The sequence below is a fragment of the Humulus lupulus genome, chromosome 3, assembly GCF_963169125.1.
Source record: "Humulus lupulus chromosome 3, drHumLupu1.1, whole genome shotgun sequence".
In the NCBI taxonomy this organism is placed as follows: domain Eukaryota; kingdom Viridiplantae; phylum Streptophyta; class Magnoliopsida; order Rosales; family Cannabaceae; genus Humulus; species Humulus lupulus.
The window spans coordinates 27,661,321-27,733,409 of NC_084795.1; the positions used below are offsets into that span (position 1 = coordinate 27,661,321).

The 72,089-nt window shown below is 36.4% G+C and overlaps 2 protein-coding genes and 1 pseudogene across 2 annotated transcripts; 2 read left to right on the top strand and 1 right to left on the bottom strand.

Annotated features, from left to right (window-relative positions):
- LOC133822407 (phosphomevalonate kinase, peroxisomal-like) overlaps nucleotides 1–5,407 on the top strand; it is a 12,183-nt pseudogene extending 6,776 nt beyond the window's left edge.
- A 10,768-nt stretch (nucleotides 5,408–16,175) lies between these two features.
- LOC133823826 (B3 domain-containing transcription factor FUS3-like) lies at nucleotides 16,176–17,320 on the bottom strand. Its single transcript, XM_062256673.1, has 5 exons — nucleotides 17,228–17,320; nucleotides 16,870–16,970; nucleotides 16,742–16,764; nucleotides 16,508–16,584; nucleotides 16,176–16,430 (listed from the first exon to the last, which is right to left on the bottom strand). Exons 1-5 carry the CDS (start codon nucleotides 17,318–17,320, stop codon nucleotides 16,176–16,178), a joined length of 549 nt encoding a protein of 182 aa, XP_062112657.1.
- Nucleotides 17,321–30,615: 13,295 nt separating this feature from the next.
- On the top strand, nucleotides 30,616–32,950 carry LOC133823827 (vacuolar protein sorting 38-like). The gene is made up of 4 exons (XM_062256674.1): nucleotides 30,616–30,676; nucleotides 31,361–31,416; nucleotides 31,712–31,940; nucleotides 32,733–32,950. The coding sequence occupies exons 1-4, from the start codon at nucleotides 30,616–30,618 to the stop codon at nucleotides 32,933–32,935; spliced, it is 549 nt and encodes a 182-aa protein (XP_062112658.1). The 3' UTR covers nucleotides 32,936–32,950.
- Nucleotides 32,951–72,089: the final 39,139 nt, after the last annotated feature.

Consider the following 72,089-nt stretch of genomic DNA (forward strand, 5'->3'; position numbering starts at 1 on the left):
AGCCTTCATGTCATATATATCCTTAGGGTTAAAAGACCATAATGCCCTTAATCCAAATAAATCCCTCTAAAAGCTTATGAGGGTAAAACCGTCCTTTCCCGCCTATCTCGTTAATTATAATTAACGCTCTCCAATTCCCGCTATTGTCAATATTCCCAAGTACCAATAAATCATATCCCATTACCCTTTAATTCCCGGTAATGCTCTAATCATTAAATTCACCCCGAGACTCACCCCGAGCCCCGAACTTAAACCCGTTATGACTAGACTGAACACTAACATCTCATGATCGTCTCAGGTCAAATAGCTCGAACCAATCCACCTTATAATGTGGCTATATTAATTAATCACAACCATGCACCCAAAATATACAATTACGCCCACAGTGGCCAAATTACTAAATTACCCTCATAACTAACATATGAACCCATATGCATGCATTCACCATCACATAATAATATAATTCACGTAAACATGCATATATTCATTAAATACTATAATAAATCAATTATGGCCCTCCCGGCCTCCTAATCAAGGTCCTAAACCTTATTAGGAAATTTGGGGCATTACAAAATTGGTCTCAAGAGTCAAGACAGTCCATGGTGGTAAAGCAACTGTATATGAACCTATCATTTTTAATATCTATTTCCATTGAACCATTGATAATGAACCAATATCACTCTTCTTCATTGGCTGTAATAGCTTTTGGGGAATGTGGGTCCTTGTGTGTTTTCTTGACCCTGTTTTTATTTTTGTTATCTTTTGGGGAACTGAGGCATTTATAAAGGGATCTCATATTTTCATCTCAGCTAGGTTTGGTTCATTTGGCTATTTTTTCACTTTCAAGGTATTCATTATTGTAGAGAAAGTGCTCAAGATAGAACAAACTTTCATGGATTTATCATTTCCCTTATTTGTATTGATAATAAATCTGATTTTTTTTCATCCTTTTAAATTGGAATACAAACTGTTTTTAGTTTTTTGTTCTTTCTATGTGTGTTGTGTCTGCTTTTCTTTTTATCGTTGGTTTTATTTCAAACTGTTGCATTATTGTTGGCCTTTGCTATTAGTTTTTCTGCTGCTTTTGCTGCCTTTTGTCGTTGTATTTAAGATTTTTGTTGTTCTTTTTATTTTGTGAGCTCTAGTTTCCAAGGACTCTATAGTGGGTTTGGATAGTTTCTTGGTTGTAAGAGTTGTAATTTTTTTTAATGATGACTCATAATTAAAGGTCGAATGATGTTGATAGTTTATTAATTGGTATGTAATTTTGCTTTCATTTTAGTGGCTTCATTGGATTTCAAATTGGAGGGAACTTTATTTGCAGCAGTTTGCAAGAGGTATGTTTTCTTTTATTTTTGTTAAAATACTTTGCAAATGTTAGAGGAGTTTGAATATCTTAGATATTCATCCATAGTGAAGTAGGTTATGAGATTATTATTATTGTGTGCTGCGGTGATAACGGAAGGTTGAGAACTTGTGTGTATTAGTGAAGTAGGTTCTGAGAAATTTGTGTGCTGCGGCGAGATAAGGAAGAAAACTTGTGTGTTGTTTGAATATTTTGAATTGATAATGATTGATGGTTGATTAATAAATATGGCTGGAATGTTTTCTGATTTGCTGTTAGTTATTTGATGTATATCTAATAAACTTCAAAAGATTAGTATCCCTTTTGTATACACCTATAAAAGATTAGAGGATCAATATCATTACCCTATATTAATTATCCATTTTCTTAAACCTCTGTAAACATGAAAGATTTAATGTAATATGCTTCATAAGATGTAATGTAATAACCGATATTCACGAGTTCATGAGTAGGTGACAAGCCAAAAACATCAAACAGTGCAAAGAAATCTTCTAAAGTACCTGTATACGTAGTTTATCAACTTCAATCATTAACAAAGATCCTAAATTCCCAGTGAGAATTTCCAAAACATCCACATACTTTTCTTGTTGCTCCAACATAGAAATGTATACCATCATAGCTGCACTAATTCAAGGTTTTAGCATATAATCAATTGACAATAGAACAAGAAAAATATATTTGGTGATATATTAATAAAGAGAATATTAAAGCATGTATGTATGGGAGAAGATATATAAAATTGTTTTAGTACAATATCGCTGTATGAATATACACAGATCAAGCTAGCTAGCTAGCTCTAGTCTTCCCGTTCACACATAAAATTGGGAATTTGTTTTTTGTCTGTTCTAGTAGCTAGTGCCTTTTGTGTTTAATTAAAGAACAATTGTTAATTTATTAAAAAAAAAGAGAACAAGAATTCATGCCTATAATGTCTGAAGTGATTAGGGCACCCCCTAGAGGTTTTTATGACATGGAAAATTATGATGAGCAAGAATTCATGCCTATAATGTCTGAAGTTATTGAATCTAGGTTATATAATGTAGTGGAAGATGAACAATATGTTAGAGATGATTGTGAGGGTATATTAGTTTGATTATTGTGGTGTTTTTTGTAAATTGTAGAAGATGTTGCACTTGACATTTAAAGTTGTAATCAATGGAAATTTCAGTTTATACTTCAGCTCATTAATTGGTTGTTTCTTATTTGTGTATTTTTAGCGAAGAACTCTTGAAAACATATGTCTTTTATTTATTTACTTAGTTTTTGCTGGCAGTGGCTAGACTGTAATACGGATGATTTCCCATCATCTCTTTGTAATACAATCTGGTTTCTTATAATAAAAAATAAATCTTAATAAATACCTAACAACATACACTCAACATCATAGCAGCCAAATAACAGAAAAAAGAATAGTACCATAAATCAACAAAAACGATTGAATTTAATTCAGTGATAAATTCTAGATCAGTTCTCAACACAAACACCTAAACTTGCAAGAATTAGCTGACCAATTAGCAGTAGACATCAAAACTGCCAAAGCCCTCAAGCTTAAACTGCTGGTACATATTCTTCTCTATTTTTCGTAAAAGCAATGTATGATCTCCCTCATTCTACAAGTATTTCGTTGATCAATAAATGCTGTGTTTGTGTCCTAGGTAGGCATGTTCATTCCTCAAATACATATTGCTGGATACATGCATATATGGACTTTGTGTTGAAAACATATACCCACAAATACAAATACTTTACATTTATAGCACATTCCTAAAGGTGTTTGATATAACATTTATTAATGTTTCTCTCTATCTTTCGGGAAGTTGAAAACAATATCTTCTATCCATAGCAATGGAGTTTTGTTTTTCTTATTTTTGGAAGGCTCCCAAACATAGTTTTTGCCTTTCTTATAAGCTGCAATTTATAGTATCCAGGCATGATTCTATTTTTTTAAACCAAAATCATGTTTGTTCCAGACTTTCAGGGTGCAAAAAAATAATTATGTTACCAAGCAAGAAGGCCTAAAAAGTGCAGTCATTTGAAAACAGTTTAAGCTGGAATGTGTATGAAAACAAACATTCAAAAACAAAACAAAATTATACATGCATGATAGCAACCAAATAAAGAAATGATACGCTTCTATAAACTATTGAACATTTAACAAAAAAGTTGCCAAAATAAAAGTCTTAACCAAGCCTACCCAAAAGAGTGTTCTGAACCTTTGAATCATTATCAACCACCTCTTGTTCCTCTTCAATTTCTTCATCATAATTTTCATCGTCAAATACAGATGTAGTAGGCTTCAAAGTATCCAATGAATTAGAAATGTATGCCTTTTTGGGCAAAAGATAGTCCTCCTCAGTGGCCGCTTGAACCTCTGGTCCTTCATATTGCTCATCAAAGTCTTCATAATCAACATCATCTTCAGCCTTCTCATCATAATCTATGTGTGAGAGAAACACAATGAACATAATCAGAAAGTTTGACAAAATGAAATGAGCTAAACCATAGACTTTAGAAAACATATTATTTATACATTATTTTATTTTGTTTAATAAGAACTAGACCCTACTATTGTCAGACAAAATATAAAGGAGATGAAAAGTCCACTGAAATCCAAATAACAAAAAATGCTCAATCTCTTGAAAAACCAAAAATACAATTCCTGAATTCTTTTTAAACAAATCACTGAGATGCCTACTTTAGCCCAAATAATATCAATCTCTTTTTCAATATTAAAAAATTTATCTTGTCCCTTTCTAAGCACAATGACCAACAAATAGCCATCACAGCAGAATCCCACAGCTACTTTCTATTTTCGTTACCCACTCCTAAAAATTGAAACTTAACAAATTTACAGAGTACTGTAAAGTAATCCAAAAAGCCTCCAACTATAAATAGTTATACATTTATCCACAATCTTTCAGAAAAAGGCAATGCATAAATAAATGATTGACTGTCTCATTGCTGGTTTTGTGCAAAACACCAGCTCTGAGATAGAGCAGAATGATCCTTTCCATTCATAGTGAGTTCCAATAGACAGCTAAAATCTTAGAATTTAAAGTTGTCCTTTAAAAGTACTTCCTCAATTTCACAATCGTCCCAAAATCCAAGTCTTTCTTCTATTTCTACCTTAACCCTCACCTGAATATGCAAATATTGTACAGTGAAGAATCATGTTGCTTCTAGGTTCTCCAAGCAAGAGTTTTCTATGACAGCTATTGTGATGTAATACTAGTGATCTACTTATGGGTTCAAATCAAACCATTACACTAAAGAAACTGAGAAATGCCAAGGTCCGCCAAAAGTATAAAGAAACTCTTCAAGAGGAGTATAGCAATTTGGCATTCTATACTTGTCAGATATACACTTATAGGAACCAAAAATTCTACAAAGAAGTACATAGGATATGTAAAGCTACCTCACATATATATATATTCTCTTAGTCACTAAGTAGACTAAGTGCTGGCACTAAGAATATTCTCTTAGTCAACATATGTCTTTTATTTATTTATTTTTTGCTGGCAGTGACTACTAAAACAATCGTATGTAATGTAAAAATTCTACATTTTTATGGAGTGGAAAAAGTAAATATAAAATAATATGAGGATAAAAGTGGCAAAAATGGACCAAGAGATGCTTATCCGCTCTTTTACTATTAGTATGACACTTTGAATTTTTATTTCTTTGATGCCAAGAATGACTGTTTATTTCTTTCTTTCTGACTTTTATTATAAGTTTTTTTTGTGATAATTGATAATATGTTGTTATATATGATTTTTGTAACTCATCAAAATTCGTACTAATTATAGAAACGGTTGATCAGAAACTAGTCAAAGAGTTTGCCAAGTACAAGATATGTCATCTCCATCTACAAAAGGAAAGAGGCCAAAACACATACCTACAGGAAAATTAGTTAAACTCCTCAATGAAAAGAGGAAGAGCTTTAGACTAAATTTGGAAATGGATAAGGTTGTTGAAGAGAGATGGAGCAAGTGCACAAAGGATGATGAATTGAAGGATGGAGCAAGTTTCACGCATGGTTTACTTTTGTGTATCTTGTAATGTTTCTATTTTTCATTTTTGAAGTAAAAATTGTTCAAGATTATAAAACTTTATTATGTTATGCTTTCAAACTTAAGTTAGTTAGAACTAAGTTCTCATGAAGTAGACACATTCATGGTTTGAATTAGTTATTGTTTAATGTAATACTTATGGTTTATCAATCTATTGAGAATTACATTTTATGATTAATTTTGAATTTTTTTTTTATCAAAATACAATAATGAAAATCTTTTAATTAAAAAAAAAACCATATAAGTATACTTATCAAAATAAAATTTAAAATTTTATTACTATATGTTATGATTTAAAAACATATTATAAGCGTAAAAAATCGTTATGGTTTATATAATATAACAAACTAAAAATGTTATCAAAATAATCAAATGTAACAGTTGAAAAGTGTTATGAAAAAAGTACAAGATTAAACTTCAAATTTATAACCAAAAACTCTATCTAAATGTTATTATTTGAATATTATAGCACCTAAAAATGTGTTATTGAATAGTTTAAGATAACACCGAACATAACATTCAAAAACTATTATAGAAAAGACTGGACTTTTAATAACAGGGGCTATGTTAGCATTTTCAGAAGTGTTATCAATAGTCCCCGTTAGCAGTTTTTAAGTGTTATGAATAATGTTTTTTCTTGTAGTATATAAATACCACCAGCTTGAAAAATAAAGTAACATATACGAAATACATACAAGTGTTTGGAGATAACCAAATGCGCGAGCTAAGATAGTTTGGATATAACCGAATTATCAAAAACATACAAGTGTTTGGATGTAACCAGATGCGCGAGCTTAGATAGTTTGGACGTAACCAAATTATCAAAAGATAAAAATGTTTGGATGTAACCAAATATGCGAACTAGATTAAAAATATAAGTGTATGGGTTACGAACCAAACACGACCTTAATAGGTTTGGAGCAAACCAGCTAAAACTAATCGACAGTAAGTTGGAACATAAACCCACTTCGAGTTAAGTCGAGATCGAGGCTGGAGTATCTTATAAAACAATAGTTTCGAACTCATAACCTCGGAGAGATAACCAAGGACGAGAAAAAGTAACTAAAAAATAAGATATAACTAAACCGTTTGCATTACACACCATACAAGTACTTTCAGGTTCATGGTTAAAGTAATATTCGACCTTGAAAAATAACGAGATCGGAAGCGGATAATTCGAGCATACTATGCGTAAATGCATTGAACCTCGAGCCTAAATCCAAACTATGTTTGTGCGAATAAACAAGCATACATGATTCTTTAATATAAAATGTGCAAACTATTTCAAATCAAGAAAGGTAAAGCATATATATTAAAAGAAAGCCAAAAAGAAAAAGAAATTGTATCAGCCCTACAGGCATAAATTAAAACAATTACAAAAATAAAGGGACGCAGCCCCGGAGTGAAATTTATGAAGGAGCAGTCTCCTTGGCCTTCTCAGCACCAGCAACACTAGTCTCTCCAGGATGAATAGCATGACTATCCTTCTGAGCAGTCTCCCGAGCAGCCTCCTCCACGTCAAGTCGAGCTTCCCATTTGGCCACAAATCCTTCCTCGAAAGAGCCCAGGAAGCTGGTATCAAGGTCAGCGTTGCTAGCCCAGATCCTGTACATGGTTTGATCAACTGCCTTGTCCTTCTTCTCTTTGTACTCGGTAAGGAGGCGAGCCTTTTCACTCTCGATTATCTCGAAAGTGGCAGCCTTCTCCTCCTCGAGCTTGGCATTAGCTTTCTCCAGCTCCGCAAGCCGAGCATTCACCTTTTCAAGCTCTGTCTTCGAGTCCTTGAGCTCATCAGCCATTTTAAGCTGGAGATTCCTCGACTCCTCGCCAAAGACATGCTCGAGTGCACCTCATTGGTCAGCTTATAATTAAGCTGAGCCGAGACGACAAGAGCCTGAAACACAAAGAGATTGAATTAGAACATATGCCAAGGCACATAAGCAATTAAAAGTAAGTTACGAAAATTACCGCGGCAGTAAGTTCAATACTCTTGTCATAAAGAGTATTGCAGTCTCGAGCCTTATTCACAAACTCCCAGTGCTCAGCGTCGAATCCCGTAAGACTCTGACCCACCCGAGAGAGGATATCCGAGCCAATTACAGCTCCGTGGGCCCCGGCGGCACTATCAAGCACGAACTCATCAACGTGAGGTCGGACCGACAACAAGAGTGACTTGGAGGTTGAGGGTTTTTTCGGGGGTGGGCCGAGTGTTGGAGGAATTGTAGCCAGAGGAAGCGCGGTAGATGCGGCCGAGACGGATGCATCGACCTGGGCAGTCGGGTCCTCGGCTGTACTCGCAGTAGTTGAAGCTGGTGGAGTTTTCTCAGTGCGCTTAAGGATTTTGGAGGGTCGGTCTGACCTCCACGAGCCTCTTGGGCGCTTACTCTTTTGAGCCCCCTCGCCACTGTAGAGCACGGCGTCAAGGTCAGAGTCCATAGCACCTGCACAGCTGCAATCAAGATTTAGCATGGTACTAACAAACGTAGAAGAAATAAGAAAAAACAAGTGGAGAAAAACCTAACTGGAACTCTCCTCCAAGCTTGAGCTCGGAGACCATGAAAGTCCCCCATCTTTAGAAGAGGCGGGGGGAGTACCTTCCCTATAGGTGGACGTCAACCTCGAAATGTCCCTATAGTCGTTGGTCCCATATTGGACGGCTATTCCGTTCCATACCTCATTCAGGCTATACATAGTGTCGTATTTCCCGAGCCAGCTATCGAACCTATGAACCCTTTCATCTACCCAAGTCCATACATAAAAATGGTCTCTATCGTCCTCGCACAATACTAACCTATCGGGTTTGTGTTTTAATAGGGTGGGGGACCACATTTTCGAGCTTAGGATGACTGTACCTTGATCATCCGAGCCCGAGCTCGAGGCTTCATCGTTGGCCTCGTTCCCTGATTGCGGGCTCCTTTGGCGAACTGGAGGCGGGGGCCTCACCTCTCTCCTTGGGGGGAGGATGCCTGTCGGCAAAGGCACGAGCTCCCAGCAGTCATATTTTTTATTGGACCAATCTGAGGTGGATTGGCCATTTCCCAAGAGCCCGCAAGCTTGGATCTTACCTTCATGCAAAAGATATGAGAGGGATCTCCTACCATAAGGGAGTTGGAGCAGAGTCTCTCTATGCTCCTTCATCTCGTCAGTAGGAGTAGGACGATGATAGTTGGCTGGAAAATAAAATACATTTCAACTAAGTACGGACCTATAGACAAAAGTCCGAGCACAGAAAAGAAGGAGGTTGGGATACTTACTGTTATCCCAAAAATTTGAAAAGATGATTTGGCAATAAAGTTGACAAATGGCATGAATTAGTTGGGTGATCTGGCTTAACGGTAGCCCAATGCATCAGTTAAAAATTGGACTGCTTGAGAGGTGCCATAATAAGTTAAATACACCCGACCGAAGAGAATATTTGGTCTAAGGGTTGCTTGGCTCAGACCCCAGTTTGAAGACCCTAGTGATTGATTTGAAACCAAGTCCAAGAAGATTGGAGGGGTTTGGATTTTGGTTCAAGGGATAAAAAGCAAGAGGTCCGATCGGACCTAAGCTTGAGGAGCCTCTTGATATTTTGGCTCGAGTGCGTCCGAGGTGAACCTCTCAAGGTTTCCTGGGTATTGTCTCGAACGTGTCCAAAGAGAGTGACTAAGGGAAAGAGGTCCCGTGCAAGCCAAAGTTTGGGACTTAAGTTTCAGTCAAGGGAAAGGCCACGTAATGGCCGATCGGATATGCCATGGAAGAGGTATGCTTGGGCTTGTCCGAGGTGAGATTGAAGGAGGAAGGTTGGCTCGGACCACTTTGGTCCGAGGAGAAGATTACAAGGTCCGATCGGACCTTGCTTGAAAGAGATAGGCTCGGACCACTTTAGTCCGAGGAGAAGGGCATCATGTCTGATCGGACATGCCCATGGGAGAGGTGCCTTGGACCATTTTTGGTCCGAGGAGATGGTATGAAAAAGATGGCTCGGACCACCTTGGTCCGAGGAGAAAACTACAAGGTCCGATCGGACCTTGATTGAAGGAAATGGGCTCGGGCTTGGCCGAGGTGAGATGCCAAAGAGGGTGGTTCGGACCTCCTTAAGCCGAGGAGAAGACCATTGTGTCCGATAGGACAAGTCATGGAGGAGCTTACCTCGGACTTGCCCGAGGTAAGAAGAAAGGAGGTGGGCTCGGACCACCTTGGTCCGAGGAGAGCCAAAGTTACATGACCTTTGGTCCAAGGAGAGCCATGCATATACCACCTTTGACCCACGGAAAGCTTGAAGGAGTAATCAACATGCATGTGAGACTACGTCAAACTTCTCGAAACGACTTCAGTGAGAATTGGTCTAGGCATCCGGGAATCTCTCACTCCTCACTCGAATTTAGGATCAGTTGTATTTTAAACATTTATTGTAATATAAATATAAGGTGAATAATAAAATATCCCTATCTAAAGGGGATATCAGTTGAGAATCCCAGGTCTATAAATAGAGGGTTGGGAGGATCGTAAAGGGACTTTTGGCAAAATTGAGAGTTAACCTGTGTTCTAGAGAGAGAAAGTGTTTTTCCCTGAGAGAACCCCTTTTTTGTATTCTGGAATATTTGCACTGAAGAAACTCAGTTGACGCTGGTTCATCTGATCTTGAGTGTGAATATATAATAAAATCTCTAAGTGGATTAGGCTATTACCGACTATCGGGGCTGAACCACTATAAAAATCTCGTGTTATTTATTTGCATTGATAAAACTGTCTGTTGTCGTTTATATTCTCTTGAAGGCTTGTCGTATCTGACGTTCTCACGTCATTGGCTAAAACCACAGTCAACACTTACGAATCCGTCTGAACGAGTAGTATCGAAACGGAGCTAGGCCATCTGTCCAGAAGAAGGCCTTCTTAAAGTCAGGAGGATGGTTGGGAAGATCCTCAAACATATTTTTCTCCTTGGGGTAGCTCGAGAGATAATAGAAGCTGTCTCCTCCCCGTGCTCAGGAGGGATTGCTTTTCAAGCAGAAAAGATACAGGATCTCCTCTGGCGATGGTCCTTTCCACTTCAGCTCGTGGTATAGTGACCTCAGGGCAGACATAACTCTGTAAGAATTAGTGTTGAGCTGGAATGGAGCCAACCCAACGAAGTCTGTGAAGTCCTTGAAGAAAGACTTCAAAGCCAGTATCGCTCCTGCCTTCATGTGCTCCTGGCTCCAAGTCGCGTATCTCAGCTTGTTGTCAGGATTTCCATCTCCTGGAGCGCGGAAGCTTCACTCGTGGGAGGTAGGGGCTCGACACCTTAGTGAGCCTGATAGTCTTATACCATGAAAGGCCATGATATCGTTTATCTGACCTAGTGAGGTAACCGAGCTCCAATAATGCTCGGCCTCAAAAATTTCCCTCCTCGATTGTGAGGTAGAGGGCTCCACCATCAGTGAGAATCGAAGATCTCCTGGGTTATACGCGACTGTCACTTTCAGCCTGGGATCAAGGGGGATCGGTCTGGGCCCTGAGTCAGATTCCGGATAAAGAGCCTCTCGAAGGATTTTTCTCTTCTTCTCTATAACTTCGACGATTTGATGATGATAGTAAGCTCAGGTTTCTTCTTGTTCGCAAGCTAGCTCGTGTTCACGAATCAGACGCTGGTTCCGGGTAAACAACGACTCCGGGCTCGGAGTTTTTGGTGAATATGGGATGGCAAGCAACGACCCCCACCGTCTTTCCAGATTCTGTGACATCTAGCAAGAAAGAAAAAATGGTGAGGGCCATGCATGCAAGGAATCAAGAATAACAATCTTGGTGGGTCAAGCTCGAAAATGCTTGGATACAAGATGAGTTCGATCCTGGAGACCCGATTAAGTGTCATGACGTGTACTTCACGAAAAAGGGAGGGAAGTGGGTCTAATTTTTTAGAATCCCGAAATATCAGGAAAAAAGGTGGCGATTATTCAAAAATGGTATTTTTGAGTATCGTGCATTCTTTAAAATCAAGATTTTGTACCCGATATCTTGGTGTGCAAGATATGTCCAAAATTTGAAAACCCAGAAAAAGACCATATTTGGGTCTTCCTACATTTGAACTGGATTCAAAACCAAAAAATGGGGAACCTAAACTAATATTTATCGATCAAAGTATCCTAGTATATCAAACTAGAGAATAAACCAGCACATTCCCAGAAATGTAAAAGCAACAAAGGCAGAAACTGGCGTAAAGAAAAAAAAGAAGATATACATAAAAGTTAAGATCAGATACTTACACACTGAAGATGGTGGTTGCAGAGAAACAGATGATTGAAGAAGAGGCTGCACGTATGATCTCACGGTCTCGAACAAGCTGGTGGTCCTTTGTTTCTTTGGCCGAGAGAACATGTAACACTAAACACTTTCTAGGCTTGCCTCTGGGTTTCTCTTCTCTTTTTTCTTCTGGTAAACGTGAAAATGAGAGGAAGAGGATGACTGAAGTCCTATATATAGGCTATCAGAAATCTTAAAAGAAGGAGTAATCTGGGCCATTGGCCAGATTCCGTATCAAATCCAACAGTCAGGGATAAGAGACAAGATGGTGCCGTAAGGGTGGCAGGCGAACGATCATGGGCAGCTTACCGAGGCACTCGAGTACCTTGAATAAGCAATACTCAACTGACGCGTGTCCACACTTGAGTATGTGTGACGGTGCGGTTCCCAAAGAAAGTAGTTCAAAAGTTTCATTCTCATAGGATTCGAACAAATACTTTTGAGGGGGCAAAATGTTACACCCAGATTTCGAGACTTGAGGTTGTGACCTTGAAAGCTGGATCCGTCAGGGGTGAGTTCGAGATGGTCGAAATACATGCTCGTAATCTAGATACCGAACCTTCAAAGCAGGGGCAACCTCGAAGATGGGCAGCCTCGAAGTTCTTGCAAGCTCGGAAGACAGAACATCGGAGTATGTCCATTGTCAGATGACCTCGGATCAAGTGGCCCGAGCTTGGCATGAGTGTGAGCTCGGGGTAAGGCAGCCTCGGTGGTACTTACCCTTTCCGAACTGATTTCGGGAAAACAAGACAACTTGTACTTCACTCAGAGACTTAGACGGGCATGATGCTGATTGCTGATCTCGAACGACTTAATATGTCACTTGAAGGGACACAGTCCATGCATTCAAGAGATATTATTGTTGTAACTTCCCTATAATAAAGGGATATTTATTAGTCGGTTACACGCCCCCTGGTCTTCAGGGGACGTTTCCTTGTATATAGGAGTTACAGGCTTTAAAGCCATTACATTTATTAATATACAGGATAACTTCCCAAAAACGTGTGGGATAGTATTCTGAGACTTCCTCTATAAATAGAGAAGTCATGTACCTTTGTAAATGACCAAAATTTTGTGATCTTGAGAGAAACTCTAGAGAATTCATCCCTGAAAGATTTCCAGAAATTTCTTAAGTTCTAATAACAAAGACTCGTGGACTAGGCAGAGTTAACTGCTGAACCATGTAAAAGATTCTCCTTGTTTTATTATTTTATTCTGGTCATAATTCTTTACTGTTTACGTGCTCTACATTTTAAGTTGACGAAAAGCATCGTCAACAATAGAATTTATTAATTATTTTTATTAAATTTATATTAATGTCATATAAATCATAAATAAATATCATATTTTAATCAAATAATTTGTTTGTGTTTGTTCTAGTATTTTTAATTTGAGAGTGACAACAAGAGATTATATATTATATGTTTAATATAATATTAAATATTATATGTATATTTTAAATTTAAGTTTCTTGCTAGTTTTTTTTAAAAACAATTTGTTGCTAATTATATTATATGTTTATTATGATATTATTCTAATAAGTGAGTTTAAATTTAAATAAATTTTATTTAAGTTATAAAGTGTATAATTTCATTATTTTTAAATAATTATCATTCTAAAATATCTCAAAAATATCTTATTTTAATTTTTTTAATTATTTATTATTTTAAAATAATTATCATGGTAAAATATCTGAAAAATATCATATTTTAATATGCTTAATTATTTATTATTTTTAAATAATTATCATTATTAAATATCTTTAAAATATTATATTTTAATTTTTTTAATTATTTATTTTATTTTATTTAAGTTTAAGTGTTTACAAACTACCTTTAAATATAAGAATATTCTGTTAAATATAAGAATATTTCGTTAAAGTTAACGTTAAAGAAATAAAAAACTGTTAAAATTAAGAATTTTTATTATATACACACTTATTATATAATAAAAGATATATATATATATATATATATTTATAAAGGCAAGTTCTTAAGTCCCTCACCGGACTTAGTCCAACAAGTGGGACCCAAAAAAATTGCCAAGTGTCAACTATTGAATTATTTGGTGTTTTTATTATTACATGATTTTACTTGATGAGCTGGTGATGTAAACCGGTTGTAAAAAAAAATTGAATCATGGTCTGAAAAGTATGGGCAAAATAGTAATTTGCAGGTAAAAAAAGTCTACAGTGGAGGGCAATAAGGTAAAATTAGTATTGTGTTCAAACATATTTACGAAATTGGGAAAGTAATGTTTAAGAGTCACTTAGTAATTTTTAAAGGAGTAGTCAGGAATAATGTTGCATGTAAAAGTAATGAATTTCCAGTAACTCATCTGCATATAAGTAACATTTTGATGTCAGTAAATAATATTAAATAGAGTGGTTAGTAATAACATAATAGCTGAAAGTAAAAAAACCGAAAGTAATTATTGTTTGTTTTTTTGTGAGTAACAAATGAATTGTTTTAGTGAATATCTCAGTTTTGTTTGACTTGTTTAATGGTTAGAAGAATGAATTACCATTGATTATGTAGCTTTAGGTTGTATAGTTAATTTAGAATGAATTTTGGCCATTATATGGTATTTGGTATGTAAGACTTTCCCTTTGCATAAGTTATTTTATAATCTCCTGATGTGTAACACAATTAGAGTATAATAATAATAATAATACCACTAAACGTACCATATTTAAGTTATAATATTTGTATGGTTGCTCGATTAGGAGTCACTACTTCGTTAAAAAAAGTGTGATTAAAATATTTCTATCATAAATGGAGACTAAAAATTTAATCTCATACAATATAAAAAGATGATCAATTGATGAATCATTCATACTATACTTTTGTAACTTCATTTGACTTGTACGGTGAAGTACATAGGTTTAAATTGCAAACCACATTGGCGGCTTAGTTGACGAGAAAATTAATAATTTGTTATTGATTGCATGGAAGATGGGGTCAAGTAATTGGAATGTGTCGATTGTACGAATATGTGTTATAGTAGAACATTCCCAATCACGGTTGTATAATCTAAGCTTTGAACTTACAAAATTATAGTAGGACCCAATTAATTTTCCAATTGTCAAGTTTTGAACAATTGTCATCTCACGTCAATTTTGTAGTAATGTAATGTGTCTATTTTATTTGGTATCATGAAAAAATAGCAAATTGATATTCGATTAGTGACTAAAGTCACAAATTTCACCTGTTCGCCCTTAAAAGTTAGCATTTTCGAGATTTTATTGGTACAATTATTTTTGTCTCTAATATTGTCATTTTATGCAAGATCGTGATGAACTATAAGATTGGTGTTCGAGTAGTGATAAAGTTACTGTTGGACCATAAAAATAAATTATTTAATATTTTAGTACTACGATTAATAATCTTGATCAACAAAAGGTAAAATAAATCTATTTATTTATTTTAGTGTTATTTAAATTAGTGGTATGATTATTAAATACATACATTATTTATTTTTATTCAAGATTATTTTTGGATGTAAACCTTACATTTAGAAATCATTAGCAAAATATATTTATTAAATATTTAAACGTAAGAAATTGTTTTTCTTTCCTAATTATCTAATTCAGTGCACACACTCCTAACTTATATTAAATAAATTTATGTATTTCAAATAATTACAAAATCATGAATTTAAGTACTATAGAAATATAGTAAAATTATATTATATCTTAACATATTCAATTAAAAATATAAACAAAGTTATTAAATACAAATTTGTCATACCAAAAATAAACAAAATAAAACAAGATATACATTTATGAAAAATAAAAAATATTTTTTTTCTTGAACTCCAAATACGTAGCATAAGCAAATCAAGAAGAAACATATCAAATTTATTTTTTACAGATTTATACAAAAATATGTTATATATTTACATGTAACTACTACACTACTTTTAAGTGTTTCTATAATTCTTTAGTACCCAACTTTAGATAGAAAAAAATAAGTTGGTTAAATATTTGGGTAAGTCTAATATATATATATATAGAGAGAGAGAGAGGTATAACAACTTTTGAAGAAAATATTACATTTTGGAAATAAAACTAACAGGTAACAAGTTACTAAGGGTAAAAAAGTATATTGATGCTTTTTCATACAAAAATATTCATCTCACCATTAAAAGAGAATCTCTAATTATCCCAGGGTTAATAATTTGTGATGAACTTAGTACCTCAAAATGAAGTGAGGGACTAAAGAAATGCCCATTTATAAATATTAGTAACTTTCTTTTTCTAGCAATGCATTATTATTTTTGGCTACTTGGATGGATTCTTGTTCAAGTTTAAAAGGAAGTATATAGCTACAGATATATAGGTTTTGTATTGTGCCTACTATAACCAGATCCATATGTATATAGCTAGCCATGGCAACACGTACAATACAAATTATATGGGGTTTTGCATGGGAATAATACAAGAGCTAGATCGAAGCCAAAACATGATGAGATGAGATTCAGTGGTGGTTGGCGAAGGGTGAAATGTTGACTACGTTTACGTACTCATCATCATGAAATTCGTCAGAACTTGGAAATTGGTGACTTAATAAGCCTAAGTTCATGCTGCTGCTTGTCATGCCCATGTCGCCGGCCGGCAGCTGATCCTGGCCGTAATAAGGCGCCGTTGCCTCCATCTCCATGCTGTAATAATTACCATAATATTCATTCACGCTAACCCGCGGCGCCCTTGACAACTTTTTGGCACGGACAGCCTGAAAAAAAAATCATTATATGAAAATGGTAATAAGAAATGTAAGAGATGATAATATATATATATACACACACTCACGTAAGATCCGTTGTCATCGTCTTTGTAAACCATGATGTAATCGTCCACTGCTAATCCGTAGGTGGAAACGAAATCCTCTGTAATATATACAGTCAATGTATTCAATTATATATATATATATATATAATATGTATAAAATAAATAAGGGATGAGTAAATTAATATCGGTAGAGAGATTTATGACTCACTAGTATTTTCCAAAACATACATTCGGCTCTTGTTATTGGGCCAGTACCTGCATGCGATCGAATAGTAGTACTGATGATACATAATATTATTATATAATTTATATTAGCCAGCCGTAAAGCTTTATATATATATATATGTATATATATGCAGATAATATATATATATATATATCACCTGAACTTTAGACTCCAGACTTGGAAAAGGTCCATGTCGTCCACATGCAACCAGGTGCCTTCCTTTGATTCCAGACTCGGAAGATGCATTTCAGCCACTTTCTGATTATTAATTCATTACTATTATTAGAGAATATATTTATAAAAAATATTAAGAGATAGATAGCTAGTGAGAAATATCACATATTATGCCTACCATTAACTTATTATTATTATTATTATTATTATTATTATTATATATATATATATATAACCATAACTATCTATTCCCAAAATAAATATGCTCATTCATAATTATTGGAGCCAGTTCCCCTCTCACTAACATCTTTCATTTCTCTCTTTAAAACTATCTCTCAAACTCTCCACCCCTCTCTTATTCTCTTCCATGATGTCACCACCACAACCACTTTCTTAAGGCGGCAGAACCCACCATTCCATGCTGCCACCGCCATTAGGATCGTCCTTTCCATTGAAACCGCCCATCCAACATTGACGACACCACATCCACCACCATTTTCGCACCTCAGCCAAGCTCTCTTTTAATTTTTTTTTTAAGTTTTAATGATGAAAAATTTAATCAAAAACATAAACCGAGGAAAAGAATGACTTAATTATACACTAATTTATAGATTTCAAACATTTATGCACAAGATTTTTGAGTTTTATTTGTATATTTTTTAGATCTAGAACTCAGAAAAATTGCAGAAAAATGATGTCTAATGATGCATAATGATTACGGATACGATGCCGTTGCGATATTGCCTTGAAAATATGATTTTTGGAAAAAAAAAATGTCTAACGATGCTACTGCGATGCTATTGCGATAGTGCCTTGCAAACATGGTTTTACTCAAAAAAATGATACCTAACGATGTTGTTGCGATTCTAATGCGATGTCAGTGCGATGATGCATTTAAAACATGGTTTTTGGCCAAAAATGATACCTAACGATGTTTCTGCGATACTATTACGATGTCTTTGCAATGATGCCTTGAAAACATGGTTATGCCTAACGATACTGATGCGATGCCAGTGCGATGATAAATTAAAAACATAATTTTTGACCAAAAAATAATGTCTAACGATGTTGTTGCAGTGCTATTGCGATGGTGTCTTGAAAACATAGTTTTTGGTAAAATAAACGATGCATAACGGTATTGATACGATGGTGCATCGTTAGGCACTATCACAACGACTTCATAATAGCATCGTAGGAACATCGTTAGACATCATTTTTTGGGCCAAAAACCATGTTTTCAATGCACCATTGCATTGACATCGCAGCAGCATTGTTAGGCATAACCATATTTTCAAGGCACCATCACAACAACATTGCAATAGCATCGCATCAGCATCGTTAGGCATAATTTTTTTTGGCCAAAACCATGATTCTAGTGCACCATCGCACTAGCATCGCAACAACATCGTTAGGCTTCATTGTTTTGGCCTAAAAACCATGTTTGCAAGACACCATTGCAATATATAACATCGCAGCAGCATCACAATAGCATCGTTAGGCATTTTTTTTTTGGCCAAAAATCATATTTTCAAGACACTATCGCAATGGCATCACATCTGTATCGTTAGACGTCATTTTTCTGCAATTTTTCACAGTTCTAGATCTGAAAAAAATACAAATAAAACCCAAAAATCTTATACATAAGTGTTTCAAATCTATAAATTAGTTTCTTAAGTGTAATGCCCCGGATTCCCTATTATGGTTAATGGCTGGATTAGTAGGCCGGGAGGGCCATAACTGTTTAATTATGCCATTAAATGTATTTATGCATGTTTATGAGAATTATATTATAATATGATGTTAAATGCATGCATGTGAGTCCACATTTGTTTACAGGGCTGTTTTGGTAATTTGGCCCGTTGAAGGTATAATTGAATATCTGTTAGCATGATAATAATTTATATTGTGAGACCACATTATAATGTTGATTGGTTCGAGTATTCCAACATGAGACGGTCGTTGAACATGATTTATCGGTTTGGTCATAATAGGTTTGAGCTCGGGGCGAGTCTTGGGGTGTTACTAATGACTATAGCGTTACCGGGGATTTTAGGATAACGGGATATGAATTATTGGTGTTTGAGGATTTTGAGATTAGCGGGAATTGGGAAGCGTTAATTATAATTAACGGGATAGGCGGAAAGTACCAATTTTGCCCTGGTGATGGTTTTAGAGGCTTTGGATGACACAAGGGTATTTTGGTCTTTTTGGGAGGATATATGAGACTTATGTGGCTGTAGAAGGTGGTAGAATAAACAGAACAAAAACAGGGGTTTGCTTCTTCCTTTCCCGTATATCATCTTCTTCACTTCTCTTTTGAGGGTTTTGAGTTCTTGGTGCAGTTTCAACCAAGGGAAATTGAAAGGCTGAGTTGGAGCACTTGTTTTAGCTTGTGTGGGAGGTTTAAAGCTAGTCTCAAGGTGAGTTTTGGCCATTTATCACAGCTGGTGCTCTGTTTTACATTTGGTTTTCAGCTTATGTTTTGATGTGGGAAGTGAGAATCAAAGGGGGTTTTAGTGTTAGTTTGATTGAGATTTGATGAGGGTGAGTTAAGGGTGTTATTTGGGGATTTAATTATATGTTTGGAAGAGGTTTTATGAAGGTTTGAAGGGCTGGTTTGAGAGGGAATCGCACAGGGGAAAAATATGGTTCGTGCGTGACCATGTTGCTGATCTGGGCTGGCGCCGTGGTGCAGCAGGGGTGCGCCGCGGCCCTTGGCGTTTGGCAGGCAGGGAGCCCTCTCTGTTTGAGGGCGCGCCGCGGCGCAGCAGAGGGGGGCCGCGGCCCTTAAGGCCAATTTTGCTAAAATATGGTTTTTAGCTCGGGGATTCAAACCATAGGCCTCGGGGTTGGACCTAGTACCCGGTTGGGTAGTATTCGATGTCTCGGGGGCTGGGATTTGGTTTGGGAACCCTCAGTTATCATTTTTATTGATGGATTCTATAATTTGGTTATGACCAGGTGACCGTCGAGGAATTTAAAGGTTGATCGTTCTCAGGGGTCGTTCATATAATAATTCTCACTCGAACTAGAGGTAAGAAAACGGTGTATGAATACAGTTGCACCCTGTATAGGTATATGACATGCATGGTTTAATATTGGAGGCATGTTGGTTGATATATGTGGACATGGATTACATATTAAATGCTATTGAACGCTGATTACCTGTTTGAGACACTGACTAGTCAGGGACCGACTCTAAAGTCGAGAATCATGCATTGAATGACTCTATAGCATTAATGCCAGACCGACCCTAGGGTCGAGGAAATTATAAGCGCTTGCCTGGTCTACGAACAGATGTTTATAGCCAAGGTATATGACTCCGGTGACCGTTTGTCACATGGCTAAGGGACGTTGTCCATAGTTTCGACTCTAGAGTCGTGAGGAAGGTTATGTTGGTGACTAATCACCATACACCTGTCCTAAACAAGTTTATGAATGAATCATTTATTAGTTAAGCCCTGGTGACCCTATCGTCACAAGGCTAGAGGGAGCGATGCTCATTATTGTGACTTTTGGTTATTGTCACCTATATGTTGGACTGATAGTCCTGAATGGTTATTATGAACGTCGTTGATATTATATCATGCTTTATTGTGTTTTCTTGCTGGGCCTTGGCTCATGGGTGCTATGTGGTGCAGGTAAAGGGAAGGAAAAGCTTAGCCAACCCTGAGTGGAGAGCTTGGGCGATGTGATGTACATACAGGGCCGCTTGACCGCCACGGTCAAGGAGTTCTCAGAGGGACTAGGGGTTTACCCTAATTTTGCCGCTTAGGCCGGCGGGGACTGTAAATTTGAAACTGTAGCGACTCTTTTGTATTACAATCTACTTGTAAACATTTTGAAAGGCTCATGAGCAGTTTATTTACTTAATGAAATGTACCCTTTCCTTTTTATTGGTTTTCACCTTAACCTGATAACCGTACTTAGATCACGTTTTTAACCAAAGGACTCGGGTAGCGAGTCAAATTTCCGGTTCACTGTTCACCGTAACTGTTCTGGGGTAACCAGGGCGTTACATTAAGTCATTCTTTTATTGAGTTTATGTTTTGGATTATATTTTTCATCATTAAAATTTAAAAAAAAAATGAAGAGAGAGCTTGGATGGAGTGCTTCAATGGTGGTGGAGGTGGTGGCATCAATGGTGGATTGGCAGCGTCAATGGATCAAGGACGATGCTAATGGTGGTGGCAGCGTTGTGACAGTCAGAGTCCCGTGATTTGCAGGGGAAAGACCGGGTAAAAGCTGTGCAATCCCACTTCGCTTAGGGAATGTCAAGTGTGATGATTCTAAGATTGTGTAGGTATGAGATTACACAATTGAAGATGACTTAAATGGATTGATGGGTACTACCTATTCCAACAAGTTGCATCTTCTTTTCAGCAGCTCATCACTTGAGAACTCCAAAGTTAAGCATGCTTGACCTGGAGTAGTCTCGTGATGGGTGACCTCCTGTTAAGTTTTCTTAGGAAGCGTGCGAGTGAGGACAAAGTACGCTAGAAAGACTCGTGTTGGTTTGCAGGGCCAGTCGTCATTCCAAGAAGCAACCATAGTGACGTGAGGCGTTACAAGTGTGGAGTGGTGGTGTTCTGCCGCCTTGAGGAAGGGGTTGTGGTGGTGCCATCTTGGAAGAGAATGAGAGAGGGGTGGAGAGATTTTGAGAGAGAGAGAGAGAGATGAGAGATGTTATGGGAGGGGCAATTAGATCTAATAATTACAAAATGACATATTTTGAAGATAGATAGTTGAGGTATATATAATAACTAAAGGGTATTAGTATGCATAATATAATATGTGATATTTCCCAAGCTAGATTAGTGACATAATGAATAATTTTATTAAGTTATTTATATATAGATATATACCTTAGGTATTACAATGCGCCCAGCAGCACTGACATCGCTGTTTTGGAGTTGCTTCTCAAATAAAAACCTCATCGTCAATTGATTGATAACCTGTGAAATATATATATTATCCATCTCTATAGTATAATATATACTCATCACACAAGAAAATCAAACAAGTTTTTTTTTTTCATATAGGTGAGAAGCACCACTATAACTTAGTTATATATATAAATATACGACAATTTGTAACGGGGCATATAATAATAAAACATATGATGATGACTTTGTGATTGCTATTATTATTTAATTAACATAGTTGAAGAACATTTGTCAAAAAAACATAACTTATATAAGAACAGTTTAAAACAAAACTTAATTAAGAACTAAATTGGGCACGAAATCAACAGGCCATATACGTGGATATATTACTTTCATTATCAACAAATTAACATATTAATGCCAGATTCGTAGTAGGTATTATTTTGAAAGAGTTTTAAAACAATAGAGCTTGTTAGATATGATACTAAAATCGTATTTTTTTTGTTTGTTGAAAATATACAATTATTTTATGAGAACAAGAGATTTTTGACATCTAAATCAATTTAACTTTCTGTCTAAGATTAAAAAAAAGTCGAATTCTTTTCCTTTCATCATTTTATCAGTTTATCTTACTATCCCTGCATTCCTTTTTCTTTTATTATATATAATATCACTTTTTCTTTTATCATTATTAATTTCAGTCACATAATTTTAATTTATTTCATATCACTATTAATGCAATGCATGTTTGCTTAATTTTATTTATAGAATTTATTAAATATGTATGAGTATCATGTAAATTTCAAATAAATAAACAATATTATACATAAAAGAATGACATAAACATATTAAAATAAAAATTAAACCAAAATATTGTTTATGATTTTTTAAAATATATATAGTACGATAATCTTTTAGATCATAAACTATCATATTTAAGGTACAAAATATTCATGATATTATTTAAATTACACCTTAATAATTGGAGAATAAATTTGTTTATTCATAAATGTTATCTTAATTTTTTATGTAGTTACACAGTTATAATATTTATATATACATGACATCTATATATAATATTTATTTTTATTCAATATATATTTATATAAGTTAGATCAAATAAAAAAATAACATGTTTTCTTTTTAAATATAAATGATAATTCTTTTAATAAAAATTAAGATTATGTATTATATTTTATTATTATAATATTTAAATTTAAATTAATATAAATATTAAATACCTAATCTTGTATTAAATATTATTATAATATTTGAATTCATATTAATATTATTAGTAAAAATTTTGGATTAAATATTATTATTATAATAATATTTTATAACATTTGAATTTATATTAATATAATTATTATAATATTATAAATATGAATTTGAATTTATAATTATTATTATAATATTAATATAATTATCTAGTCTTGTATTATATATTATTATAATAATGATATTTTATAACATTTAAATTGATATTAATATAATTATTAAATATGTAGTCTTATATTAAATATTATTATAATATAATGATATTTTATAATATTTAAATTTATATTAATATAATTAATAAATATCTATTTTAAATTTTTTTAAAGACAAATTATGTTAAATATTTAAAATATTCTGTTAAAATTAAAAAAACCGTTAAAACACACTTTTTATATAAATGTATATATATGTATATATATTTAATTACAAAGGAGTGGGAGAGGGATTGAAACCGTGACTTCTTCAATGTGAGACTATGAAAGAAGAGGTATGGAAGAGAATTGTTAAGGGGCACCGGTATTAGTGGTGTCCAATAACACTACAAGGAGGTGTTGTATCACTATTGATGTAATTTAATATTGGATCCTACATATTTAAATTTCATAAGTATTATGGAATATCGTTAACTAGTTATGAAGTATCACCACATGTGATGTTAAACACCTTAAACACTTTAATTAAGGTGTGAAATAGTGTCCATGTAATCACTTATGTTAAGCTAAGACCACAACACATCGTTTTTTTATTACTTTATCTATCACCACCACCATCTCTTTTTTATTCAATTTGACTTTTATTATTGCTTTACATATATTTTTTTAATAAATTTATTTTCCTAAGAAAAAAAATTTAATTTTAAAATTCATGAGCTGTATTTTGAAAAAAATACAAAATTATTTTCTAGTCATTAACTTTTGAAAAAAAAATCCTACACAAATAAATTATTTTTAATAAATTTTAATATAATTTAGTTTAAAATATTTTTAAAATAAAAATATTGTTGTATTTAAAATATAAAATTCATTAATCTCTAGATCAAGACTTATCTCGAGAGTGCTATAATTATTTCTTAAGAAAAGTTAATTTCCAAGTACGTAAAAATATTTTTGAAAATTTATCTAAATAATTTTTTTATTCTAAAAAAAATTCAAAATTACGACAAAACAGGGGCAAAGTAAACACTGTTTAACCCACAAATAAGAAGATTTTTCATAAATATAGATTTTATGTCATTACTTTGCAAAAAGTATGATGATTATAGTTTTCTTAATTTGTATGAAAAAATTTATTAAGGAAAAAATCAAAATATAAGAAACATAATTGTTAACTAACTAAATATTAAAAATTTGATTAAGAGTAAAATTATGATATAAACTAACTTTTATAAAAAAAAATATGGGAAACTAAATCCATAAAAGTTATGTTTTTTTTTTAGAAAAAACCATAAAATAACTTTTTTTAAAAAAATAACCATACTTTTGCAAATTTTATTAAAAAATCTATATAAAATGTAATTTCTTCTATGAATTAGCAAAATTGGTTCTTACAAGAAAACAAAACGGACACTTTTCCATTCTTATTATCATCCAAAAAAAAAACTGTAAAAAACATAATAAGAGGAATTCTCTTGGTCTGGACAAAATGGCCCATCTGATCTCTTCATAAAATATTCATAAATATATATAAAAAATTTCACAGAAATAATAAAAAAAAAATTGAATGATGGAATCCTTACCCTGGGAGGAGGCGATGGTGGGGCGACGATTGGCACACGCGGGGTACGAGCAGCTGCATTATTATTTCTGGAGGAGTTGCGCGTACATAGTCGTCTCTCATTTTCCATCATCATAACCCCATGATCATCATCACATGGCAGATAATCCACTACTATCTCATCACGATGATCTTGATCATCATAATTAACCCTAATAACATTACTCTCAGAAACGCCTGACATTAATTGTTGAAGAGAAAAAGCTTTTGATCAAGTAGTCCTGATGGGGCTCAGAAATGATGATCAACTCTTCTTTATATATATATATATATATATATATATGTAGAGAGAAGAAAAGGGTCTTAGAGCGTTTTTGTCTAGTTGTGAGAGTGATAAGCTTAGTGTAAGGTGAAAAAACCCTCAAACACTGACGCTCGGCAAGATTATGTAGATACAACAACGGACGTCACATATGGCCTGGGCTAGATATAGCTCTATGGGGAATCTTATATACCTAAACCATAACGACTCATACTTTAGTTTACTTTGATCATCATGATATTGTTGATATACATATATATATATAACATTATATCATCATCACTTTAACGATATGTATCGGTGTTTCTTAGGCTCTAATTTGACTAAGATAATGAGACAAATGGAAGTATATATACATATATTTATGTATGGTTTGAGGATACAAGTGTTGGTGGAGTGGATATGACTCTCTGACACGAGCCCGCACACCAATCTTGTTATAGCCATTTCTGGTTTCGGATATACAGGCTACAAATTAAAATGCCATGGTGGTTTTCAACGAGAGAAAGTTGATTAGTTTATTAGGTAATTAATAATGCTCTTTTTTATTTTCTTTTTCTTTTCAATGTATATGCAAATCTTCTATTTTACTTTTGTTTAAATTTTTGACATATAATGAGATTTTCTCATTATTACTTACTTTATTTATGAAATCCCCATTATTAAATTGCTATATATATGTGCAATATAATTGGCTAAAGACAATTAATCATAGATTTATACACTTTTTCTGAAAAATTATTTAACTTTGAGATACTACTTTGTTTTTCTTAAAAAAAAAAACAAGTTTTTACCATTAATTATTTATTCACATCATGAAATATGTAAGTGCATCAGAGGTTTTTTAGAGAAAAAAAAAATCACAGATATATAAACGCGCAATTAATTCACTAGAATGTACGTAAATGTCTTATTTTAGTTATCTCACAACCATGAATTATAATATGATCATTGAGCACCTCATCACCTCAAGGATCGATTAAGCAAATTTCCACATTTACAAAAGATTAATTATTTTAGGTAAAGTTTTTAAAAAGCTAGTTGAGTGAGATTTCCACGGCGAGTTAGAAAGTTAATTAAAAGATTTCCACACATTTACAAAAGATTAATTATTTTCTTCAGCTTAACTTTTATTGATTTTTTTTCTTTGCCCATGTATATTATTGAATTTTCATTGGTCTTTGAAAATTATATTTCTAATTTTTTATATTTTATAATATTTGTGATCCTTTAGTCTTTTTTTTCTTCTCATTTTTATTATTGGTGCGAATACGATTACTTGTTATATAATTTCATTTCTAACTTTCCAAATTTGGAAATTTTTGTATTTTTATAATTTTAGAGTTGCATTACTCAATCTAAAATTTTGTCTCAACATATACCGTTTTAAAAAATACGTCACTCAATCTAAGATTTTGTCGTAACTTATACTGTTTATACCGTTTTAAAAAATACGTCACTCAATCTAAGATTCTGTCGTAACATATACCATTTTAAAAAATAAAGTCTGCCAGTGGCCATATGTGATTTTTTTTCTTATAACCAATAAATTTACGTTATTAAATCAGGAGATCCTACTAATACAAAAAAGTCACTATTGTTAAATACAAATTTTTTGTTACTAAATATCATTTTTAGTCCTAACTAAAGATATTTTTATACGTTTTTTTTAATTATTTTTAATCATAAATTGTATCGTGTCTAACAATTAAGATCTTTTATATATTGGTTCAGTCATTAATAACTTAATTATGTTTAGATAATAGTAGATGGAAACAATGATGGTAAAGAGTCCTATTATAACCTAGTGGCATAATCAGTCATTATTTTTCCAAAGGTTGTTATTAATAGAAATAATTAATAAAACTTAAAATATACCCTGATTAGAAATATGATCAATTATATTTATTTATAAAACTAATTTAATTAAGATTTTACCCTTTTTTTGTTATACATATATAAAGTTACTAATTTATACTTACTTATTACAGTGATCATTTAGAAGAAGGTGAATGAAACAAATGGTTCTTACGTGGTTTAATTGTTAAAGAAGCATAATTCACGAGTCATTGTATTATTCAGGATTTGCAAGGTTTAAACACACTTTGAGATTAAAATCCAAGAGTCATTGTATTGCTAAGAGTTGGCAATGTTTTAGCTTGCTCAATGGTTGTGTGTTTACAAATAATTCACACTGCCTTATTTATAATAGGCAGTAAGGTTAAATAGATTTCCTTTTGCAAAAATCTCAGATTACAGGTAAAATGGAATGATTACATTATGATGGTTGCACGGCCATCCCCTAAAAACCTTATAAATGGACTAAGTAAACTGTTCTTTAGAATGCTCGCTGTACTGTAGCATCCTTTGAGCAAGAAAATGGGGGTACGACTATGCATGGGAAAGTGACAAGAGATGTGAGGCATCGTCCCTCCATTTTCAAGCACAATCTGGATTTGATTACTGTTGGTATGGAACTGACACCCTGTAAAGCCCTACTACCCAGGGACCATTACGTTATGCATTTTAAATAGTGATAAACTCGCTAACCGAGCCATTTGGCCATAATCGTGAAACTAAGTATGATTAACGATTTAGGGTTAAATTTTTTTATCAAAGATACAACGTTTCACTAAAACGTTTATTGTATACATTGGGATCCCAAAATATAATTTAAAGGTTAATTACAACAAAAGATTTACAACCAACCGACCTAAGAGGCAAAATAGGGTTTAACCCTAGTTTCTCTTTAAACTCTCAGCTGTGGGGGTCGAGCAGCCGCATATGTACACATCGTCACCTAAGCTCTCCAACTCAAGGATGGTCCATCTATCTTTTTCCTTTACCTGCACCACATAGCACCCGTGAGCTAAAGCTCAGCTAGAAAACTCAATATGCTCATGAATAGGTAATAACATGTCATTGAATCATAATAAGCATGTCTAGCAATAATAGCTCTATTCATGCATGCAAGCAAGTCAAAATAAGTGATTGTGGGCCCTGCCCTCCTGTATGGATGACTATCAAGGCAATCCTAAGTGAATATCAATAATAATTCTGGTAATCATGCTGGGGCTTGCAGCTCATTCAGATAAGTGACTATGGAGTCACGGACTTGGGTTCCACACCCTAACCAGATAAGTGACTGTGGTGTCACAAACTTAGGTTCCACACCCTAACTAGATAAGTGACTATGGAGTCACGAACTTGGGCTCCGCACCCTCAGCCATGTGACATTACGGTCACCTGAGCCTTTTGGCTCTGGCTCTAAGTAACTAGCCTTTAGACTAGACAAGCGCTTTTAGTTTTCATCGAACTTAGGGTCGGTCAATCATTTCATGCTTATGCTGATAATGCTTATGTCAATTAGATCTAATTTTTTCAGCCTTGCGTATATTACGCTTATGCCACTCTTGACTCATAGGTCAATTCCATACGACTAGTGCTTAGTACTACTGCCGAACTTGACCAATGAGTCACAACTTCACAGTCAATACTAACACCATTGCTAATTCTGACTATGAAGTCACTTCCACTCACAAGTAAGCAATGCAACCAGGTATATATCATATGTCAAATATCCAAATACAAGGCATTCAATATGCTTACTCAACATTCACTAGCATAATTATGATCATGCACATTTGCAGAGACTCAAGCTCTGATCAATCTTATATTCAACATTCATGCCATGCCCTAATCACATGTATCTTATGCATCACATACTGGGTGAAATTTTCTTACCTTTTGTCCAAGCATAGGTTACCAATGAACAACCCTCGAGCACGATCCTATTTCCAAGCCCCAAGCGATAACCTAGTCACAACCATAAAAGGTGTTTCAATGAGTTCAAGTTCCAAAACCTAATCCCGGGACCAATCCCGCGCTCTCAGTACCTCCAATCCCACCAAACAGTGTGGTGGAATCATCCCCCGAGCCCTCGGGTCAAAACCCTAAAAAGTACCAAAAAACCAAGATCTGAAGATTGTGTAGTGCTACAACGCTAACTATTGGGAGCTACAGCGCTACAGGCAGAACATCATCCCCCAAACTGAGCACCCAGCGTTGTAGCGCTACCAACCTAGCGTTACAACTCCCAAACCAAAATTATGGGTTCTCAACTTGTGTTCTTCGAGCTTCAAAGCTCCAAATCTGACCCCAACGTGTCCCTAGCCCTTCAAATCAATATTTTAATCGCCCAAACAGTTCACCCAATAGTTTAACTATTGGGGTTTTATGCCCTAATTAAAACTCAAATTCTTTGTAATCTCATTTTATTATCAATAAAAGAATAGAAATCATTTTTTGACTTGGTTAATCACTTTGCTCACATGTTCTATTTTCATGATTATTTGTTTAATATAAACTTCTATTAAATCCCGAGCATATAGCTAATCTTATTTATAGCGACGCAATCACAGTGGACTATAAATATGATTATATGTTCAAAATAAGTTAGTCCTAAGATTACCCTACAAGAAATCTGATATTTACCTACCAATATATATTGGTAGGGAAAGTAATGTTTTGCCTACTAATATTTATTGGTAGATAATATTAGTAGGTAAATGCTAGTCCATTATATTATATTTCGGAACATAGCTTTACCTACCAATAATATCAGTAGGTAATGATCTTTACCTACGTATATTATGGAGGGAAATTTTTTAACCATTCTCGCTCAATTTTTCCCCCATTTTTTATTTTCATTATATTATTTTATTATTATAAATGCTTATTTGGAAGCTTATGTGGAGTAAATAATATGATGTGTACGACATTTGCCTACCAATTCCTTACCTACTTATATTTATTTGTAGGTAAAGGTGACTTTTACCTACCAATATTTAATGGTACGAACCATGCGTAGGTAAATATTATACAATATATAAACTATTTCAAATATGTTTTTCGCTACCAATAAAATTGGTAGGTAAAGATTTTTACCTACCTATATATTGGAGGGAAAAAATTAAGCTTTTGAAGCTCATTTTTCCCTCTAATTTTATTTTAATTTTTAAAATTTTATTAAAATTAATGCTGATGTGTCTACAACATTATCCTAGTGTCTAACCATACTTATTTTATAATTTACACTTCATTTTATCAATACATAAAATATAATAAAAACATAAATAAATTTATTATTAAATATAAATATATACTTATAAACCTAAACCCTAACACTTGTCTCTCAATAAATAAGAAAATTTTTGGATAAAAAAAATCTGAAACATCTCTTTCCCTCTTTTCCCTCTATCTTCCTCGAAACCCTCTTTCTCTCTCTCTCACTACTGTGTTGCTTCTGCCAGGCCCGAACGCCCATCGTCCCATCGTCGGAGCCGTACACGCGCCAGCCCAATCGAACCGTCGGCCCTCGAAACGTCGACCCCCGCGAGCTCACCACCGTACGCGCTACCCAAGGCTGTCAACCAACGGTCCGAAGTCGTCCGCCCCTTGCACTTTCCGGCGAGATTCCGACTACCCCGAGCCTCTTGTTTGACGAAGGGCACGGGGAAGAGGTGCAAAAATGTATCATTGTGAAAACCATAAATCATGTGCCACTCGTTCCTTGTTTGTAGTCAATATAGGTATGTATGCTCTCCTTATCTCTAAGTACAACTAACGTATGACGTTACGGCATATTTGGTTTTGCATATAACTGTTATTATTTCTAATATTTGAATGTCTGGAACTAGAACTAGTTCTGTAATTGACATACAGAGAAAAGACACTAGTGAATGTTGACAAAGAAAATATATTTTAGTTGATTCATTAATATACTGAAAGAAAGTATTGGGCAGTTGTATTCATCATTATTTGTGTGTTAATTTATGACACTGATCTATAAAATAGTAAAATCTCATGTAGTTGGGATAACGGTCTTTGAGTTTGAAATGGATTTTAATGTTTACATCTTGGTTAGCTCGAATATGATCGTTTATCAGTGTTTCAACACTCATGCTAGATCATGTTTTCTTGGGCATTTTACCTTGTAAGCTGTGTAATGGACTTGAAGATTGTTACTTGAAGGCTGATCTACCAATAAGTTACTCTGTGGTGAACTAGTTGCATTCTTTGCATTCTCACTGCTTGGGTGACTCAGCCCCTTCTTTATGCAGCAATTTATTTGTGTTTGCTTTTCTTGAGCTCTAAAATAAAGCATTGGAGGAGGTGTACATGTTTCTTCTGTAACTTTATTTGTGTTATATTTCCCTGATTGACTCTTGTTATAATTAACCATTACATTAATAAGGATTCTGTCTTTGTACCAGGTAAACGCTATGAAAGAGGTCAAGAACATGTTGATTTTTCCACTTTTGCAACGAAGGTCTGGGCTCGTGGTCTTCCTCGTCTCAGATGCGGGCTCAATGTGGTTTCCCTGTTTCTACATTCTACATGATTCTTCATTGATTTTCTTTCACTTGTCCTTCTAGGCTCATAAGACCCTTGAGTGAGTTTTTGTAACGGTATTTTTATCTTGTTTCCGTCATTTTGATTTTCAACAGGCTTGGTATTTTAACTTTCTATTTTAGTGATAAAAGTCTTCTATGCAATTTTTTTAGAAAAGATTTGAATTTTCTTCTTTATGTGCCTTTTGTCTGGTTTGAGTAATTAATTAGTAGGCCACTATATATGCCGGTGGACTAGAAGCTCTAACTGTGCGATTACAGGAATCAAATGAGTTTCTTGCTGGAGGAAAGGGGTATATTCGTCTTAAAAAAGTGGAAAAGAAGCTAAGAATAAGACAGCAGTATATGGTGTCACAAGTTGCATTGCTCTATCCTGTAAAAATCTCTGCAGGAGCTACACAGGACCAGGAGCTTGAATCATTTCCTAACAGTAGCAAATTAGGTATATACTTTGCCACTCTCAACCAATTCCATAATTTATTTCCTTGTGATTGGATGTCCTCTCTATTATGTAGCACTTTTGTGAATAGTTGGATGCTACGTTAGTAGATGTTTGTGTGTCAAATTTGCTGACCTCTGTCATGAGAAGTTGTGTTATGCGACTATGTATGTATTTGTGTACATGTTAATGTTATGTGAACCTTTCTATGAACATTATGTATGTGTTATGTCTTCTTGTTTTAGGTGTTTTAGCTGTTCTTATTCACTTGTCTTCTCTCTCTCTCTCTCTCTCTCTCTCTCTCTCTTTTCATTTCTTTTTCTTGTATCCTCTATCAGTTGTTTTTGAATTATGTCGAGTCAAATGCATTATAGTGGTCTGCATGACTTTAGATGTTTTATGTCCTTCAGTTCAGTTTTAATTGATACGAGTTTGACTTCTGTTTGAAAGTTTTTACTGTTATACCTGTGGAATACAATTGTTCACTTAACATCTTTAGATTTCATCAGTAGTTGGTAGTACGAAGCTATGAGAAATTTTTTGAGACGAAGTTTGGCATAAATTTTAAGGGCAGGGATAGAGTGAATAACCCACTTTTGGATTTTTAATCTACTAAATGACCCTATATTGAAATTGTTTTGTAAATAACCCAATTACTGCACTAATCACCAAAGTACTCAATGTATAATCTGTGAACTGTGTTTTAGCTATTGCCACTAGCATAATTAAATGTGCCTTCTTTGATTTTGTTACTTAAAATTGTGTTCTGTTGATATTTTAAAATCTTTTTACCAGGGCTTTCTGCTGGATCTAAGCCTGTGAATCCTGGATCTTTGACAATTTTGGGTCTGCAGTTGACAATGATTCCTTTTAAAACGATGTCTCTTTTCTCAGACAAGAAAGAGGCTCAGAAGACTTCAAGTGATCTGGGATATGTTGGTCATGTGCGTTCTTCTTCACTTTCGATAAAGATATTAACTATTTTCCCCCCACTTTAGGATTAGTTGGATCATCTATTTTTTCTTTAACTAGTTTATCTGTCTAGCCATTTGATTGGGAAATCGCATATTTGAACCAAACTAATAAGTTATCAATTCCTTGCATATAACCAAAGTTTGATCATAGTCTCCTTGTTAATAAATGCCATTGCATTAGGGTCCCTTGGTTTGTTGGTTTATTAGTTCTAGCACCTGTTGTTCCAACTTGCCATGACGTGTTGTATTATCCCTGAACTATTGCAGACTGTTATACTTATAGCTTCGTACTTGAAAGTTCCACTACCGCGCTTTGGTGGCTCTCGTTCATATATTATTGAGACATTGTGTAGACGTGCACTTTTTTCTTGTCAATGAAGAGCCATAATAAGTATGACTAGCTAATGTGTTAGTGATTATGACATTTGATATGCCGTATTTTTAGTTATATTGGCATTCTCTGTATGTCATAAATGCCCATATTTGGTCATAATTAGTTTTGAAATACTGATGATGATTTGGGAACATCACATATAGTGTTTGGTCTTTGTTATTCCCTGTTTTGGAGTAACTTTTGGTTCTGTAGCAGAGACAGACAGAACAACAAGGTATATGCTATCATCAATAAATTGATACTATGTTGCTATATTCAGATTTTGAGATTTTTTTGTACTTTGTTATTGATATTGATATTCAGATTTAGGATGTAGATTAATTTAATAAACTTACTGCATTAGTGAATCTGATTCTTTGTTCTTGTACTAAGATTTACTAATTTTTTTTATGTTCTGATATTTGTTTTTCATATTTAGATATTTGCTTTTTCATATTTCTTTCTTTTTCTATTTCTAAAGTTTTGGATTAATCTCAAGTGTTTCTCTATTTTTAGCATGCTCTGCTTTCTGGTTTGTAGGGTGAACTTTGATATTGATATTGATATTGTAGGGTGAACTTTGTTTTTGGAGAGATAACTAGTTTTTGAGTTTACGAGTTTTGTGTGTTTGAATCAGATTTTTATTCTGTATACAAATATGTTTTGAATCTGATTTTTTTAAAGTGAAAATTTTGTGTTTGGTATTTGATTTATGTATTATGTTCATTGATTATATATATGAATCTGTTATTCTTTTTAAAAAGGAGAAGAGACATCTACTTTTTATTTTAAGTTTTTTTATGTTAAACTTTGAATCTAGTTTGTATTATCTTCATCATTGTTTACATGTTCATATATACTGCATATGAACTTCTTTGTTTTATCACATGAATTATAGTTTTCGATGGATATTGCCTATTAAATGTAGTTTTGAATGTTGACTTATATTTTCTTTTTTTGATTTGGATTATTATGCTACTTTGATTTTTTTTTTTTACCTGTGATGTTGATAAATGATTTTATTTTATGTTGGTGATTATGGGACTTGATGTGCTCATATATTTGTTTTTTAATATATGTTGGTATATCAAGTGTCATAAATGCCCATAATAATAAGTCATATTTTCTGAAATCCTGATGATGATTAAATTGGGGATAATTATTATGTTGAGATTAATTATATTTTCCCATTGTTGCCAACCCGAACCCTACCTCCAACCATCGTCGGTGTCCACCTCACAAAGCCATCATTGATATTCACAAGTTCGAGAAAAATAATGCTCTTTAGTAATAATCTCAAAGTCAAGAATAGACTTGTTGATATTTTTTATGAAATGTAATTAGTTTAACACTCATCTTTAATAAGCAATGAATATTTTATAATATATGTTTGTTTATTTTATTATTAATGTTAAATAATTTATTTGAGTTCGGTTCGTGAGTCACAAGATGATTCTTAGTTTATTTACAGTAATTTACTAAGGAATGAACTTTATGAAGTTTTTTTATTTTTGTAGGGATAACCTTAAAAGAATAACTTTATGACTTATTTTAGTATTGAACATTATAAAGAATTTTAGCATTAAACATTTTATTATTGTATGATTTTTTTTAGTTTATTTCTAATATAAAACATTTATAATAACTGTTATTATCTTTTACCTACACATAACCATTACATTTGACCAAAATATAAATTCTGTAATAAACCAATAAAATCATGCTATGTGGACTAATAAAATGACCCCACATGGCCCAATAATATCGTGCCACGTAGACTAATAAAATGATGTCACGTGGTCAATATCAAATGATGACATATGTACTAATTATCAAACGACACGTGGACAAATTATTGTTTGACATGTGGAGCAACCACAAGATGCCAAGTGGCGATATTGATGTATGCCACGTAGGATGCCACATCATCAGACACATAAAACTATGGAAACCATGTCAGCAGACACGTAGGATGCCACATCATCAGACACATAAAACTATGGAAACCATGTCAGCAGACACGTAGGATACCACGTCATCAGACACATAAAACTATGGAAGCCATGTCAGCAGACACGTAGGATGCCACGTCGTCAAACACGTCATCTGCTGACTCATCAATTGATTTATAACTTAGTGGGGTCCACTGATTCTTTTACCTACCAGTATTAGTAAGTGTAGGTAAATACTCTTTCCCCACTAACATTTACCTACCAATCTCTACCAATTCAATATTGGAAGGTAAACCACATTACCCACCATTAGGCTAGTTTTACCTACACTTACAATTGGTAGGTAAAGACCCCATTTTCTTGTAGTGTTAGTCAGTGCACAGGATTTACACTGACTTGCCAATCTATGATATGATCTACTTACAAATTACAGTGTTATGTTCTTTCCAGAACAATTAGCAAAGTAGATAAGATCGGATGTATTTGTTACATCGGATAGGACCGATATTGACAGTTGATAAGATAAGTAAACATACCGTTATTATCTATTCTAGTCATATCATATAGTTGACCATAGGTCAATTCAATCTCAATTCTGAGTGGTTAGTATTCTAACTGATTGTATTATTTGAGTTCTTTGACTTGTTCGTTACCAGCTTACCCTACGGACTAGCCCATACTTACATCTTGGGAACTCGGTAGTATAATTGAGTGGGAGTGTTAATCATAAATATGAACATCTATAGCTTTTGATGAATAAGTGAAACGATGGTTTCCTTTTAGTTTGGTTCAAGGTGTTAAATGATAGAGATCTCATTTCAGTAATTAAATTAGTTTACTGAAATATCATTTACAAGGAACTAAGTGTTTTAAGGATAAAATACAATGAGGGGTAAAGCGGTATTTTAGTCCTATCTCATTGTAGACCGTCTATAGAGGATTGAGTGACAATTATGGTTGTAACAATGGATAATTAATAGCGTATCTATATTTGTTATAGAGCGTTCTATGAATTCAAGAGTGCAATTCCGAGTCTATAGTGGAGTCACAACGAATTAATAAGTTAGTAAATTTATTTGTTAGATTTATGATAACTTATTGGAGCTTGATTTCATAGGCCCATGGTCCCCATTGTACCTTGGATAAAATCATCTAGATAGTCTCAATTAATTGATTTAATTATCAATTAGAATTATCAAAGTCGACCATGTTAATTTTGGATAGTTTCACAGAGTTATGTAATTTTGAGAAGAAAAGAGAAATTATGGCAGATTTATTAATTAAGATAAATTGGTATCTAAATTAATAAATAAGTTTAAATCAAAGTTCAAATTATAAATAATTAATTTGATAAATGATTTAAATAATTATTTAATTAATTAAATCAATAGAAAATAATACAGGCCTTGTTTTTAAGTCCAATGGGCTTATAATCAAATGGGAAATTTCACAGGCCTATAGCCCATGATAATTTCGACCTAGGGCTTGAAATTGGCTATTATTTTATTGATTTTTTAATTAAATTAAACTGCCTAATTGAGTCTATAAAAGGAGTGCTTAGAGAGAAGTCATCAATTTAGATTTATGAGACGACAGATAAGTTTAATCACTGATTTTCTGATAGTTTTAGATTCTCTCTAAACACAAGTCCTTTTCTAAGCCTCTTTGATTATTTTCTCTTCTTCTTCTCTGTATCTATCTCATGTGTTGAGAATTGCCCACACTAGTCTAGGTGATTCTAAGGATACATTGGAAGGCTGTGAAGAAAATAGAAGATTGGTTCAGTTTCTTGATAATACTCTGCGACAGAGAGGATACAAGAGTTAGAGAAACTGAAGGAATAACTCTTTAATTCTACTGCGTATACTGTAAGTATTCTAATCTTTGTTTCTCTTAAAATTCAATTTTAGAAACATGTTTTAGGCTATCTCGTATTAATTTGTTTAATATTAGATATACATGAAAATAAATAAAGATCCTGTATAAAGCTAATCTAACATTAACAACATTAAAACAACAACAAATACCCAAAATCCCCATAGGAACTCATAATCCAAGTCTTGAGTTCGTAAAACTCAAGAACACCAAGAACATAGAATAAACTCAGGAATTCAAAGCTTAAATTATCTCCGATTATGTCGTTTCTCGCTAAATCCTCCAGCTAATAAGCTTCTAATCTTCCCTAGAATTGCTATGCCTCGATATTCGCTTGAATCCGAGTCCTAAAGCTCTTATTTCCTTTGAAAATGCTAACGGTGTCAAAAATGGAACGGAAGAGAGAGAAAACATACTGAATGTTCTTTTTATGTTTCTAACATGTTACTTCAAGCTTAAGTAGCCTTAAGCAAATCCTAATACTCGGGGTCCCAAAAATGCCCCCAGGGGTAAAATAGTCAAAATTCCCAGAATTTTTTCCTAATCTCACTAACTCTCAATTTATCATCAAATATTTATTCCCATTACCCAATATCCCTGTAATATGCTAAATACCCAAAATACCCCTTGACTCACTCCGAGTCAAGTATGGATCCCGTTGTGACTTTCCCATTAGCTTGCTCCCTAGGATCGTCTCGTGTCAAGTAACCCAAGCATAATCAAATAATAATGAAGCACCACACATATATCACATATATGCCAAATATACCCAAAATGGCCAAAATATAAAAATTGCCTAATCACTCATGCATATTTAATACACCTAAACATGCATATCTAGTAATATTATAATATAACTCACATATTCACATAATGATACACATAAATATCACATAATCATATAATTCCGAGATTTTCCATCCTGGCCCCCTAATCAAGGCCTTAAGCCTTATTAGGGAATTTGGCCCGTTACAACTATCCCCTCCTTACATAAATTTCGTCCTCGAAATTTATCTGAACAACCCGGAATATCAGTTCCACATATCTGATTACAGTTCCTAGGTTTCTCCCTCGACCTCACTGTTTATGTATCATACCTTAACCCAAGGTATTGCTTTGTTCTTTCTGTCTAATATCTGAACTGGCTTTTCCTCACAAGTTAACTCTACCTCCAGATTCTCATAACTCAACCCATGAGTCTCTTTTAACCCATGTCCTCAACATGGAAATATAAAATACATTGTATACAGCCGACAGTGCCAAAACTAAGGTCAACCCAAAGGCAACCTGACCAACCCTATCCAGGATTCAAACAGTTCTTACTAATCTAGAGCTCAACTTGCCCTTATTTCCTCACCTTTTCCATGGTGATATTCTAAGGAAGATACAGTCTTCCACTTGGAACTCCATGTTCCTACATTTAAAATCAATAGAACTTTCCCATTTACTCTGAGAAGCGAGCATCCAAGCTCTAACGTTTCCAATAGCCTCAATGATCCCCTGAACTACCGCAGGATCCAAATATAACATCTCACCCATCTCATTCCAATGAATGGGTGATATGCATTCTCTACCGTACAACATCTCATAAAGTGTCCTTTCAATAACTAGATAACTCTCTCTCTGATTTACCATCAGTCTGAGGATAATGAACTGTACTAAACTCCAACTGTATACTCATTACCTTCTGCAATCTTTCCCAAAACTTGGAAGTAATAGCAGAGTCCTCATCTGATAAGATAGACCTCGAATTTCATGAAGGCGTACTACCTCTCCCACATGGAGATCTGTATACTTATTAACTGTATTACTCGTCCTTACTGATTCAAAGTGAGCTGACTTAAATATTGGTCCATAATGACCCAATCCAAATCACGCCGCCCCACTATCCTGGGCAGCCCCACCGCAAAACCCATCGCGATGTCCTTCCTCTAAAGAATACACAAAGGCTGTAATGACCCTATTGGTTCTTAATACTCTATCCTGACCTGCTAACAGGTTAAGAACTTTGCCACATATATTGTCATGTCCCTCTCCATCCCAGGCCACCCAGATAAAGCTTTCAGATTCTGTTACATCCTCATGATGCCTAGATGAAGAGAATAAGAGGTAGTATAAGATTCATTCAGAATCTCCCTATTAATCTCAGTGTCCATCAGATCCCAAGTCTGATCCCTATACCGCAATAAATTCATATCTGACATTGCATAATCCTTAGCTAATCCAGCTAAGACATTCCCCTCAATTCTTCCCATCTATGGGTCACTTAACTGTTTTCCCTTGATTCTCTCTAAAAGAGTAAATCAAACATAATGTTGGCCACCTGGCCCATCGGTAACTCTACTCTAGTTCTGGTCATATCCTTTAACTAACATGATGCATAGGCAATCCCTTTTTACCTATCACTAAGGTGTCATAACAACCTACTAACTGGTTCTGATATGTAAGAAGGCCCAGAACTCTTTCCCAAAGCACATATAATATCCTGCCCGTCCAAGGAAACTCTTGCCCTCTGAGGCGTTCCTTGACCTTGGCAAACCTCTCACTGAGAGTATACCACAATACTGTCGATCAAGATGATCACAAATCTAATTCAGATAATCTTTGAATACTTAATCCATCTAATTCATCAAAACAACTTGGCAATCCTAGTGCCATTATCTGATATATATAAAAAAAACAATCATTTGCATATCATTCTCCCTGATCTTCAGCTGGTACTAACGAGATCAAAGATCCACCTTCGAGAATACCATCTTACTCAATAACTGGGCCTTTAGTTCTTACAATTATGCTGAAGTCATACAATATAGTGCCCTAAACTTGATTCCTTCTCTAGCACCAATGTATTCACCATTTTATCTTTTTATATGAAAGTAATCCTGACAAATCTCCTGGAAGCACGTCCAGAAACTCACAAACTAATCCAGTCAGTCTTGGTCTCACTGGCACAACCTAAGTGGTATCCACCACACTAGCTAAGAGTTTTATGCATCCTCCTACAATAGATCTCTAGCTCTAAATACAGATGTCATATGCACAGTGCCAACTACCACAAGGGTTTTCCACTCTCAAACCCAAGACTTACTATCATTTCCTTGCAATCTATCATTGCCCCATACTTAGCTAACCAATTTATATCTAGGATCATACTGAAGTCATTCATAACCAACCCTATCAAACCAACTGATGAGTCCTTTCCACAATAACCTAATCCATCTCTTAAAAATTACCAATAAAATATCACATTCACAACATAACCATGCAATCTGCATAACAAGTCTATGTATTTCTAGATGCAACAAGCAAAGAACAATATGGCATCAAAACCAGCCAGCACAGTACAAAAAATCAAAACTAGAAAGCTGACCTGCCACCCTTGTGGAACCAGCCTCAGTCTCAATCTCAGTCTCAGTCTCTGACTCTAATTGCATCAGAGTGAACACTCAAGCTGGAGTCGAGCTGTCTGCCCCCTTTTTCTCATCCTTCCTTCGCCTTGGGCAATTTTTCTTACGGTGCCCAACCATTCCACAAAAGAAACATACCCTTGCTCGACATTCTCCCAGATGACGCCTCTTACACCAAGTGCATTCTTGGTAGACTTTCCAGTCCTTGTTCTTGCTTGATCCAATAAATGGAGGTGTCACTATCTGAGCTCCGCGCTCCCCTGCACTCTCACTTTCAATCTCATTTCCTGTGCTCTCAATAGCAAGAACCTTTCCTGCCACCTGAGTGTAGGTGGAAATTTCATGCATTGGGGCAACTCTAATGCCCTGAGCTATCTTGGGATTCAATCCCTAGATAAACCTTTCCTTCTAAGCTATGGGTACCATATCAAAAGCAAACTTGGCCAACCCATCAAATTTGTTAACACACTCTATTACTGTTGTATTTCCATGAACCAGATTCAGAAACTCATTCATCTTAGCAGTCTTGACTGCATCACAGTAATATCTTTCATTAAACAGCTGCCCAAATTCTTTCCAGTCCATCACAGCTGTATCTCGTGTCTGGGATACTACTTCCCACCATGTTCGTGCATCATCCTGCAATACATATGTAGCACAGATCACCCTATCGTGACCTACCACCCCCATACTGTCGAGAATGGAATTGATCATGCACATCCATTGCTCAGCTCTGAATGGATCTAGGCCTCCCTCAAAGACTGGAGGGTAGCACACCTGGAATCTTCCACAAAGAAATTCCCACCGGTTCTCAACCCTACGTTGAGCCAATACTGGTGCCACTCTTGGCATAGCAAAAGAAGAGATGTTCCCTGACAGAGCCTGTTGCTGTTTCAAGCACCTAATCTCTTCCTCTTGCCTATGCAATCTTAATTGCATATTTGTAAACACTTGCTGGAAATTCTGAGGGGCAGGTCAAGAACTCAAACCCTGCCTGTAATTCCCAGCCTCAGTATAACCACCACCAGGTCTCATTGATTGTCTTGGATACATACCCTCTGATTAAATCTGCAGTCAATAACTTGACCAATTAAACATGATGAACATATTAAAAAGCCTTCCCCACAGGAACAATCATACCACACTACATTTACAGCCACTGCAGTGCTAAAAACATGCCCATGGCATTCATTCATCAATCATAACCCCTGCTCTTCCAACTATCATACTATGCCTCCAACTTCAGCATGCCAATATCACATTAATATATTCAATGAGAAAGTAAACATATAATCAAGAGCCAGTCTCTATCATAATCTCATGCTCCCTAATACAATATACAGGTAAAACATTTACATTCTATTTAAGCAGTTAAGCACATAATCACATACATAGTTACCATACCCTGAGTGAAGCTTGTCTTTAGTGACGAGTGTACGTGCCCAGCTTGTCTACAGGAACCCTTAACCTTGGCTCGCTCTGATACCAAGTTTGTAACGCCCTACTACCCAAGGACCGTTACGTTGTGTATTTTAAACAGTGATAAACTCACTAACCAAGCCATTTGGCCATAATCGTGAAACAAAATATGATTAACGATTTAAAGTTAAAAAATTTGGTCAAAGATACAACGTTTCACTAAAACATTTACTGTATACATTGGGATCCCAAAATATAATTTAAAGGCTAATTACAACAAAAGATTTACAACCAGCCGACCTAAGCGGCAGAATAGGGTTTAGCCCTAGTTCCTCTTTAAACCATCGGCCGTGGTGGTCGAGCAGCTGCATATGTACACATCGTCACCTAAGCTCTCCAACTCAAGGATGGTCCAGCTTTCTTTTGCCTTTACATGCACCACATAGCACCCGTGAGCCGAAGTGTAACGACCCACTAATCTAGACTCTTGGACCATTATCGAACTATACATACATATTCTTACTAAAACATATATTTGCGAAAATACCACAATTTATTATAAAATTGTAGAAACAAAGGTTACTTTCATAAATAATAAGTAGGATATGGGTACCCATTGTCTTTAAAACAAAAATAACTTAAAAACTAAAAAGAGTTACATAGAAAATGCGGAAAATACATTTAAAACCATAAAAGCATAAACAAGACTACATCCTCGAATCGAATAACGCTCGGCCCCTTGACTCCATTCACCATCGATACACATCCTCCAAGCGTCACGAATCTTACCGCCTCTAAAGCTTATTTCCTGCACATAAACAGAAAGGAGTGAGCCTAATGCCCAGCAAGGAAAATCTAACACATAGTCATAAACATAAACATAATTTCATAATAACGTAAAGACATATCATAACACATAATTCACTTATTATAATGGCCATTATTACTTGGGGTCCCATAGACTAAACAAGTCATATGCCCATGGGATTAATGGGGTCCTACTAGCTAAGTAGGTCATATGCCCATAACCCATTTGGGGTCTTGTTAGTCATATGGGTCATATGCCCAAGCCTACAAACATACACATATACATATCATAATACATTTGATAACATAAAACATAAGATAACATAAACATATAACATATTGATTCTAGCCTATTTTCCTTACCAAAGTTACCGAGATTATGGACTGAGTTGGGATTGTTGGAACACTCCTAAAACCATAAGAAAGAGTAAGTCTAAAGAAAGGAGATGAAATGAAAGAGATGGAAAGACTAAACCATAGAAAACATACTTACCGACTTATATGCTTAAAAGCTTGGATTCCCTAACCAAAATAAGAATAAGGTTAGGGGACTGAGTAGAAGGTTTTGAGAAAGGAAATAACATAAAATACAGAAAGGAACTAGAGTTTTGGGTTTACCTCAAAGATTGCAAGATCAATCTAACCTTCACCGAAATACTATAGAACTCACTTCCCAAAGTGTTTGATAAGCTTATGATGTTTAAGCTTATAGTTTTTCCCCAAACCAAGTGTTTACACTCTCACACTCACTTAACACTAGCAGCCTCTGAACTTAGAGCAAATGGTGAATAATGGCTGGGTACTAGGTCCTATTTATAGAGTTTGGGAATGAAAATATCTTGATTTTACTTGAATAAAAATAATGGCTTTTTAGGTGAAAATCATTTGAATAATCGTTCAGCAGAGGCTGAAGACTCGTTCACAAGATGCTGGACTGTTGAAGGAGTTTGAATGGCTGAAGGGAAAAGAATTCAAAAGTATTTGAATTCATGCTGGTGGAGGCGATATATCGCCCCCTATAGGCGATATATCGCCTGGACCTTTGTTCCCGAGGCGACCGTGCATCGATTCGTGTTTTCCGTATCTACGTGCTGCGATATATCGCCCCCTATAGCTGCGATATATCGGCATACGCTGAATATTTAAACACGAATTTACACATTTTTAGCTAAGTTTGAATGGAGTAAACAGCCTTGACTAAGCCCTCAACGTACTCAAAGCTGCTGACTGACCCTATAACATTCAAACTTTACCCTTATTTAATTTAATCCTCAAAAATACTTAATCCTTAATTACCATTCAAAACATGTGCTTAAAATCCTATTGGTTGATGTCTAAACCTTATAATATAATAATATAATCCTTAATATCAGTCACATTAATCAAACCTTAGGTTATACTTAATATTCTTAAACTATAGGTTAAACTTAGAAAATCTATAAGTACTACTATGAGTGTCCAAATAACTCTCGGTCTGAACCAAAAATCCAAAGTAACAAAGATAATGCTATAAATACTATCATACTACTATCTATCTTAGCTAAGTAAAGTTCTTGGACTCTACACGAAGCTCAGCAAGGAAACTCAATATGCTCATGAATAGGTAATAACATGTCACTGAATCATAATAAGCATGCTTAGCAATAATAGCCTTTTCATGCATGCAAGCAAGTCCAAATAAGTGATTGTGGGCTCTGCCCTCCTGTATGGATGACTATCAAGTCAATCCTAAGTGAATATCAATAATGATTCTAGTAATCATGTTAGGGCTTGCAGCCTATTCAGATAAGTGACTATGGAGTCAGGAACTTGGGTTCCACACCCTAACCAGATAAGTGACTGTTGAGTCACGAACTTGGGCTTCGCACCCTCAGCCATGTGACATTACGGTCACCTGAGCCTTTTGGCTCTGGCTCTAAGTAACTATCCTTTAGACTAGACAAGCACTTTTAGTTTTCATCAGACTTAGGGTCGATCAAGCATTTCATGCTTATGCTGATAATGCTTATGTCGATTAGATCTAATCTTTTTGGCCCTGTGTATATTACGTTTATGCCGTTCTTGACTCATAGGTCAATTCCATATGACTAGTGCTCAGTATTACTGCCGAACTTGACTAATGAGTCACAACTTCATAGTCAATACTAACACCTTTGCCGATTCTGACTATGAAGTCAGTTCCACTCACAAGTAAGCAATGCAACCAGGCATAGATCATATGTCAAATATCCAAATACAGGGCATTCAACATGCTTACTCAACATTCACTAGAATAATTATGATCATGCACATTTACATAGACTCAAGCTCTAATCAATTTCATATTCAACATTCATGCTATGCCCTAATCACATGTATCTTATGAATCACATGCATCATATACTGGGTGCAGTTTTCTTACCTTTGGTCCAAGCACAAGTTACCAACGAACAACCCTCGAGCACGATTTTGTTTCCAAGCCACTAGCCATAACCTAGTCACAACCATAAACGGTGTTTCAATAGTTTAAGTTCCAAAACCCAATCCCGGTACCAATCCCTTGCTCTCAGGACCTCCAATCCCACCAAACGGGGTGGTGAAATCATCCCCCGAGCCCTCGGGTAAAAACCCTAAAAAGTACCAAAAAACCAAGATCTGAAGACTGTGTAGCGTATAATGCTACCTATTGGGCGCTATAGCACTACAAGCAGAACATCATCCCCCAAACTGAGCACCCAGCATTGTAGCGCTACAGCACCCAAACCAGAATTCTGGGCTCTCAACTCGTGTTCTTCGAGCTTCAAAACTCCAAATTTGACCCCAACGGGTCTCTAGCCCCTCAAATAAATATTTTAATCCCCCAAACAATTCACCCAATAGCTTAACAACATTAAAACAACAACAAATACCCAAAATCACCATAGGAATTCATAATCCAAGTCTTGAGTTTGTAAAACTCAAGAACACCAAGAACATAGAATAAACTCATAAATTCAAAGCTTAAATTACCTCTGATTATGTCGTTTCTCGCTAAATCCTCCGGCTAATAAGCTTCTAATCTATCCTAGAATCGCTATGTCTCGATCCTCGCTTGAATCTGAGTCCTAAAACTCTTGTTTCCTTCGAAAATGCTAACGATGTCAAAAATGGAATGGGAGAGAGAGAAAACGTACTGACAGGTTACTTCAAGCTTAAGTAACCTCAAGCAAATCCTAATCTTCGAGGTCCCGAAAACGACCCTGGGGGTAAAATAGTCAAAATTCCCAGAATTCCTTCCTAATCTCACTAACTCCAATTAGTCAAATATTTATTCCCATTACCTAATATCCCAGTAATGTGCTAAATACCCAAAATACCCCTTGAATCACTCCGAGTCAAGTATGGATCTCGTTGTGACTGTAACGCCCTGGTTACCCCAAGACAGTTACTGTGAACTTTGAACCGTGCTTAACTCTTTGATCGAGTCCTTTGGTTAAAAACGTGCTTCTAGGTGTTATTAATAGGATAAGGTGTAAAACCAATCAAAAGGAAATGATATATTTTATTTAAAACATAAAACTGTTCATGGGCCCATAAAAGTGTTTACAAGTTATTTACAATCCAAAATGGTCATTACAGTTTAAAATTTACAACCCGCCGACCTAAGCGGCAAAAATAAGGTAAACCCCCTAGTTACTCCGAGAAAGTCCTTGGCCGTGGTGGTCAAGCGGCCGCATATGTATACATCACTACCTAAGCTTTCCACTTAAGGCTGGGTGAGCTTTTCTTTCCCTTTACCTGCACCACATAGCACCCATGAGCCAAAGCCCAGCAAGAAAACTCAATACTGCAAGAATATAACATCAACCGATGATCATAATAATCATCCAGGGCTTTTATCCCTAAATAGAAGAGTGAAAATTGTAAAAGTCACTAAGGTAGGTTCCGTTCCCTTTACAAATAAGTGATCACGTCTCTAGCTTAAACAGAATAAAGTGATAAGCAAGTCACCATTGCAAACCAGAGTGACCATAGAGTCACTCTTGTGGGTTCTGTTCCCTCTAGCCATGTGACAATACGGTCACCTGGGCCATCTAGCCCCGGCTTTGAGTAACTAGTCATAGAACTAGGCAAGCGCTTTTAGTTTTCGTCAAACTTAGGGTCGGTCCGGCATTAATGCTCATAATAAGTCATTCGGTGCAGATGTCGATTAGATCTAATCTTTCATCGTCTCTGCGTTCATGATGCTTATGCTGCTTCTGACTCTTAGGTCAGTAACACACGACTATTGCTCAGTACCGTTGATGAACTTGACTAGTAGGTCATAGCTTCACAGACGGATCTGACACCATTGCCGATTTTGACTAGTAAGTCAGTTCCATTCACAAGTAAGCAAGATCTGCTAAGCATTTAATATGTAATCGATGTCTACATTTAAACATTCAACATGCCTCAATAATACCCATGCATGTCATATATAGGGTGCAGTTTTCTTACCTCTGGTTCGAGCGAGAATTAATAAAAGAACGACCCTTGAGAACGATTAGTCTTTTAGTCCCTTAGAGGTTGCCTAGTCATAACCAAATATGGGATTCCATCAATAAAATGAATAATAAAAAGTTCCCGAACCAAGATCTAACCTTCAGGACGTCGAATCCTACTAAACCGGGTAGTAGGAACGATCCCAAGGCCTAAGGTTTGAGTTCCCATGACAAAAACACATTTTTGGCCAAAAAAAATCTTAAGGGTCGTGGCCCTACTTCCACCATGTTGCGGCCCGCCTCCCAAACAGAGGCGTCAGCCTCAAGCTCCTGCACCCAATGCCACGACATTGCCTCCCAAGCGCTGCGGTATTGCCTCCCAGCAGCCAAAAACCCATGTTTTCTCCCATCAAAACCTCATTTTTTCCCTCTTTCAATCCTTCCAAAAACTTACTCAAACATCTCCAAATCCAAAACCAAGTATTACCACAACACAATCAACACACCAACAACAAAACCCAAGCAAACTTTCTCAAAAACCTCCATGAATTCTCAACTAATCACTTCAAATTTCTCAATTGAAAACCAATAGAAAAACAGAGTTTAATCAAAGTTTCATGGCTGAATTCTTACCTCAAGGTTGAATTGAGTTCTCTTCAATGGATGAACTAAAGTTCTAAGCTTCAAACCTTGATTTCCTTGCTTGGTTCTTCAAATAAAGTTCAAAAATTCCAAAGGATGAAGGAGAGAAAATGAGGTACAGGAGGAATGTTTTATGCTCTGTTTTATCTAACCTTCCACAGCCTTCAATGGCTTAACTATATCATATGGTGAAAAGACCTTTTCGCCCCAAGGTCATTTAAGGTTTTTAAAAGGCTCCTAAGGGTAAAATCGTCATTTTCCACCTATTTCGTTGATCACAATTAACACCCTCAAATTCCCTTTATTCTCAAAATTCTTAAATACCAATAAATCATATCTCGTTACCCTTGAATTCCCGGCAACGCTCTACTCACCAAATTATCCCGAGACTCACCCCGAGCCCCGAACTTAAACCTGTTATGACCAAACCGCTAACTAGCATTCTAAGATCATCTCATGCCGAATAGCTCGAACATATCCACATAATAATGGGATCTCATCCATAACTCACAACACGTGCGCCAAAATATACAAATATGCCCTCAACGGGCCAAATTACCAAAATACCCCTATGATGAAATGTGGACCCACATGCATGCATTTAACATCATATTATAATATAATTCACATAAACACGCATATAATAGTTTAATGGCATAATAAAACAATTATGGCCCTCCCGGCCTACTAATCCTACCATTAAACTGCATTAGGGCTTTTGGGGGCATTACAGTGACTTTCCCACTAGCTTGCTCCCTAGGATCACCTCGCGTCGAGTAACCCAAGCATAACCAAATAATAATGAAGCACCACACATATATTACATATATGCCAAATATATCCGAAATGGCCAAAATATGAAAATTTCCCAATTGAACAGAAATGGGCCCCCATGCATATTTAATACACCTAAACATGCATATCTAGACATATTATAATATAACTCACATATTCACATAATGATACACATAAATATCACATAATCATATAATTCCGAGATTTGTCATCCTACCCCCCCACCGTAATCAAGGCCCTAAGCCTTATTAGGAAATTTGGGTCGTTACACACCCACTACCTACTGGTGCTTGTTACTGGTGTCAAAGGTAGGTAGGCACGAACATTATGTGTTAGGTCACAACCCCCAATCTCGTGCGAAACTTTTGTCATGCGATTCTCAAGCCCAGGTAGTTGTATAACGAGAAGCTACTAGCCCTCACTGTGGAAATATTTCAAGAGGGCTAGTATGTAACACCCTGGATAGCCAAGACCGTTACACTGTGTGTTTTTTTAAATAGTGTTAGACTCTCTAAACGAGTCTCTTGGCCATAAACGTGTAACTAAACATGATTAACAGTTTCGGGTTAAAAATTTTTGTCAAAAGGAATAACTATTTCATTAAAATGTTTATGTTCATACGTGGGATCCCAAAATAATGTTTAAAAGACTAATTACAAATCAAAAGTGACAACCAGCCGACCTAAGCGGAAAAATAGGGTTTGACCCTAGTTCCTCTGAGAAACCCCGACCGTGGTGGTCGAGTAGCCGCATATGTACACGTGGCGTCCAACTTCCCTTTCCCCTTACCTGCACCACAAAGCACCCGTGAGCCGAGGCTCTGCAAGAAAACTTAAACATGCTCATAAGTAGTTAATAACATATTACATAATCATAATAATCATACCTAGTAGTGATAACCCTACTCGTGCATGCATTCTATTTAGATAAGTGACTATAGTGTCACATCGGGGCCAGTTGCCCTAAATACGTGACCATAGAGTCACCTCATGGCTGCTGCCCTAAATAAATGATTAATAAGTCATACCGGGGCCCGTTACCCTAGGATATGGGACTATAGAGTCATCTCGGGGCCCACTGCTCTATCCTTTGTATAACAAGCCTTAGAGTTGGCCCAGCGTACCTAGCGCTTTAATTTTCCAACGACCATAGAGTCAGTCAAGCATATATCACACTCATAATTAGGCCTAACCATATCGACCAACACTCAGTGCGCTATTGCCGCCCTTGGCTTATAAGTCAATGCTTTCGACCAGCGCTCAACGCATTACTGCTGCCCTTGACTTATAAGTTAATGCTTTCAATCAGATAATGCAACACAAGCATACATCATTTAACAATTATCCAGATACAGAGCATTCAAGCATGCTCCAGATACTACAATCATTCACAGGGGCCCGGGCCCTAATCATATCTACATTTAACAACCAGGCCAAGCCTTAATCTCATATATCACGTATTGGGTGCAGTTTTCTTACCTTTGGTCAAAGCACAAGCTAATTAACAACGACCCCCGGCCACGATCCCGTCTCGAACCCTAGTGGTACCCTAGTTACAACAGTAATAAGCAATATCCATCAATATTGAATAAATAAAGACCTCCGGACTAAGTCCTAGTCTCAGAGACCTCAAATTATACTAAATTGGGTAGCAGAATCCTTCCCGAACCCTTAGGTTTGAGTTCCCGCCACCCAAAACCTACTTTGGCCAATAACCTCAATTTGAGCCGCGATGCCCCTCACTAAGCGTTGCGGCTCTCCATAAGTCAGAGAGCTCGTTCCCCAAATTCACTAGACACGTGCTGCGGCGCCAAGGCGGTTTTAGGCACCTCCCTTTTTCTCTGAGTTCATGAGGGTCGCGGCGCGACCCTGCGAACTCAAAAAACTATGATTTTTAGAAATCTCAAGTCTCCTAAATCCACCCCAAAACACAGATTTAACCCAATTCAACCACATACATGAACTCAGCAGCTTAGGTAAACAATAACCAGCCTTAGAAATACACCAAAACTCAAATGAACACCCATAATTCAAACGTTCATCAAAACTCCAAAATAACCTCTAAAGAACTTAATTTACCTTTGAAATTTCAAGCTTCTCGGCTGTATAATCACTACCCTACGTTTACTTAAATCGTTCCTCAGTTCTGAGATCACCTCTAAGCCTTTAAGTTCAATAATTCTTCTTCAAAATCTCCAAAATCCCAACCTTGCTTAGAGAGAAAGTGAGAACCAAGAGAATGAGGGAGTGAGAGTTTAGTGTTGTTTTTCCTTTGGTTTCCTGCCTCTGAAGGATTCTAGTGACTAAGTCACAACTAGGAGAGAAAGGACTGAAATGCCCCTTTCCCATTAATGCACCCTTCAATGCCCTCAAGGGAAAACTAGTCTTTTGCCACTTTTCCCACTAATCTCAAATAACACCTCATAATTCCCATTACCCAAATATCCTCAAATAATCACTAAATATGCATTACCCGATAAATTCTGGTAATGTACTAAATTACCAAAATACCCCTAGGCTCACCCCGAGCCAGGTATTTGACCTCGTTATGACTAAACCGCTAACTTTCTCCCTAGGATCACCTCATGCCGAATAACTCAAATATATCCACATAATAATGTGGTCTCAATCAATATGCATATATATATATATATATATTCAAATATGCCCTCAAAGGCCAAAATTACAAAAATATCATTCTAATAAGAAACGGGCCCACATGCATGCTTAATACACCTAATCATGCTAATATAGTCATATTATAATATATCTTACATAATTCATAAAATCATGCATATATCACAACATGCACAAAATATTCAATTATTGCCCTCCTGGCCCCCTAATCAAGGCATTAAGCCTTATTAGGGAAGTTGGGACATTACATAGTAGGTCCACGGGTCCCAAGCTGATCATTTTACTTGAGACACGTGTCATGAAGAGCACGCTTTTGGGATAGTATCTCACAAGGGATTACTTTGGGAAAAATATGTATAACTAGCTCAATTAAAATAACAAATAATACTAAGATGGAGGCAAATATTTGTTGACGCCGTTTTTCGTCAACAGTGAATATAGAGCACGTAAACAATAATTAGTTATAGCCAGAAAAAATATAATAACATAAACAGGATTTTTTACGTGGTTCAGCAGTTAACTCTGCCTAGTCCATGAGTCTTTGTTATTAGAACTTAAGATGATTTTTGGAAATTCTTCAAGAATGAATTCTCCAAAGTTTCTCTAAAGATCACAAAATTTCGGTCCTTTTCAAGGGTACAGGACTTCTCTATTTATAGAGGAAGTCTTAGGATACTTTCCCACACGTCTCTGGGAAGTTATCTTTTACATTAATAAACTTAATGGCTTTAAAGCCTGTAACTCCTATATACAAGGAAACGTCCCTGAAGACCAGGGGGCGTGTAACTGACTAATGAATATCCCTTTATTATAGGGAAGTTACAACAACAATATTTCTTGAATGCATGGACTGGGTCTCTTCAAGTTATCTATTAAGCAATTCGAGATCAGCGATCGACATCATGCCCGTCTAAGTCTCTGCATGAAGTACGAGTTGCCTTGTTTTCTCAAGATCAACTCGGAAAGGGTGAATATCACTGAGGCTGCCTTTCCCCGAGCTCACACTCATGCCCAAGCTCGGGCCAAACTATCTGAGGTTATCCCCGAAAATGGACGCCTTCCGATGTCTGTCTTTCGAGCTTATAAGAACTTCAAGGTTACCTATCTTCGAGGTTCCCACCACTGTGAAGACTCGGTGCCTAGGCTGCGAACACATATTCTAAATATTGCGAGCTCACACCTGACGAATCCAGATTTTGAGATCACTATTCTCAGAGCTCGAAATCTGGGTGTAACATTTTGCCCCCTCAAAAGTATTTGTTCGAATCCTATGAGAAGGAAACTTTTGAACTACTTTCTTCGGGAACTGCACCGTTACACATGTTCGAGTATGGACATGCGTCAGTTGGGTATTGCTCACTCAAAGTACTCGAGTACCTTGGAAACCTGCCCACGATCGTTCGCCTGCCATCTTTTCGGTGCCATCTTGTCATTTATCCCTGGCCGTCGGATTTTATAAGGATCCTGGACAATGGCTCAGATTAATCCCCCTTTTATCACTTCTTATTGTCTATATATAGGGCTTCAGTCATCCTCTTCTTCTTACTTTTACGTTTACCAGAGAAAAAACCAGAGACCAGCCCAAGAAGTTTTCGCTTTTGCATGTTTTCCCAGTCAAGGAAGCAAATGACTGCCAGCCTGTTCGAGATTGTGAGATCATGCCTGCCTCTTCAATCATCAGTTTCTCTGTAACCACAATTTTCAGTGTGTAAGTGTCTGATCTTAACTTGTATGTATACCTTCTTTTTCTCTACGCCAGTTTCTGCCTTACTCGCCAAGAACTCCGAGCCCAGAATTGCTGTTTGCTCGGAACCAACGTCTGATTCATGAATACGATCTCGCGAGCGAACAGGAAGAAATCCGAGCTCACTATCGCCGCCAAATCATCGAGGTCATAGAAAAGAAGAGAAGAATCCTTCGAGAGGCTCTTTATCCGGAATCTGATTCAGGGCCCAGGCCGACCCCCCTTGATCCTAGGTTAAAAGTGACCATCGCGTACAACCCGGGAGAGCTCCAATTCTCATTGATGGGGGAGCCCTCTACCTCGCAGCCGAGGAGGGAGTTCTTCGAGGATGAGCACTATTGGAGCTCGGTTACCACGCTAGGTAAGATAAATGATATCCTTGCCTTCCACGGTCTCAGAATGTCAGGCTCCTTAAGGTGTCGAGCCCCTACTTCCAGCGAGCGAAGCTGCTATGCTCCAGGAGATGGAAATCCTGACAACAAGCTGAGGTATGCGGCTTGGAGCCAGGAGCATATGAAGGTAGGAGCGTTACTGCCTTTGAAGTCTTTCTTCAAGGACTTCGTTGGGTTGAATCCATTCCAACTCAACACTAATTCGTATAGGGTTCTGTCTGCCCTGAAGTCGATTTACAACGAGATGAAGTGAGAAGGACCCACGCCAGCAGAGATCTTGTATCTCTTCTGTTTGAAAAGCAATCCCTCCCGAGCTCGGGGAGAAGATGGCTTTTATTATATTTCGAGCTATCCGAAGGAGAAAAAGATGTTTGAGGATCTTCCCAATCATCCTCCTGATTTTAAGAAGGCCTTCTTCTAGACGGATAGCCTGTCTCCGTCACGATGCTATTCATTCAGACGGATCCGTAAGTACCCCACCTCCTTTATCTCTGTGCTCGAACATTTATCTATAGGCTTATACTTAGTTGACATGCGTTTTATTTTCCAGCCAACTATCGTCGTCCCACTCCTTCTGACGAGATGAAGGAGCACAGGGAGATCCTGCTTCGACTCCCTTATGGCAGGAGATCGCTCTCATTCCTTCTGCATGAAGATAAACTTCGAGCTTGCGGGCTCTTGGGAGATGGCCAGTCCACCTCGGACTGGTCTAACAAAAAATATGACCGCTGGGAGCTTGTGCCCTTGCCAAAAGGCATCCTCCCCCCGAGGAGAGAGGCGAGGCCCCCGCCTCTAGTTTTCCGAAGGAGCCCGCAATTAGGGAACGAGGCCAACGATGAAGCCTCGAGCTCGGGCTCGGATGATCAAGGTACACTCATCCTAAGCTTGAAAATGTGGTCCCACACCATGTTAAAGCACAAACCCGATAGGCTAGTTCTGTGCGAAGACAATAGGAACCACTTTTATGTGTGGACTTGGGTAGATGAACAGGTTCATAGGTTCGATAGCTGGCTCGAGCAATACGATACTATGTATAGCCTGAACGAGGTATGGAACGAAATAGCCATCCAATACGGGACCTTTCGAGGTTGACATCCACATATAGGGAAGGTACTCCCCCCGCCTCTTCTGAAGATGGGGGATTTTCATGGTCTCCGAGCTCAAGCTCGAGGGAGAGTTCCAGTTAGGTCTTTCTCAACTTGTTGTTTTTTTTTATATCTTCTAAGTTTGTTAGCACTATGCTTAACCTCGATTGGAACTGTGCAGGTGCTATGAATTCTGACCTTGACGTCGTGCTCTTCAGCGGTGAGGGAGCTCAAAAGAGTAAGAGCCCGAGAGGCTCGCGGAAATCAGATCAACCATCTAAAATCCCCAGGCGCACTGAGAAGACCCCATCGGCTCCAACTATTGCGAACACAGCTGAGGATCCGAATGCCCAGGTCGATACATCTGTCTCGACCGCGCCTGCCACGCTTCCTCCAGCCACAACTCTCCCAACACTCGGCCGACCCCCGAAGAAACCCTCAATATCCAAGGCAGTCCTGCCATCGGCCCAACCTCATGTTGAAGAGTTTGTGCTTGATGGTACTGCTGGGACCCACGGAGCCGTACTTGGCTCAGACATCCTTTCTCGAGTGGGTGAGAGTCTTTCAGGATTTGACGCTGACCACTGGGATTTTGTGAATAAGGCCCCAGACTGTAATACTCTCTATGATAAGAGTATTGAACTTACTGTCGCGGTAATTTTCATAACTTACCTTTAATTGCTTATGTCTTGGCTTATGCTCTAATTCAATCTCTGTGTTTTAGGCCCTCGTCGTCTCGGCACAATTTAATTATAAGCTTACTAATGAGGTGCACACGATCATGTCTCTAGCCCAAAATTCGAGGGATCTCCAGCTTAAAATGGCTGATGAACTCAAAGACTCGAAGGCCGAGCTTGAAAAGATGAAAACTCGTCTTGCGGAGCTGGAGAAGGCTAATGCCAAACTCGAGGAGGAGAAAGCTGCTACTTTCGAGATAATCAAAAATGAGAAGGCCCACCTCCTTAACGAGTTCAAAGAGAAGAAGGAAAAAGTGGTTGACCAAGCCATGTACAAGATCTGGGTCGATAATGCTGACCTCGACACCAGCTTCCTAGGTCCTCTTGAGGCGAAGTTCGTAGAGCGGTGGAATGCCCGACTTGAGGTGGATGAGGCTGTTCGGGAGGCTGCTCAAAAGGATAGTCATGCTATTCGTCCTGAGGGGTCTAGTGCCGCTGATGCTGAGAAGGCCAAGGAAACTGCTCCTTCTTGAACCTCACCTCGGGGCTGCGTCCCTTTATTTTTGTAACTGCTTTAATTTATGCCCGTAGGGCTGATACAATTTCTTTTTCTTTTACATATGCTTTACATTTCTTGGTTTGAAATATTTTGCACATTTTATATTAAAGAGTCGCGTATGTTTGGTTATTCTCACAAACATAGTCTGGGTTTAGGCTCGAGGTTCAATGCCTTCATGCACAGTTTGCTCGAATTACCCGCTTCCGATCTCGTTATTCGTCAAGGTCAGATATTACTTTAACCATGAACTTCAAAAGTACTTGTATGGTGTGTAATACGAACGGTTTAGTTATATCTCATTTTTTAGTTACTTTTTCTCATCCTCGGTTATCTCTCCGAGGTTATGAGTTTGAAACTATTTTTTATAAGATACTCCAGCCTCGATCTCAACTTAACTCGAAGTAGGTTTATGTTCCAACTTATCGTCGATTAGTTTTAGCTGGTTTGCTCCAAACCTTTTAAGGTCATGATTGGTTTGTAATCCATACACTTATATGTTTTTTTTTTGTTATATCCAAATTACCGTAGCTCGCTCATTTGGTTACATCCAAACACTTGTATGTTTTTGACAGCTTGGTTATATCCAAACCATCCCAACTGGCGCATTTGGTTATCTCCAAACGCTTGCATGCATTTCGTGTATGTTATTTTATTTTTCAAGCTGATGGTATATATAACAATGATGCCCCCTTAATATCCTATGAGTGTGACCATAGGTTATTAAATTAAGAGAGATTGCAAAAATAAAGAAAAACATAGCATATTGAACGGAATAAATTTTTATTTGATGAAATCCAAAAGTAGACAAAATAGTACAGATAAAGAAGCATGGTTACAGGCAACATCCTTCCTATACTATTGATAGTAAGGTCTTAGGTGTTCGCCATTCCATGCTCGCGGTACCAGGCTCCCATCCAATCTCGCTAACTTGTAAACACTGGGCCGGATGACTGATTCTATCTGGTATGGTCCTTCCCAATTTGGCCCGAGCATGCCAACTGCTGGATCTCGTGTTGCCAAGAATACACGCCGTAGCACCAAATCTCCCACGCCGAACTTTCAATCCCGAACTCTCTTGTTGAAGTACCTGGTAGCTCGTTGTTGGTAGGCAGCGTTCCTTAGCTGAGCTTCGTTTCTTCTTTCCTCGATCAAGTCTAATGTTTCTTCGAGTTGAGTGTGGTTCGAGCTTTGGTCATAAATGTGGGTTCGAATTGTAGGGATTTTGAACTCAATAGGCAACATAGCTTCGCAACCGTATGCCAGAGAGAACAGGGTATGTCCTGATGATGTTCGAGTTGTAGTCCTATATCCCCATAGGACTTGGGGCAATTCTTCGGGCCATCGTCCTTTTGCTTCCTCCAACTTTTTCTTTAGCAAACTCTTGAGAGTTTTGTTTACAGCTTTGACCTGGCCATTCGCCTGGGAATGATCTACTGACGAAAAACTCTTTATTATTCCATTCTTTTCGCAAAAGTTGGTGAACAAGTCACTGTCGAATTGGGTTCCGTTGTCGGATACAATTTTCCTCGGCATCCCATATCGGCATACAATATTTTTTACCACAAAGTCAAGGACTTTCTTGGAAGTTATTGTTGCTAACGGTTCAGCCTCTGTCCACTTTGTGAAGTAATCTACGGCAGCTACAACATACTTCACACCGCCCTTGCCAGTTGGGAGAGAGCCTATGAGGTCAATTCCCCATACCGCAAATGGCCATGGGGAAGTCATCATGGTCAGCTCGGATGGTGGAGCTCGAGGAATCGTGGTGAACCGCTGGCATTTATCGCATTTCTTTACGTACTTGAAAGAATCCGATTTAATGGTAGGCCAGAAATAACCTTGGCGTATGATTTTCTTGGACAGTTTATGCCCCCCAGTATGGTCTCCACAGAACCCTTCATGAATTTCTTCGATGATCTTCTTGGCTTCGGGTGGAGTCACACACCGAAGTAATGGCATGGAATATCCCCTTCTATACAACTTTTCGTCCAAAATGGTGTAACGGGGAAGTTGATACATTAATTTTCGAGCCTGGTTCCGATCTTTTGGAATGACTCCGGTCTCGAGATATTCGACTATTGGGGTCATCCAGGTAGGCTCGGAATCAATCATACACACGTCTTCCTCCCCCGACTTGTTAATGCTAGGTGCCGAGAGGTGTTCTGTTGGCACAACATTTAGCTCATCATTCTCGGTGGAAGTAGCAAGCCGAGCTAAGGCATCTGCATTTGAGTTTTGCTCTTGGGGAACCTGCTCGATCGCATAAAACTCGAAATATTCCAATGTGGATTTTGCCTTCTCTAAGTAAGCTACCATTTTTGTGCCACGAGCCTAGTATTCTCCCAAGATTTGGTTAACCACAAGCTGGGAGTCGCTGTAGCAATGTATTGCTTTAGCTTTGAGCTCTTTGGCTATACGAAGTCCCGCCAGTAAAGCCTCGTATTCGGCCTCGTTATTCGATGCATTGAAGTCAAATCTTAAGGCAGAATGAAATCTGCTCCCTGCGGGAGTAATCAAAATGACCCCTGCCCCCGATCCATTTTCATTAGATGACCCATCGACGTAAAGTTTCCACAGCTCGTGGGCCGGGGTTATAACTTCATCGTTGGTCATGCCAGTACATTCCACTATAAAGTCCACCAATGCCTGTGCCCTAATGGTCATCCTTGGGTAGTAGGCGATCTCGAATTGCCCGAGTTCAACCGCCCATTTAAGAAGTCGACCTGAAGCTTCCGGTTTAGACAAGACTTGCCTAAGTGGTTGATCAGTCAATACATGGATGGGGTGCGCCTGAAAGTAGGGTCGAAGTTTACCAGATGAATGAATTAAGCTGAGAGCTAGCTTTTCCATCAAGGGGTATCTCGATTCTTCCCCCAGTAATCTTTTGCTGATGCAATATACGGGCCTCTGTATCTTTTCTTCATCTCGCACGAGCACTGCACTTATTGCGTGTTCAGTAGTGGAAAGATATAAGTACAGTACTTCTCTCGTAATAGGTTTTGATAAGATGGGGGGTTCTGCGAGGTGATTTTTAAGCTCCTGGAAGGCCAGCTCGCACTCTTCCATCCATTCAAATTTCTTGCCTCCCCTCAAAAGGTTGAAAAATGGAAGACAACGATCTGTAGATTTCGAAATAAACCTACTTAGCGCCGCCATCCTGCCAGTCAAAATTTGGACATCTTTGTGTCTTCGAGGTGAGGGCATGTCGATCAGGGCCTGGATCTTGTCTGGGTTGGCTTCTATTCCATGAGCGTTTACAATAAAGCCCAGGAATTTTCCTGATGATACCCCGAAGGAGCACTTCTGAGGATTTAGTTTCATGTTATACTTCCGGAGCACGCCAAAGCACTCTTCAAGGTCATCAACATGGTTATCGTTAAGTTGAGACTTGACTAACATGTCATCAACATAAACTTCCATGTTGTTCCCTATTTGCTCTGAAAACATCATATTCACGAGTCGCTGGTATGTGGCCCCAGCATTTTTGAGCCCGAATGGCATGACATTATAACAGTATAGCCCTTTGTCTGTTATGAAGCTCGTATGTTCCTGGTCAGGGGCATGCATGGGAATCTGGTTATATCCAGAATAGGCATCCATGAACGACATCAGTCCATGCCCCGCCGTGGCATCCACGAGTTGTTCAATCCTGGGTAAGGGAAAACAGTCCTTCGGGCAAGCTTTGTTGAGGTCCGAATAGTCAATACAGGTTCGCCATGTCCCATTAGGCTTTGGGACCAACACCGGATTGGCTACCCAATAAGGGTAAAAAGCATCCCTAATGAACCGGTTTGCTTTTAACATGTCGACCTCCTCCTTCAGTGCCTTTTTCCTGTCGTCATTCAGCTGTCTTCGCTTTTGTTGCTTTGGAGGGAAGCTTTTATCAATATTTAGCACGTGGCTCGCTATGTTCGGACTTATTCCTACCATGTCCGAGTGTGACCACGCGAAGACATCCTGGTTTCTCTTCAAAAAGAAAATTAGTTGCTATTTGGTTTCTTCCTGGAGGTGTTTCCCAACCTTTACCTTTTTCGTGGGATTGGACTCTTCGAGCTGGATCTCTTCGAGCTCTTCTAAAGGTTTGAGATCAACTTTCTCCTCAACCCTCGAATCGTTTTCTTCATCAATCTCCAAGACCGTCCCATCTTTATTCTGAACAATGACGAGTGCCTGTGCGCTCGTCTGTTTCTTTCCTCTTAAGGAAATGCTGTAGCATTCCCTTCCAGCCAACTGATCTCCCTTCAATGTCCCGATGCCACTAGGGGTCGGGAACTTAATGACCAGATGCCTTACAGACGAGACTGCCCCCAGTCCAACCAGGGCGGGTCTTCCGAGCAGCACGTTGTAGGCCGAAGGTAGGTCTACTACTATGAACTCCATCATCTTGGTTGTTGAGACTGGGTAGTCTCCCAAGGTTACGGGGAGTTCGATGGATCCCATGCAAGTGGTCCCTTCTCCTGAAAAGTCGTACAGTGTTGTTGCACATGCTTTCAGGTCGCGAAGAGTGAGTCTCATTTTCTCCAAGGTGGCTTTATAAAGAATGTTAACCGAGCTCCCATTGTCTATGAGAACTTGGTGAACTCTCTTATTTGCGAGCTAGAGAGTGATGACCAGTGGGTCATGGTGAGGAAACCGAACATGGGACGTGTCGTCCTCAGTGAAGGTTATTGGCTAGGATTTAACCTTTTGATTTTTTGGAGCTCTAGGTTCGGGTTCATAAGGAGACATGTTCCCAGTTTTTAGCTCGTTCACATATCTTTTTTGGGCATTTCTGCCCATGCCCGCGGGATGAGGCCCTCCCGAGATGGTTATCACGTCTTCTCCATCAATTGGAGGGGGCCTATCTTCTTCCCTAGCTCGGGAATTTTTGTTTTGTGCAGGCTGTGGCGCGGCTGCCCTCTGGCTCATAGACGCCTGATTAGTATTATGGTTTTTGACATATTGTTTGAAATAACCTCTCGAGATCAATCCTTCGATCTCGTCTTTCAACTGTTGACATTCATCAGTAGTATGCCCGGTGTCTCTGTGAAATCGACAATATTTTCTGGAGTCCCTCTTGGACTTCTGATTTCTCATTGGATCTGGACGTCTGACGGGGACCTGGTTTTCATTAGCCAGGTATATGTTCTCCCGAGACTCGTTGAGCTCGGTGTACACTCTGTACACGGAGAAATATCTCTCCCCCTTCTTTTTCTTTCCTCCCTCGGCCTCGGGGTTACTCCCTTCGTTCTTTTTTTCTTGGAAGGGTTTTCCGCAGCAGGCTTTGAAGCTGGTGGGTCCATCGAGGTTGAGGCAGAGTTTACGTTTATCGTTGTAGTTACGGGCTGGGAAGTCACATTAAGTGTCAACCTCGCTTCCTCTACATTGACAAACATCTGTGCTCGTTTGTTAAACTCGGTTAGGGAACTCACCGGTTTTCTCTGCATGTCATCCCAGAGAGCACTCCCTAGCATTACTCCAGCTTGGACAGCCATTAGATGACCGCTGTCATCCATATTTCGAGCTCGGACAACTTCCAAGTTAAACCTTGTAAGGTAACTTTTCAATGTCTCACCTGGCGGCTGCCGAACGTTAGTCAGAGTTGATGCCTCAGGTCTAACCCCCATCATGGCTCTGAACTACTTCTTGAAGTCTTTAGACAACTGATCCCAAGAAGTGATTGAGTGTCTTCTATATTTTTCGAACCAGCTTTTGGCTGGTCCTGTCAGCGATGCTGAAAATAACATGCATCTGAGCTCGTAACCCACGTTACTTACTCTCATTATGGTATTGAATGTACTCAAATGGCTGTACGGGTCGGACTTTCCCTCAAACGTTGGGATGTGAGGGATTCGAAATCCTTGAGGAAACGGAGTATTGGAAATATGGGGAGCAAACGGTTCAAGCTCCTCGTCAGAATCTTCATATCGACCCTGACCTTGCTCATTTTTCAAAAGCCTGAAGGCCTTTTCCAACTGATCAATTCTTTCCTGGACCGAGTCCGCGAGGGGTCTTGCCTGAAATTGGTTGTCGTCGATCACAATTCCAGGTTCGCGCCTCCGCAGGGGGTCTTTATGCCTATTTAAGCAATCCCTCAGGTCTGGGTTTGTCGGGTTAACATTACCCCAATTTTGATTCAAGTGTTCCCGCAGGTTGGAGCGATTCCTGCGACTCCTAGTATTCTTTCGACCTCGATCATGCATACTGATTGATCTGGTATCTCCAGAGTCATCACTAGTAAGACTTGTCGCATGATTATTTAGAGATGGGTCTCTTTCATGCCGCCTTGTTTCTGTAGTGCGAGACCGGGACGTTTTACTTTCTTCAGATAGGGTGCCTCTCTGCTCCCGGAAAGCTTCCCTGTTCCCTTGTCTCCTCCCCACACGTCTTTCCTCATCATCTCGAACTGGTTGAGCATTCATGCGAGGAGGTGAAGGATATCTTATAGGCGATGGAGGGATTCGTATGGGTGACGGTGGCTGCCACCCATTTCGTGGCCTGGACGATCTGGAGTTTGCCCGAGATGGGTCGGTTGCATTCTGTGTGTTTCCAGGGACTTGAGTCCGAGCCTCTGCAGGGGCTCGGTTGTTCTCAGTTCCCGCTGGTACCTCTGCAGGTGGATTAACCGGAGCCCTAGCTCGGGTACTTCTCTGGGGTCTCGAGGGAGCGGATGGCTTTGCTAGTCCCGAAGGTTGTTCCGGCCTTCTTGTGGCAGCATTTTTTCGTGGACGCCCACGAGGCCTGCGAGGAGGGACATGCACGTCCCTCAGAGGAGGGCTTGGTTTTCACGCGGAGGCGGGGGCTGAGCCGCCTGAGCCTCTGCGGCTATCCTAGCCAACTCCTCATTCCGCTTGTTGGCTTCTGCCAACTGCTGTTTCAGCTGCCTGTTTTCAAGTTCCACAATGGGAATGTACCGCTCAGGATTGAAGTACATATCCTCATCCCTTGGAGGTGCGGGTGGTCCCCGAGAATCGGAGGACTCGCTTTTCTCTTTAGCATCCGGGTTTACCATTGGCTGTTTCCTAGGGCGTCTCGGATAGTTTTCTTCAGGAATGTTTTGATCGTTTGCGACCATAACTTGTTCAGGGACTGAATGCTTAAGGCTCTCAATGAAAGTACCAAACTGTTCACGCCATTTTTCTTCAACAGTGAATATAGAGCACGTAAACAATAATTAGTTATAGCCAGAAAAAATATAATAACATAAACAGGATTTTTTACGTGGTTCAGCAGTTAACTCTGCCTAGTCCACGAGTCTTTGTTATTAGAACTTAAGATGATTTCTGGAAATTCTTCAAGAATGAATTCTCCAGAGTTTCTCTCAAGATCACAAAATTTCGGTCCTTTACAAGGGTGCAGGATTTCTCTATTTATAGAGGAAGTCTCAGGATACTTTCTCACACGTCTCCGGGAAGTTATCTTTTACATTAATAAACTTAATGGCTTTAAAGCCTGTAACTCCTATATACAAGGAAACGTCCCCTGAAGACCAGGGGGCGTGTAACTGACTAATAAATATCCCTTTATTATAGGGAAGTTACAACAACAATATTTCTTGAATGCATGGGATGGGTCTCTTCAAGTGATCTATTAAGCAATTCGAGATCAGCAATCAGCATCATGCCCGTCTAAGTCTCTGCATGAAGTACGAGTTGCCTTGTTTTCTCAAGATCAACTCGGAAAAGTTGAATATCACCGAGGCTGCCTTTCCCCGAGCTCACACTCATGCTCAAGCTCGGGCTAAACTATCCGAGGTCATCCCCGAAAACGGACGCCTTCCGATGTCTGTCTTTCGAGCTTATAAGAACTTCGAGGTTACCTATCTTCAAGGTTGCCACCATTGTGAAGACTTGGTGCCTAGGCTGTGAACACGTATTCTAAATATTGCGAGCTCACACCTGACGAATCCAGCTTTCGAGATCACTATTCTCAGAGCTCGAAATCTGGGTGTAACAATATTAAATGACTTAACAAATAAGTTGTTTTAGTTTAGATGAAACATTCTAATTAGTTGGGAACTTGAGATATAAAAAAATAGGATAGAGAATTTCAATTCACATTTATCACTTAGTAAAAAAAAATTAATGATATTTGTGAAATTATTTATACCATTGTACCTTCTTTTATATTATTTTTATATCAATTTGGATCATTAGTTTAAACAAGACGGGACCCTTCGTTTTCTAAAAAAAAAAGATTAAACCTCAGACCAGATTTTGATCAATTTATATTTTAATGACTTAAATATCCTTCATTTAATTTTAATTGATGAATTATTAATTATTTTTGAATATTTAAGAAATTAAAATAAAATAAAAACTAATTAATTAAAAGGTATTTTCAATAAAAAAAAACTAATTAGATTTAAATAAAATCTTAAATATAAATATAATTTCATCTAAATAAAATAAAATTTAATTTCTTTATAAAATCATATTTAACAAATTTAACATTGAAAAATGATAAATAAATAAATTAAAAACAAAACACACACACCAAAAATAATTTAATATATCTCTCTTCGATTTGCCCCTTGTCCCCTTATGTTCTTATTCTTCTTAGATCGACGAGGAAGGTGTTGTAGATCTTGATGTTGAAAGTAGACATGTGCCAACAACAAATTTTGATGCTAAAGACATGATATGTAAAATCTTTGTTGCTTGTTACGAAGGACGAGAGGAGCAATGATGAGAGGGCAAATTATTTTTTGCTATGATGGGGTGGGGACTTCAAAATTTGGGCCAAGGTTTGAGGGACATCAACTTTTGTTTGGGTTTGTGTGAGGGTAAAATTTAAATATGAAAGGTTTAAGTTATTTGAAACTAATTTTTTTCCTTTTTAACTTGATCTTCTTAAATAGTTGTACATAAATTTGGAACGGTATTATAGATTTGTATTCAAATATAAGATTTTCATGAACATGATTTGATAATAAAATTAAAATTTTGATGTGGGGAATGGTTTACACACTACTAGGTTTACGATTTTTTTTATATTTGATTTTCAGGTATATGCATTTTGATGGGTAGCACTACAAGAAAAAATGTTATTTGCGGTGAATTTATTTGTGGCGACATATATTATTATTTGCGACGAATAATGCTTTCCGCCACAAATAAAAACAATATGAGTTAAGGGTAATATTAGAGGCCATATGACTTTATTTGCAGAGAATATTTTCGCCGCAAATAATGAAAAAAAAGGTAAATAAAATTGGAGGGAAAATCTCGCGGTCATTTATTCAGCAAATATTTGCAGCGGTATTATTATTATCTGCGGGGAATTATTTCACCGCAAATAAGTTTAGGGTTTCTAAATGAGTTAATGAAACAACGCCGTGTGACTTATTTGTGGCGATTTTCCTTGGTTATTTGCGGCGAATAAGTTCACCACAAATAATGGGTTGCATAAACAGAACCGCCCCTCTTCTTCCTCATTTCTGCAACTTCCCTCTCTCTCTAATATTTCTCTCTCTCTCTCTCTCTCTCTCTCTCTCTCTCTCTCTCTCTCTCTCTCTGATTGCCCCACGACCGCCCCCAACCACTGCCCCCACCATGGAGTGCCCCCACGACCGCCCCAGCCACCCACCCCACGACCGCCCCAGCCACTGCCCCCACTTCTCTCTCTCTCTATACTACGTCTCTCTCTATGTCTGAGTGCCCCACGACCGCCCCCAACGGATATTTGGTATATATTTTTAGTTTTTAAATTTTGTTTGGTATTTTTTTCTCTAACTCTCTATTTTCTCTATATTGGCATAATCGACACCATCCACCACCACCAGCGGCTCCACCTACTGGACAAAGGTATATATTTTTTTTAATTTCTTGTGTTTTTTTGTTATTTGTAATTTGTAATTGTTAATTAAAATAAATAATATTAGTTATATTGCAATTAGGTTGTGAGAAATTTTTGTGGCATTAATATTTTAATGTTGTTAAATAATAAATATAATTAGAGTTGCAAAATGAAATGATGAATTAGATTATAAATTTTTGTTTTTGTTAAAGTTAGAACACATGTATAAGTTTTATTTGTTTATTGTTGATTTGAATGTTTTAAATGTTAATTAGGTTTTTGTTAGTGCATGTTAGATTATTTTTTGGTTTTTATATATGGTATGTAATATTATTGGCAAATGTATATTTTGATTATATCCTTGGACTGTTCTATGACTGTTATTAACATGTTTTAAATTTTTGGATATGTTAGAATATAGTCGTTATGCTGCTGAAATTTTGGTAGGTTTAGAAAATTTAAAAATATAAATTAATTACTTTAATTTATAATTAATAAAATTGTAACAAAAAAAAAATAATAAGATTAAATTGAAGGTAATAAAAATTTGACTACAAAAAAATAATAATATCTTATTTATATTATTAGTTAACTTATACATTAAAAAAAATATAATTAATTTTTTTGAACTATTATTAAAAAACTATGTCAGGAATAAAGCTCGTCCAGATGGGTCTATAGTAGAAGGATATGTTGCGAATGACGCTTTGACATTTTGCTCTATGTATTTCAAAGGGGTTGAAACAAAATTTAACCGTCCTAATCGGAATGAAGATATAGTTTATGTCCCACGACAACTTTCAGTGTTTCAATCTCAATGTCGTCCACTCGGTAAAAGACATCCAGTGAGTTTAGTTCAAGAGACCTGCAACATAGTTGAGTGGTTCATTCTCAACAATTCTCCTGAAATTCAATGTTATTTGGAGTAAGTTCTTTAATGAAATTAAATTTGGTGATATCTAACTATTATCATTAATTATAATATGTGCACTATGTTAATTAACAGTGAACACCTAATCGAGATCCGAAAATGTCCTCTATCTGTTAATCATGGGGAGTTACAGAATACAGAGTTTTGTAAATAGTTTTATAAGAAGGTATTTTATAATTACCAAATTATTTACTCTAACATTTTTTATTGTTTAATTTTCCGAAATCCTAAATTAAGTTTAATCTATATGTAGATGTTTAAGTTGCACCAACTCGGGTCGCCTGACTGCACAGATGAATTACTAGCTTTAGCATCTGGGGCAGATTTTCTTGTCTATTCCTACCAAGCTTATATTGTGAATAGGGTTCGATTTGTGACACATAATTGAGATCAGAATCGCATTACACAAAATAGTGGAGTATCTGTTGCTGGAGAAAAAGGTTTGACATTTTATGGCCAACTTGAGGAAGTATTGGAACTATCTTATACTAGTGAATATAAAGTAGTATTTATTTCGGCGCAAATGGTTCAATGCTGATCCAAGCAGGAACAAATCAATCACTAAAAATAATATTACTAGTATAAATGTCACTGGTGAATGGTATAAAGATGACCAATATATACTTGCTACCCAAGCGAAGCAAGTTTTCTATCTTGACAGTTTGTTGAAAGGTCGAGGTTGGAAGGTGGTTCAAGATGTGAATCATAGACATGTTTGGGATATTCCGGAGGCTAATGAAGTCATCACTGATATTGATGTTTTCCATGTCGAAAACTCATCAAATTTCATCCTAACTGTCGATTTGGGAGAGCTGATTGTGCAACAGTCTAACGAAGCAGCTCAACATGTTGACATTGTGTCTCGTCCTTCTACTACTAATTAACAAGACCATGACAGTGGCGATGAAGGTTTTATTAACGATAATGATGCGGATGATGAAGAAGGAGGAGCAAATGACGAGGAAGAACTACTTGAAGACATTAGTAGTGACAATAGTGATAATTTGAATCCCATTAATGTATCTTCAAGTATTGATGATAGTGATTACTCTATGTAGTAGAATTTTGTTTTCAAATATATGTAACAAAATGTTATTTTTAGAAATAATAATGTCTCTTTTTATTAAGTCAATATGTGCCTCAAATTAACACTAACTAATTTTTTCATATGTCAATAAATATTTTTGTTATAAAGATGTCAGCAAATGTCGCACACTCTCATGGTGAAGATGCAGGAGGTGATCCTCCCCCTGTTCCTACTAGGATCCCTTCATCTTGTCAGTCAGGTAATGAAATTTAGTCTTTTTTAATTTTAAAATATTAAGTGATCGGTTTTTTTATTATTTATCAATTTTTTTATTTTTTTTTCTACAAATAAATAATACATCTTCGCGTAAATGGCGTGGAGGAGGATTGGGTCAGGAACTCGAAAAGGCAAGGCGCAAAGTTGGCAAACCAATTCCAATAACTTTTGACCCAGACACTTATAAGCCATTGGGTAAGCATGGAACATGGTTCACACATTTAGTGGGGAACACCGTGACCAACAAATTACCACCATATTTTCCGAATTGGAAATTAGTGCCTGATCAATACAAACAGTTGCTTTATACCACTGTAAATGTAAATAATTCAAATATATTTCTAAAAAATATATGTTTTGGAGGTATGTTGTTTTACTAATATTTTTTTATTTTCAAAATGTAGCATTATTTTGATATAGCAGAGCGGCCAAACTATGATCATATTATTGAGGCTATAGATGATGATGCTAGCGTCAAATATCGTGATAGGAAAACACGTAGGAAGGCACACTTCAAGAAAGTTTATGGTAATGATAAGAACTTAGAGCAGGCCCCGACAACCCCTACAGTGGTGTTGATGCTCAAGATTGGAGACAATGCATTGACTTATGGTTGGATGAGAAATCAATTAAACGAGCAGAAAAGAATCAGACCAATAAGGAACTGATGAAGTATCCTTCCACTCAAGGATCGAAGTCGTTCATGGTGGCCCGTCATGATAGAGCAAGTAACAAAAATAAATAAAAAAAATTCTTCATTAATAAATTATTTATCTAATAAGTTGTTTATTTGTTTTCAGGCGAACCTGGAATCTGGGAATGTACCGGGTTACATTGAAAGCTAGAAGCAATTCCACACCTGCAAGGATAAAGAAGAATTCATTAATGAGCAAGCGAAAACGGACTATGTAAGACTTATCTTATTGTTTGACCTTAAAACCACTATGATTTGGATGTATTACTGATATTTTTCTATAAAAATAGGAAATGATGTACAATGATTTTGAAGCGCAGAGCCAGCAAGTCTCGTCTTCTATTTCTGATGAAGGAAGTTCAGTTGATGAAATGATGATCATGAAAAAAGTGTAGGGTGAACGTCACGGGCATGAACGAGGAGTTGGTCGCACATTAAAGGGGAAAAATGCCTCCAGTAGTCAATCTCAAACTCGAGCACAATCGTCGTCATACACCCAGCCTGCTCAATCCAATGATAATAATAGCATGATGGGACAAGTGATGGCTAACTTGCTGAAACAATACAAAGCAGACATTGAGTTCCTGTCTTAGCGCCTTCCTCCTGAATCCTGCCCACCACCTCAAACAATGAGATCGGATGAAGTAACTCAATGGTGGGAGATGTATGCGGTTGCATCTTCACAAGCTCCACCACCGCCTCCACATATGTTCGGAGAAGACACACCTACATATGTTCCCCCACCAATCGCATCTCAATCTACATTTAGAAATGGCGCGTCTTCGTCAGCACCTCCACCACGATCTCCACCGCCCCAGTCATTCAGTTTCCAGATGACTTAGACGATGATGATGCGACCAACTTAGGATAGATTATATAGTTATATAAATAGTAGTGTTTATTTGCTTTAATACTATTAAGACAATTATTAATATTAGCTTGTATGGATTATTTTCAATTAATGGAAACAACAATTGTGATTATAAATTTTATTATATATTAAAATTTTAATTTTTTTTTTATTTCTGTTACACTATTTGCAGCAAAAATATATTGTATTTGTGGCGAATTATTCGCCACAAATAAGAGCGAGACAACAAAAATCACCCATTTGTTGCGGCGAATTATAAGACTATTTGCAATGAATTATTTTATATTTTCACCGCAAATAAGGGTCAATTACGACCAAATCCAAAATTATTTGCGGCGGTATGTTCGCCGCAGATAATGAGGCTATTTGCGGCGGAAATTTTATTCGCCGCAAATAATGGTTTTTGCAACGACCTTTTTTGCGGCGAATATTCACCACAACTGACATTTCCGGCGAATTTTAGGGGTATTTGCGGCGAATTTGATAGCCGCAAAATCCTCAATTTCTTGTAGTGTAGATGGATTTACATATTAGTGGGTATAAGCATTTTGTTTTGGATGCTAAGAGCTAATTTACAAAATTTGTGAGCTTGTTAATGATTAGTGTATTGTTCATTTGAGATTTAATAAACAAGCTTTATGAATTTGTTTGAATTTTGGATTTTGAAGACATGGTTTTTAAAAATATACATTGATATTAAGTTTAAATTTTAGTGGCCAAACTGCTTTGAAATTTTCGTAAGTCTGACTTGATAATCTGACTTGAAATGAGATTAAAGTTTTGGATTTCGATCCAAATATGAAATGTTTAGGGTTAGTTTTGAGTTTGAATTCAGTTTTTTATTTTTATTAAAATGAATTTTAATTAATTAGTTGCTATTTTTTTTATTTTTGTTAAGTATTAAAAAAATGAATAATTCATATAATAGAATATGTTAGCCAAAATTTGGTTCAGGTCCTATTTTTTATTTTCTATAAAATGAAGGGTCCTCTTTATAATTATTTAAAACCAATGTCCAAACTAGTTTAAAAACAAAATCAAATGAGCCAAAATGGTATTCTCTTTGTAAAATTAGGCGTTACCTTATTTTGTCTATATGAGCATCTCTAATGAAATGTCAAATCTTTCATACATTTCTAAAATAAAATACACTTTGAAAAAATAACTCCTCCAATAATGTGTTAAAAATTATATCAAATTTATACAAAATATAGAATTATCCAAATTTAAATTAGCAATAATTACTTATTTTTTTATTTACTTTTCTACCACTAATGATTATTTTTTTATTATTTTTAGTATCTAATTTATTATTGGCATTAAATGTAAATGTCGATTTTTTTTAATAAATATTAAATAATCATTAATTGAAAATACATTTTTACATGAAATTTACATTCATATGCATTGGAGTTGTAAAAGTTATGCAAAATATATCATTTATATAATGAAAGATGTGAAATTTAGTCTAAAACTATGGAAACTTTTCACATATATATAATTACTAAATATAAATAACGTGCAATGTACGTTTTCTTAGTTTTATTTATAGAATTTATTAATTATTTTTATTAAATTTATATTAATGTCATATAAACTTCAAATTAATATTTTATTTTAATTAAATAATTTATTTATTTTTGTTTAAGTTTATATTTGTTCTAGTTTTTGAATTTGGAAGTAACAACAAGACATTATATATTATATGTTTAATGTAATATTAAATATTATACGTGTATTTTAAATTTATGTTTCTTGCTATTTTTTTTTTTAAAAAAAGCAATTGATTGCTAATTGACAGTAGATTATATTAGATGTTTAATATAATATTATTCTAAGTGAGTTTAAGTTTAATTAAATTTTATTTAAGTTATAAAATGTATGATTTTATTATTTTTAAATAATCATCATTGTAAAATATATAAAAAAATATCATATTTTAATTTGTTTAATTATTTATTATTTTTAAATAATTATCATTGTAAAATATCTCAAAAATATCATATTTTAATTTTTGAGATATTTTATTTGATTTAAATTTAGGTGACGTTTACAAATTACCGTTGAATATAAGAATATTCTATTAAATATAAAAATATTCCGTTAAAGTTAACATTAAAAAAATAAAAAACTGTTAAAACTAAGAATTTCTGTTATCTACACACTTATTATATAGAAGAGATATTTAATTACAAAAAAAATTTAAGAAATTTTATTTACATAAATATTGAGCCACATCATCAAAAAAATTCAGAATTAAAAAATATACAACTTTAAACTGAAAAATGGGAATTTTGATAGCTTAGCACAGAAAAAAAAAGTACGAATCTCGTTGCTCGAATTATTCAATTTTTTTGTATTTCTCAAAAGCAACCATTTGATTGCTTACATTACCTATAAGATACCGTAAAATGCTTCATTTTACATTACCTTCAAGCTTTTTTTTTAGAAATTAATTAGATATTATATGTCTTTCTAACAAATGATATTACTTGGTATACTACATAGTAACTTTTAAATGAAAAATAATAATATACATTTTAGTTACCTATGTTATTTACATGTGAGTTGTAGTGGTTTCTAATTAACTAAGTAGAAAACAAACTCATAAGTTACTTTTAAATTACTGCAAAAATACATGTTGGTAATTCTTCAAATTAATTTTTGTTTAACCAAATTAAAATGCAATTTTGAAGTTACTTTTCAAACATAGCACAAAAATAATATAATAAAAATTTATGAAAATGTAATTAGTTAGTATCTTATTGGTATATGTAGAGTCCAAGAACTTTACTTAGCT

Bases quoted from the DNA above. Each gene is read 5' to 3' on its own strand.
- LOC133823827 (XM_062256674.1), top strand. From the start codon at position 30,616: ATGTATCATTGTGAAAACCATAAATCATGTGCCACTCGTTCCTTGTTT. The intron at 30,677-31,360 runs GTATGTATGCTC...TCTTTGTACCAG, and splicing joins CTTGTTTGTAGTCAATATAG to GTAAACGCTATGAAAGAGGT. The intron at 31,417-31,711 runs GTCTGGGCTCGT...ATTAATTAGTAG, and splicing joins TTTCCACTTTTGCAACGAAG to GCCACTATATATGCCGGTGG.
- LOC133823826 (XM_062256673.1), bottom strand. From the start codon at position 17,320: ATGGCGGTGGCAGCATGGAATGGTGGGTTCTGCCGCCTTAAGAAAGTG. The intron at 16,585-16,741 runs GTACTGGCCCAA...TATATATTACAG, and splicing joins TACTATTCGATCGCATGCAG to AGGATTTCGTTTCCACCTAC. The intron at 16,431-16,507 runs GTGAGTGTGTGT...TTTTTTTTTCAG, and splicing joins ACGATGACAACGGATCTTAC to GCTGTCCGTGCCAAAAAGTT.